Genomic DNA, 70729 nt, shown 5'->3' with positions numbered 1-70729 from the left:
CACTTGCAAATTCACCAGAGGAAAAAAAGAAACGTGAGAATCGCTCTAAGCGTTTTGAAAAGGGGCAAGGGCATCGATCAGAAATTAATTACTTTAAACCGAAAAATGCTGGAGCTGGAAATTTGTACAGTAAACGTGCTAGTGCTTTGATGCTTAGCAAGAATTTTGATGACGGTGGAAGCAGAGCAGTTGAAGACATTGACTGGGATGCACTTACTGTTAAAGGGACCAGCCAAGAAATTGAGAAACGTTATTTGCGCCTCACTTCTGCACCTGATCCTTCCACTGTAAATATCCGATGTTTTGCTTTTCTAGTTCTTTTTAATTTTCTTAGATGGCAAAGTCCAAGAGTTCATTTGAAATGGAATTATTTTGATTAAAATATATGGTGTTTACAGGTGAGGCCAGAAGAAGTTCTAGAGAGAGCTCTGCATATGGTTCAAAATTCCCAGAAGAACTACCTTTATAAATGTGACCAATTGAAGTCTATTCGCCAAGATCTAACTGTACAACGAATACGGAATCAGCTAACGGTTAAGGTATATTTGATTCTTTGATATCAAAAGTTTCATGGTTTTTAATTTGGTCAAAGCTTCACTTGAGTTTAGATGAGTGCATATATATCAGAATTGTGGGTCTTTTCATAGTTAATGCTAATCTTTTAATCATTTTCAGGTTTATGAAACTCATGCTCGGTTAGCGGTGGAAGTAGGGGACTTGCCCGAGTATAATCAGGTTGGTCACTTTTTTTAGTTGGCTGAGAAACATTTTTGATTCTTTCTCACAGGACTGCCTTTCTTTCTTCTCTTTTCTTTTCTTTTCTTTTATTTTTTGGCATTAGTTATGCATCAATGATTTCACGGTCTTCTTCTGAAGTCATTTTCCTTCTAAGGGCTAGCCTCCTCATTCTTCTAAGGAAATAGTTCTGCATTTTCAATGTGACATTACCGATGGCAGTTAAGTCTAAAGAGTTATATCTGTGGTACAATCAAAGACCATTGAGATGTTGAAGAATGTTTAAACTGTGTAGAGGAATGGTGTGTGAAAAGTATGAGTTTTTAAGATACCTATTTATTACGTCTTCTGTGTCATACTCAATTTAGCTTAGTGAAGTTTTAGCCTACATTCTCGGCCTTTCTTCTAACAATTATTCAAAAACCAATGCTTATCAGTGTTATCTTTACTGCATATGCATGTTAGTCATTTATAAGCTAGAAGCTTGGGTCATAGAAAGTTTGGAATCTAGTGGCATTTGACAGCCATAACATGCAAATGAAATGCTCAGATAGACATCTGAAACAATCAAGAAGTTGTTTCTTTCAATACCATATTATTTAATGCTTTTAGTATATGATAAATATAATTCACATTGATGCTTATACTTTGATTCAATTCTTTGTGTCAGTGCCAATCACAATTAAAAACCCTCTATGCTGAAGGAATTGAAGGATGCCATATGGAGTTTGCAGCTTACAACCTACTTTGTGTTATCTTGCACTCTAATAATAACAGAGATCTTGTATCATCAATGTCGAGGTTAGTAAAATTAGCATAATTTTGGCTTTGTTAGAATTTTGTTTTAACATATATCTTAGTTGAGGTCCCCCATTACACGGTTACTTGATCATGAACTGCATTCCTGGTTATGTGCATATTGATGTTTCTCTGCCATATATATGCATTTTGTGTTGATAGTTATGATAAATTGATGACATGATATTTTTCCTCTTATGGATAATTCACTAGTGAATTGACTAATTTTTGTTCGGCAATATTAACTGTTTTAATGGATGTTAGCTGTCATAGTAACTATTAGTTTTTAGCTGATAGATAATTTATATAGTGGTTTAAGTTAGAAGTCTTCGGTAAAAATAATTGTTTAACCTAAAATTACATGAACGGACATTAGTTGTTTAATTAGCTGAACTCGGAAAAAAAAACAATGGATATGATTGTCAAAAAAATTTAATTAATTTATGTGAAACGCTAAACGTTAAAATGTTGAACGTTGATGAAAAACTCCCTCAACTTCTAGAAGTTATTATAAATACTATGTTGCCGACGATACAATTAATAGAGATAGAGTTTTGACTTAGTCAAAGACGCTAAAAGCTAGCTCAAAACTGTTGTAGGAAAGCATTAGTTCAAAACTGTCTTGTTTTTTGATGTTCCATTTTCAGCTTTCAGAAAGCATTCCACTCATTCATCTTGATGTTTTCAAATACATCTGTTTGTGCACTTGCTAAATTACAGTTGTAGAACATTCCCCATTGTGAAAAAATTTTTAGCAGTTTTGCATGTGGTTTTAGTACTATAATGTTTGCTTTCGGTAATGGTTGGTTGATTATATTTACTTTACAAATATTGCTTAATTTCTGAAACAACAGCAGCATTAATGCTTTACCCATGGTTGTAAAATCTTTTTTTTTTTGTGGTCACTATTCCTGATACAAGGAACTATTCTTTGAGAAACTCTATTCTATGTTGACTGTTTTCTTTGGCTTTGACTAATTTATGTGGAGTTTTAAAGTATTTTGGAAGGCTCATTTACCTTCTTTGATTGTTCTTTCTCTTTCTCCTTTCTTTCATAGCACATACTGCACCAAAGATTTGGAAAGATGGTTAAAATTTTATCCAGACTGCATATTCTCTATCATTCTTTTAATGCACATGTGCTTCTCTTCTTCTCTTTTTTTATTTATTTTTTATTTTATGGGTAATGTATATGGTGTACATGGAGTGTGCTTATCATGTGCTGATTCTACATTCATAGAAGCAGATTGTTCCCCCTCCATTAAATACTTCTTACAATAACCTTGAATAATAAATACAATTTTGTTGTTGGAGTGACCAGATTAACAAAGGAAGCTAAGAAGGATAAAGCTGTTAAACATGCTCTTGCAGTTCGTGCAGCTGTCACCTCGGGAAACTATGTTATGTTCTTCAGACTTTATAAAACAGCTCCTAACTTGAACACGTGCCTTATGGGTGGGTATATATTTTGAAATTCCCCCTTTTTTCATTTCTAGTGATTAATTCAATGTGTGATAAGTCATGATAATTTTTGTATTTTTGCAGATCTTTATGTTGAAAAGATGCGGTATAAGGCTGTGAGTTGCATATCACGTTCATATCGCCCTACAGTACCTGTTTCATATATTGCACAGGTTTTGGGCTTCCCCAGTGCAGCTGAAGGACATGACCAGGACTCAGCTGGATTAGATGAATGTATTGAGTGGTTAAAAGCACATGGGGCATGCCTCACGGCAGATGGTAGTGGAGAGTTGTTGCTTGATACGAAGGTATTTCCAATTTTGAATTTTTCTTTTGGTGTAATTTTCACAGGAATGTTTATTTCATTCCTGTATAAGAACCAAGCTTTGGAAGTCCAGTCCTGTCAAGATTTAGTTATGTTTGCTTTCAACAATTTAAGGTCTAGTGAGGTATCAGTAGCATTTGCTTTCAACAATTTAAAGTGTAGGGGGCCAAATGAAGTTATTCTTTCCTTGCTTAACTCACCTAAATAGTTTGGTTTTTTCAGTTTTGTAAATTCAGCACAACTTGTTTTTACTCAAACTGAACAAAAAAACTGACCTGAATGAAAAACTGTAGACTAGCAAAACATTTCAGTTTCAGTTTCGTTTGGTCTGGCCCTTTCGATTTTTTTAATACAAAAAATCAAATAGAACCAAAAATAACTGAAAATTCAGGATTTAAAATGAACTGAACCAAATTTCAGAATTAAGGCCGTTCGGTTTGGTTTTTCAGTCAAAACTGAATGGTGATCACCCCTTTCTTTCATAGTTTTATTGGATCACATGGATATATGCTCTCTGGTTTTCTAAAGGCCAGATATGGCTACCATATGAAAGACCATTAGTGATGGAACCAGAATTGGCAGTTGGTATAAGATGATTAAAGCTTTCCAGGATCTATGCAGATTTTCACAACATTTGTCATGGAGACACCAAGTTTCCAGTTTCTTTTCCCTGGCTTTGCAACCCCATCAGCAGAGCATTTTGGTCTCTTTTAGTTCTCTATTTTTTGTTTAGCATACTGTTAATGACCTAATTAGACTTAGGAACCGGGTCCAGTGGGTTATGGTTAAAGCATGTTTCAGTTTTTTGTGGATGAAATTTGTGTTGAATGACCACATGGTATAAGCTTTTGGATGTTCGGTTAATATGTATGCTAGTTCATTGGTTAATGTTTGTTTTGAATTAATGTTGAATGTTTAATGTGCAGGCTTCTTCTTCTAGTCTATACATACCAGAACCTGAGGGTTCTGTGTCACACGGAGATGCTACTCTGGCTGTTAATGATTTTCTGACACGGACAACCTTGTAGCGAATGCGGTTGTATCTAGTTGTATTTTGATTGCTTCAGTAAAAGAAAAATCATGGAAATTGTGCATCCCTCAACAATATGATGTACAAATTGAAGATTTGGGTTAATTTTCTGACTTGGAACTGAGAGGTCAAGCTGGCAGAGGGATTGCCTGTAACTTTAGCAAGAGTAGTTGATAGATGTACAAAACGAAACACACGCACGAGGAATAGAGCACAGATTCCCCTTTAGAATCGCATTGCAGAGGGACAGAGAGAGCTAGAAAGAAGCACCTTAACATAACGCTTTAGATTCTTCCTTTTTGTCTTATAAAACAATGATTCATTTTTTAATTGGGGAGGATTGGAAAATGTTAAATATTTTACTCAGAGATGAGAAATGAAATAAGCACAAATAGCTCTGTTGTATGTTTTATTAATTACAATTTAATGATTTTTTGGGCATGCATCTGTTTTTCTTTAGCCTTTTTTGAAAAAGAGAATTTAAGGAAACATTTAATGCATATGAAACAGAAAGATGATTTTCTTTTATCAATTCAAAATTATGTATAGATAGAAAAATTATCTTTTTGTGTCATTCTAACCTATTAGCAGGTAAACATGACTAGTTACATATATATGTCATTTATTCTTTGTAAATTTCTACTTTTTTTCAGCAGAAAGAAAATTGGTAGAAAATCTTTTATTTCTCTGTTATAAATTATTTTTTATATATTTTAATAAATTTAACCATATCCTTATTCTAAAAAAAAATCTAGGCAAAATCTAACTGCATCTAATACTTCTTGAATATATATTATAATATTATAAATCAAGTAAAGGAGAATTTAAAAAAAAAATAACAATAATATATTCTTTTAGAGAAACAAACAAAAATGTTTAAACATTTAAAACATGTTTTAGTAATTAAGTAATCATTTTTGTTTTTAGCTTAAGTAATATTTATTTATTCATTAGTAGGTATGAAATTATTAACATTCTACACTCTAGTTTTATCAAAACTGAGCATTTTGATAAAATAGGTTAATTTATATATTTTACAATTAATAGTTCATTATTATAATTCTCTACTAACTTGGCAACTAATAGTTCATTATGGGAGAATTGGCAAAATTACCAGAATTTTTCCTTTTTCTTCCAATTAAAAAAATATTAAAATAATAAGTAAACAAGTTTAAAATCCACAAAACAAAAATTATTAGATTAACCAAACCCAACATAATTATTAATTAACACAAAATTTTCCAATAAAAATTTAAAAACAAAAGGAATATTAGAAATTCTTAAAAATTTCATTCTTTGGCCGGAGAAGGAGAAGATTGAGGCCAAACGCTAACTTTCTCCTTCTCATACTTAATATACAAACCAGCAACCGCCGCTACGAAATACACCTGAATTAAAACTATTGCCGGCGTGTGGTAATTAATTACACCTTTACCAGTCGCCAACTCCACCAAAATTAACGCTGTTAACCCCAAAATCGCAATCCGTCCATTTAACCGCTCGCTATACGGGCTAAACCCAAACTCCACTTTCAAACCATCTGACACCGGCTGCTTTAATGCCACCGGCGGTAGGTACATTCCAGATCCTGATCCAGATTTCGATACTCCTTTCTTGGACTTCCTGACCTCAGCTTTCTTTCCGGTTCCGCTTCGGTAGCGGAGGCGGACGTTGGATAGACGAGACTCGAAAGGGTCGCCATCGGATTCAGATGCGGATACGGGTTGGGAAGGTGAATCATCATCGGTAGTGGCGCGAACGGTGAAGGAGAAGCAGTGGGGCTTGAGTGTAGAGGGGAATGAAGCGCGTGGAGAAGCAAACGGTGTCGTTGGGAGTTGGAGAGTGGGTAATGTTGCCATTGACGTTGGTTTGTTTGTCCGTCTGTTTGGATAGAAGAATAAAGTATTGTGTTTTCGATTTGGATATATTTTAGTGGTTGGAATTGCTTACAAGTGAATGGGAGTAGTTAGGGCCACGTGTATATGTATGCATATATTTTATGCCAAAATGTGTTTTTTTTTTTTTTTTTTTTTTCTTTTTAGATTTTTTATATGTTAAAATTAAAATATATTATATCACATTATAAGAAAAAAATTTTTTTTTCCTTCTTTAGTAAATTTTCCTTATTTTTTTCAGCCAAAACCCACAAAGCATTTCTCATTCTATTTCTCGATTCATTTTCTTTCATAGATAGCATGAGATAGTCATTCAAATTTCCAAACACACACGGTTACACAAATATTACCATATCTAGCAAATAAAATCAAACAAACAAATACACCCATTTTACTCAGACAGGTAAACATTGAAATGCATAACAGTATCTACACCGTCTGTTACGTGTTGATTCTCCTGAGGAAGAGTTTCAACAGTCGCATACCCTTTTCCATTCTCATACTTTCCGGTTCCTCCGATCACCGCAATCTGTGATGTGTGCGACGCAGTCCTATGTACTCCAAAGAAACTAATAGTATCTTCAACGTGGCCATTACCTTCCCCATGCAACATAATAGTTAATGCCATGGTATGGCTTGTTCCGTCCAGTGAGCTTGCCAAATAGAAGCCCTGAGCCTTGCCCATTACGGCGGAACCCAGCTCATGCCCTTCTGTTAATTCGTCGTCAATCACTGTTATTGACCCAAACATGATCCTTTGTAATGTGGACGATGCCGGAATCTGGCCGGCGCTGACAAACGGTTGGTTGTTGCTGTTGACAACGTTGTTGTTGTTACCACTGTTTTGTAGTACAGTACTAGTACCGGTTTGGCCTGGGTTTAGGCCTGTGATTAATGGGGCTGTGTTAGGGTTTATGAGGTTGTTAATATTGTCAATGTTGGTTAGTGGGATCCCACCTTGGACTGGGAAGAAGTTGTTGTTCGGTTCTGAGAATGGAATTCCATTGATGTCGGTCCGGGCAATGATTCCGGTGACCACCCGCACTGACGGGGTGGATCCACCTAAGATATCGTGCATAAAGAAAGATAATTGGGGAGCTGAGGTAGCAGGATTTGCCACCGTGGCACTTGTAGGCACAGCGGTGGCCGGTCCACTAGGTGATGTGGATGTGGTGGTAGTGGGAAGAGGAATTGGTGCTGCAACAGTAATGGGAGGAGTTATAGGTGCCACATCAGCATCCGGTGCTTCCACATCAGCATCCGGTGCTTCAACAGTTGTAGGGACTTGTGGTACAGGGAGTGGTGAGTCAGCCTCATCAGGAGCAATGGCAGGAACTTGGCCACTTGGCAATGTAGTAGAGGGAGGGATAGTTAATGTGGCAGGCGGGTCCACAAAAACCGGATTTTGTGGATCCACGTCATCAAGGACTCTGGCTGAGTTGGCAGCAGAGAAAGTGATGGCTAACAAGAATATGTGGATAGTGGCTTTGAGTAATGCTTTAGCCATTTTGGTGTATGAGTTAGTAATAGATGCAAGTGATGAAGAAAGTAATAATGTGTTTGATGGAGAAATGAGGAGTCCATTTGGGTATATATAGAGAAAGAGGAGAATGATTAATTTAGAAGTGGATTTGATTAAATGGAGTTGGTTTGTACATTCTCTTAGTTGTAATACCAAATACCCTTAAATGGTTTGAGCATGATTTGGTGAAATTGACCATAATTATTGAATTTTGTGTAATCTGAATTGGACATTAGTGTTTGTGCATGCCTATAGGTTTTGATTGATTAATGATGTTTGAGCAGTTAAGGTGGCAAAATTAATTTTTTGATTAGTTAATTAATATTCTTTGAGGATCTGTCTACTCTTAATTTGGCTCACCAAAGAGTATTAAGTTATATGTATTTTCTACAGCAAAAACAAATTTTCATTCGCATATAATTAGTTTGTAAAAAGGAAAAAAAATATGAAGTCTTTCTTTGTTGATAGTTTTACAATAAACTGCATATCAAATAGTTAATTACTAAATATATTACAATAAGCTGATTGTGAATAGCTTGCTTGCTAGTAATCTACAACCAGCTCAAAACTTGTATCTCATCAACCATTAAAACAAAGGGACTATTATGATTTTTGTAGAGGGTGTATTTTAGTTAGAGATGTTCATTTTCATATGATCCGATCCAAATTTATTAGATAAAACCCGATTCGTTTATAAATGGGATTGTTACGGATATATACGAATATCCAATTTGAGACAATCCGATCGTGATATATCCAACAAACAAAAATTTAGACGTCTAATATTGGCAACTATATTATCTGTTTTTCATAATGATGTAGATACTAAAACCCTAAAGGGTGGCAAAAAGAAAAAAAAAAAGAAAAAGAAAAAGAACCCTTGTCTACCAAATATAGGAATAGTCTTTGTTAAAAATATATTCAATCTCTTTATCCTGTATCACCTGTATAACCACTTTAACCTCAGTACCAGATATCTCTAAAACGTAATATATCGTAATTAAAGACTTTTACTTATACAATATCCTAAAATTGACCAGTGATGATAATGAGCATCCACTGCTCAAGAACATGAGCATAGTTTTTCTTCTTCTTTAATTTCTTCTTTAGAAAAACTTATTTCCACGACAAAATGTTAATTATCTCTGCAATTAGGATTACACTGTTAATATATAATTCATGAGAGCAAAATAACAGGAACAATATAGTTATATTTATATTTCAAGTTACAACAACAGAGAAAAGATTGACAAATCAATCCTTAAAACAGTATTATTAAAAGTAATTACATAAGTGATTAGTAAAACTTTTGACTAACTAAGGTAAACATTGAAAGAAAGGAGTTTCTTAATTCCATTTTCTTCCTCTACTTCATTAACAGAACTTCCATTAACAGCCTTAATCACTGCATAGCCATTAGCACTCTGAAATTTCCCTGTTCCACCAATTACTGCAATATGAGACTCAGGCACATCCCTCTTATAAACCCCAAAAAATTTCAGTTCATCTTTCGACTCACTTGCGCCAAAATTTGCTGTTATTGCCACCATATGGCTATTTCCATCTTCTGAACTAGCAACAAATATCCCTTCTGCTTTTCCAACTACTAAAGACCCATACATTGCACCTTCAAACAATTGCTCATCAATTTTTGTCACAGTCCCAAGTTCCAACTCTTGTAGAGTAGCCTTAGCCGGAAACGATAGCCCAATTTTCGAAAACTTGAGGGTCTCCGATGAAAATCCGGCCACAGCGGATTGTGGTAAAGGGATTCCTTTATTAGGAGGAAAATAGCCTAGAGGTTTAGAGAATGGGATTTGGCTAGTGAATTTAGTGGTTGTAGGTTCTTGTGATGGGTGTGTCACATTGAGTATATTTTGCATTAGGAAAGCGATTTTGGGATTGTGCTTATTGTTGTGGGAATGTTGATGAGTTGGGGTTGGATTGCCAAAAGTCCTAGCTGAGGAGGATTGATTGATGATTGTCATTAAGAAGACTAGAAAAATTATGGCTAAAATAGAAGAGAGATTTGCCATTTTGGTGTGCATGTTATGATGGGTTTGGACCATGCTTTTTTAGTACCAATAGTTACCAACTATGGTCCCTTATAAACTAAAAAGAGAATGGGAGATTGGGTATTAGGTTTGTTTTTGTTGAGGTTGTTAAAATGGTGCAGTTGAGTTTATGGCTTTTAGGCTTCTCTATTTTTAATGACTTAAAGAAATTAACAGGAGAAGAAAAATTGAAAAGGAACAAGGATGAAACAATGGCACACTAGAATCTAGAAGAAAAGGGCAATTGAATACTGAGGGTTCCTGAATTTTGTACATTTCAAGGTCATGCATGTTTGGTTTTGTTATATAAATTTGCCCTGAATTTTATTATTTTAAAATATTCTCAATTTTCACTTTTGATTTATCAAATATTTTAATTTATAGAATTAAATTTATCGAACATTTCTAACTTACACTTTCAAAAAAGCTAAATACCATAGAAAATATATTTTAAATAACTCATTTTCTACACTTTCAAAAAAAAAAAAAAAAAAAAAAAGCTCATCTTCTATTGTTTGTTGTTATATTGCTTAGTTAAAAAAAATAATTTACAACATAATAAAATTATTAAAAATTATTAGCAGATTTTGAAAATTCTCTTATTAAATATAAAAGCACACATAAAAATTATAAACTATGATAATTGCTAGTGAATGCTATTAATAATATGTATTTATCCTTAAGGATTCCAAGAATTCTTGTCATACACTCCTTCAACTTTTTTTAATAATAAATTTGCAAAATATTTTCATATTTGGAAAAATAAAAGGGCCTAAATTTTTATTTATTTATTGTCACGACCCATTTCCATGGATCGGACCGGCACTAGGACCTGGGTGGGCTTAAGGCCCCCGAACCCGTAGTAAGTCTATATTATGCAAATCTCATTTACTATTCATAATTGTGGATACAGGCTCAATAATTTATTTCAATTATATATCACTAGTACAGTTCATCTACAACCCACTAGAATATAATTGCGGAACTCTACCTGTACATTTACATCATCATTTATTTATCGTTTACAATCTTCTATACTTATGTCTCAACTCCATAACATTTTTCTTTCTTCTATTACCTGAAAAAAAAAAAGGTAGGCAGGGGTGAGCGCCAAACTCAATGAGTAGGGTTCGATAACCCTCTCACCCCACACAATCATACAGATGCTAAAATATTTTTATTTGTTTATCGATTAAATTTATGATCATGCAGTGTCACACAAATGACAATACAACAGCAACCATAATTAGTATCACATTCATATAATCACATCACGTGGAAATTAGTCAATGGCACCACCTAAAACCCCAACGAGCCGTCCTCACACATGGCTCGCCCTCTCATACATGTGCACCAGGGAGCCGACCCCCATACGGCCAACTGGTCTAATCCTCACTGACCAGTCCTCTCATTGTTTTTCCATTCTCTCTCTTTTTTTTTTTTTTTTTTTTAAAAAAAAAAATGCCAACAGGAGGCAACCCTGTGGTTTCCATCCAATCTAGATCATCAAGGGCTCACAACAGGAGACCACCCTGCGAGCTACAATCAAATCTAGATCATCAGGTGCGCAACAACAAGAAGCCATCCTGTGGTTTTCCGTATAATCCATATCATCAGGTGCACACGGGGGCGCCGATCTCCCATTTACCCGGCTGACGGTCAAACTTCATATCATATCATATTCAGGATCCATATCACATATACCGTCCTCACAAACCCATAGTGGTCCACTTCATCCCAATTCCACACAAACAAGGCACAGCAATATCACATCACAGGTAATCAAGCATTATTTAATATCAACAAATAGTGCATCACAATATAGCAGTAATGCATGATAACATTTAGTCGTGAATGCATGAATGCAGGCGGATGAGGCGAATTATCTAACACTACTCACAGTTTTTTTGTTGTCCTTAAAAGGACTGCCTTTCTTATTGTGCGCTCCCAGCCTTTGTCTTCACAGTCCGAAACTTTATAAGTATCTATATAATAAGAAAATTCTACATAAATAAGAAAATTCTACATAAGAATTCTAATTTGGAAAATGCAGTTTACATTCATTTATTTGTTTTCATTTATTTGTTTTCGTTACTCGTCGGTTCACTAACTTATCAAACTAAACTGTATATCTATAGTGCATCTTTATTTTATTTATTTCTTCTAATTTATTCGTTAAGTAAAACGTCTAATTATTTGGTAATTAATATTTTATGATACTACTAATCAAAATATTTAATATGATTAATAATAATAATATTAATAATGATAATACGATTGATCATATAATATTCATAACGTTAATAACTTTAGTTGGTATTTAATTCACTGAACTATATATAAATTCGTTCCTCTTGTTTATTTATTTATTTGTTTATTTATCCCTCTCATAATCTTATTCTATATTTTTAATTTCTATGAATAATTTAATCGCTATAAGTAATTTAGTTTCTAAAATACAATTTATTTTCTACCGACTTTTCGGCAGCATCTCCCCTAAAATTTGGATTATCCACCTGTTAAAATATCAACAGCTTATCTAATAATTTCAAACCACACAGCCCATCCATCGGGCAATTAATCAAATAACATTTTCCCATCCTCCTTCAATCTCAACATCACCACACAATCCAATTTATACATTACAATAACATTATTTTTAAACTACCTTAATTATATCAACACTAATATTATAAAGCTATTAACTACTCACAATTACCAAATTAAATTAACCAAATTAATTTACTACAAATAAAATTAATTTAATTAACTAACATTACTAACATTAACTTAACTAAACTAATTGACTACAAATAATAAAATTAATTTCATTAACTAATACTACTAAATTAATTAACTGCAAATAATAAACTTAATTTAATTAACTAATATTATTAACATTAACTAAATCAACTAAAATTATTAAAATTAAACTAACTAAATTTAATTAACTATCATTAATAAAATTAAATTAATTAACTAAAATGCATTTAAATTAATTTATACCCCGATATAATTTTTTTTGTTGAATTTCTGCTAGCTTGGTGATCGGAGGCGTGCTGGAGCGGCGGCTAGGCGGTGGCGATGGCGTGACGAGCTGGGTGAGGCGCGGCGCTTGCTCGATCGAAGGCAGAAGGGGCTGTGGTGGCGCGATGAGCTAGAGGAGGAGCTGGCAGTGACGCAGACCCAGTTGCAGGGAAGAAGAAAGGGAAAGAAAGAAAGAAAAAGGAAAGAAAGAAAGAAGAAGAAGAAGAAGAAGAAAGAGGAAGAGAAGAAGAGGAGAAGAGGAGGAGGAGATGAGGTCGACGCAGGAGAGGAAAGGAAGAAGAAGAAGAAAAGAAAAGAAATAAAGTATGTCCAATTTCTAGATGATTCCGGTTCGATCCGAACCGGATTGGTCTGATTCAACGACTCAGCTAGATTTTTACTCGATTTGCAGGTTTTTCACATGATTCTCAGGTTATTCATTTGGTTTTCGAAAAATCAATTTGATTTTCGGGTCCGGTTTGACTTATTTTGTTTATTTAGTTCGGTTTCGCAATATTTTCTCTATTTACTCAATTATAATACAATATTAATAGTAATGATATTTGATTTTAAGACAATTAATTTATATTGCAGTTACATACATATACATACATTTGTAATCAATTAGTAACTAGAGTACCATTTTATTTCATCGAAACTTTTTAAGTGTTCTCTAATCGAAATTCCCGAATAATCTGTTTTTGGGCTTGGGCCCAACTCAAAAAATTTGGGCTCGATTTGAGACTGTGTTACATTTACAGCCCACACGGTCAAAATTTCTTATTTTTGATTTAAATTAAATTTAAAAATTTCAAAAATAAAAATTTGGGGTATTACATTTATCAACTAGTGTTGATTTTTTTCATATTTAATTATGTAAAAAAGAAAATTAGCTGAATAGATAATTTTACTCTTAAACTTTGAACTTTAACCATGTGACACTTTTAATTTTGTAGATAATTTATTGTGCACTTGAATTATAAATGTCTATAATATTTCATACTTTTCTGTATTAACAACTTAAATTTTAGAGATTAACTTCTAAATACAAAACATAAATTTATTATATAGTTAATATAATTTTAAAATAATAATTTTTACATATTTCAAATAATTGTTTAATAAATATAATTTTAATAATTAAAATATTATAAAAATAATTTATGAATTAAAGTGTTTAATAAATATAATTTTATAAGTTGAAATTTTGGGTCCCATAAATTTAAAATAATAAAAGTTTAGGGTGAGATTATGTATTCCACCACCATAACCGACCTTTGGAGGTAAGGCTCTTGCATTTTGTATGTAATGTAAGAAAGAAGCAGCTGCAGGCTGCAGCCCAAGAAAGCATTTACTGGACATTGATTGGTCCAATTTGCAATAAGGACCTCAAAGAAATTGTTTTTTCAGCAGAAAAGGAAAGAGGGTACCCAAATCAATACTCTTTCTTTCACATAAAACCCTAATCCTTTCAAATCATTTCATTTCCCTCTCAAAAACCCTAATTCTCCACCCCCCTCTCTCCCTCCATTCCTCTCGGAAACCCTTCCTACTCCAACCATGTACCTTTACAGCCTCACGCTTCAACGAGCTACCGGCATCGTCTCCGCTATCAATGGCAGTTTCTCCGGTGGCAAGTCTCAAGAAATCGTTGTAGCTCGCGGCAAAGTTCTCGATCTTCTCCGCCCTGACGAGAACGGTAAGCTTCAAACCATTCTGTCTGTTGAAATCTTCGGTGCTATTCGCTCTCTAGCTCAGTTTAGACTAACTGGATCTCAGAAGGACTATATTGTTGTTGGGTCAGATTCGGGAAGAATTGTAATTCTTGAATATAACAAGGAAAGGAATGTTTTCGATAAAATACACCAGGAAACTTTTGGGAAATCTGGGTGTCGCCGGATTGTTCCTGGTCAATACTTGGCCATTGACCCGAAAGGAAGAGCTGTAATGATAGGTGCCTGTGAGAAACAGAAGTTAGTTTATGTTTTGAATAGGGATACTGCTGCTAGGTTGACGATTTCCTCGCCTTTAGAAGCACACAAGTCTCACACAATAGCGTATTCAATTTGTGGTGTGGATTGTGGATTTGACAACCCAATATTTGCCGCTATTGAGTTGGATTATTCAGAGGCGGACCTGGATTCTACTGGGCAGGCTGCCAGTGAGGCGCAGAAGCATTTGACATTTTATGAGCTTGATTTAGGTCTTAATCACGTGTCTAGGAAGTGGTCTGAACAGGTTGATAATGGGGCTAATATGCTTGTTACGGTGCCTGGAGGCGGGGATGGACCTAGTGGAGTTTTAGTTTGTGCTGAGAATTTTGTGATTTATAAGAATGAGGGGCATCCAGATGTGAGGGCAGTGATTCCAAGGCGTGCTGATTTGCCTGCTGAGCGAGGAGTTCTGATAGTTTCTGCAGCTACTCATAGGCAGAAGTCTATGTTTTTCTTTCTGTTGCAGACTGAATATGGTGATATTTTTAAGGTTACATTGGATCATGATAATGACAAAGTCAAGGAGTTGAAGATCAAGTATTTTGATACAATTCCCGTTACTGCTTCAATGTGCGTTTTGAAATCAGGGTTTTTGTTTGCTGCGTCGGAGTTTGGGAATCATGGTTTGTATCAGTTTAAGGCAATTGGGGAGGAAGCTGATGTGGAGGCCTCATCAGCTACTTTAATGGAGACTGAGGAGGGTTTCCAGCCTGTTTTTTTCCAACCAAGGGGGTTGAAGAATCTTGTTAGGATTGATCAGGCTGAGAGCTTGATGCCAATTATGGATATGAAGGTTGCTAATCTTTTTGATGAAGAAACACCTCAGATATTTTCTCTTTGCGGGCGTGGTCCTCGGTCATCGTTGAGGATACTGAGGCCAGGTTTGGCCATTAGCGAGATGGCTGTTTCACAGCTTCCTGGTGTACCGAGTGCAGTGTGGACTGTGAAAAAGAATTTTAATGATGAATTTGATGCATATATCGTTGTGTCTTTCAACAATGCAACTCTCGTGCTTTCAATTGGAGAGACAGTTGAGGAAGTGAGTGACAGTGGGTTTCTTGATACTACGCCTTCACTTGCTGTTTCTTTGATTGGTGATGATTCTTTGATGCAAGTTCACCCAAATGGTATTAGGCATATAAGGGAAGATGGGCGTATAAATGAATGGAGAACTCCAGGAAAGAGAACGATTGTGAAGGTTGGCTCCAATAGACTTCAAGTGGTTATTGCTTTAAGTGGAGGGGAGCTTATATATTTTGAGGTTGATATTACTGGTCAGCTAATGGAGGTGGAGAAGCATGAGATGTCAGGAGATGTTGCCTGTTTGGATATAGCCCCGGTTCCAGAAGGAAGACAGAGGTCCCGATTTCTTGCTGTTGGTTCATATGACAACACTATCCGTATCCTATCTTTGGATCCCGATGACTGTATGCAGATTCTGAGTGTTCAAAGTGTTTCATCACCTCCAGAATCCCTCCTCTTTCTTGAGGTTCAGGCATCAATAGGTGGGGAGGATGGTGCTGATCACCCTGCTAGTCTTTTCCTTAATGCCGGTTTGCAGTCTGGAGTTCTATTCAGGACAGTTGTGGACATGGTTACAGGCCAGCTTTCTGACTCTCGTTCTCGATTCTTGGGACTGAGGGCACCAAAACTCTTCTCCATTATTGTGAGAGGCCGGCGTGCGATGTTGTGCTTATCAAGTCGTCCCTGGCTTGGTTATATTCACCAAGGGCATTTCCTTTTGACACCCCTCTCCTATGAGACCCTTGAATTTTCTGCTTCATTCTCATCTGATCAGTGTGCAGAAGGTGTGGTCGCTGTAGCTGGAGATGCATTGAGGATTTTTACCATTGAAAGGTTGGGAGAAACATTCAATGAAACTGCAATACCTCTAAGGTACACTCCAAGAAAGTTTGTGCTTCAACCTAAGAAGAAACTTTTGGTTATTATTGAGAGTGATCAAGGAGCATATACAGCAGAGGAGCGTGAAGCAGCCAAAAAGGAGTGTTTTGAGGCTGCTGGGATGGGGGAAAATGGAAGTGCCAGTGCTGATCAGATGGAAAATGGTGGTGATGATGAGGATAAAGATGATCCTCTCACTGATGAGCAGTACGGTTATCCAAAGGCAGAATCAGAGAAGTGGGTTTCTTGCATCAGAATTCTTGACCCAAGAACAGCAGCCACAACTTGTCTGCTGGAGCTTCAGGACAACGAAGCTGCATTTAGTGTTTGCACTGTAAATTTCCATGACAAGGAGCATGGAACTCTCTTAGCTGTTGGTACTGCCAAGGGACTCCAGTTTTGGCCAAGAAGAAGTTTAGTTGCTGGATTTATTCATATTTATAAGTTTGTGGACGATGGGAGAACGCTGGAACTTTTGCACAAGACACAAGTGGAGGGTGTACCGCTTGCTTTATGCCAGTTTCAGGGAAGACTACTTGCTGGAATAGGATCTGTTCTCAGACTGTATGACTTGGGGAAGAAGAGGTTGCTTAGAAAATGTGAGAATAAGCTTTTCCCCAACACCATCGTCTCTCTTCACACCTATCGTGATAGGATCTATGTCGGTGATATTCAAGAGGTATGCTTTCTAAATAATCAGATCTGGACATTTCAAATTTTCTTTTAGATATTTATTCATTCATTCATTTTTAATATGTTTGCATGTTTTTATACCCTCTCTTTCCCTATAGTTTTGCTGACCGCATTTCTTCTGATGTATGCTTTCCAGTCATTCCATTTCTGCAAATACAGGAGGGATGAGAATCAGCTCTATATATTTGCTGATGATAGTGTTCCAAGATGGCTTACTGCATCATACCACATAGATTTTGATACTATGGCAGGTGCAGACAAGTTTGGGAATGTCTATTTCGTGCGGTTGCCACAAGATGTTTCTGATGAGATAGAGGAAGATCCAACTGGTGGAAAGATAAAGTGGGAACAGGGCAAACTTAATGGTGCTCCAAACAAGGTAGAGGAGATAGTACAGTTTCATGTTGGTGATGTGGTTACTAGCCTGCAGAAGGCATCACTAATTCCAGGCGGTGGAGAATGCATCATTTATGGAACAGTAATGGGGAGCTTGGGGGCACTGCTTCCGTTCACTTCTAGAGATGATGTTGACTTCTTTTCACACTTGGAGATGCATTTGAGACAGGATCACCCACCTCTATGTGGAAGAGACCATATGGCATATAGATCTGCTTATTTTCCGGTTAAGGTAAGGAATAGTATCTTCAAAACCATAAATACTTGGTATAGCTATTAACTGTTTTATATGATTATTTCAAAGAAAATTCTCTTATGATGCACTGTATTCATATTTTTCTCTGGATTCATTGTGCTAATCCATATTTTCTGTAATTTTGTAGGATGTGATCGATGGAGATCTATGCGAACAGTTCCCAACTCTACCCCTTGATGCACAGAGAAAAATTGCTGATGAATTAGATAGAACTCCTGGGGAGATACTGAAGAAACTTGAAGAAGTTAGGAATAAGATCATTTAAGGAAGGATGCATGCTTGAAGGTGGTTTTTTTTTTTTTTTTTTTTTTCTTGTCAACTTTATGTTATTTTTGGTTCTGCATAGCAATTTCTTGAAGTAGAGAACCAGAACATAAACTTCTTTTAATGAACGTATAATGTTTCATTGTGTGCATGCATGTGTCCTAAGAGCATTAATATGCTATTACATTTTATGAATTTGGATTTCACCAATGATGTTCATGGAGAATTTTGTCTTGCATGTGCAGGCGTTTTCTTACTGGAGTTTATTTGAGGAAAAGATCAGGTTTGGCCATCGGATTGTCTAAGAAATTCAAACCTGATAATTAGACAGCTGCATACCTTAATGGCAGGACCAGCCACTTGTACTTTATCAGTGAAACAGAAAGTAATGGAGAAGAAATTAGAAAAAAAGGCTTGCTGGAAGCTTTTTTTAGTTGAAAGAAGCATGAGGAAGTATCAGAACCTCCACTGTGACCCATTCTGTAGATGTAATTTGTGAATGCAAAGTGTTAGCTTTGTTGTTTTACAGGTAAAAATATTCTCCATTTACGAGCGTAGAGTAGAGCTCTGTGTTTTGTTCCTTGTAGTTTTATTTCTACTGATTCGCTGAATTATATGATATGTTTTAAATAGGTTACCTTGATTGGCTCAAAGCAACTCAGTTTTCGTATGATCTCAACAAAGATTCCTCAAAGTTTTATCTGTCTTAGAGGCAGAAAATAAATTTAGATGGTTACTGATTACAAATGTGCTGGCTTGAATGCAACAACCAGACTGCAAATGACAGTAATAATGACCAAAAATTTATAAACCTTTCCTAAGAGAAATATCAATACTAATGGACTATTAATTTTCCTTGGCCAAAACAAAAAAAGGTAGCAATAATTTAATTGAAGAAATTATTAAATCAAACAGAACAGCTCACATCAACGTTAGCTTTACACATGAAATCCACTCATTATAAAATTTGGCCATATATATATAAAGAATAAGGTACTGCTAGCCTACTTCAAACTAGAATTGGAAGCATCCTACCACCACATAATTTATTGAAGTTTTCCTTTCTGTCATCAAGTAGTGGAACATCCAATCAAATCTTTTTTTTCCCTTCTCCTTTCCCTTGCTTAGCACAAAAAGGATACAAAAACTATTGATGGTTCCCAAACTTGTTATTTGGATTTTATTCACTTAGGCAAACCATCATTTGCTTGTTTTAACTCTCTCTCCAATCTTGTATTTCCAAGGTTAGTTCTGTCCACTAACCACCCAATAATGTCTTTGAAAACAATTTCAATGTTTTCTAATGGCTCACCATAAAGCAAGCCATGCCACATATCTGGGTATAGCTTTATTGTTTTGTCTTTGCTTGAAGCCACACTGTGGAGTTGCTTACTGCATGAGCAATCAGTCACTTTGTCTGCTTCTCCATGTAGAACTAGAAATGGCAGTGATACCTATTGAATAGTAAAAATCAAACATAAATTTCATTATTAGCTTTCTAGTTATTTCGGTCCGGTCTAAATCTCGCTAACTTACGAAAAGAAAAGAAAAGAAAAAGGAAGGAGATGAACAAACCTCCTGAAGGCTTTGCTCAATTTCCTTGGTAGTTCTGAAAAGTTCATATCCAGTTTTCAAGCGAGGCTTCCCTTTGTAGCAATATGGGTTTGATCTAACCTGCAATTTCATTTTGCATTAATATTACATTATGGTACTCATAAACTGCATAATTTTGCATATTAAGTAAAATTGATACCTGTTCTCTAACTTGAGGTACTTTAAACGCAACATCAATTATGTCCTTTGAAGGAATTATTTTCCATGTTGGTATATAACTGGTAAGCTTTTCAAGAACACTAATTACCATTGGATGTGGCTTCATGTCTTCAGCAAGCTGTACATCAATTCAATAATTAAGTCACTCTCTCCTCAATATCAATTGGACCTTAATTAGCCATCTAGGTTTATAATTTTTGTCCTTCATCGATATATATAGCAAGCATGTTTTTTTTTTCTAGAGAATGAGGTGAAAGATTGCTAAAATTTGGTAGTGCCATGTAACATTAGAATAGTTATATCACAGAAAATTTCAGGATTTCAAAATGCTTTAAAAATTTGTAATATGGTATATAAATTGTTTTATTTTAATTTTTTTATTAATTAAAAATTAATTTTCAAATAGATGGAAAAAAAATATAAACATCAAGACATAATAATAATAATTAATGATATAAAAAATAATAATCATTTGATGAAATAAATAATTAGCATAATAACTTTTTTTTTCCACTAAATGAAATGCCCATTTCAAAATCATAAATTTTTATAATTACATAAATAAATAGAATTAACCATAATATCTTATTTTGTAATAATTTTATCATATACTTTTAAAATGATTTAATATTATAATTACAATTTGCAAAATATTTAATTATATTTTTTCAATTAAATTTGAAGGGTGTAAATTTTAAAATTATTTATCTACAAATCAATTATATAAAGATTAAAATATTTTAATAAAAAAAGAGATATAAAAATTAAAATTAAATATTAAAAATTAATATTTATTAAAATTATTTATACATAACGCAAGCATGTAGTTAGTTATATATAAAAATTAGGCATTTACTAATAGTTAAATTTTTAATTTTGTTTTTAGATATATAATTCTTTTCACAAATCTAACCACTCTCTCATTCTCTCAAACCTAACCCTCTAAATATATTATAGTGCTAATGTTTAGGAATTTGAGTGGACAACAAAAAAAAGGCTGTGACCCAACAAAAAAAAAAGAAGATGAGAGAGAGAGAGAGAGAGAGAGAGAGAGAGGAAACAAAGGAAAGGTCAAAAAAAGAAAGGACAAACACAAACAATTACCTTACACATGGGAGCCACCAAAACTGCACCATCCCAAAACTCAGGCTTCTTTTTATGCAAGAGAAGAGTCACTGCTCCTCCCATCGACTCTCCTAACAAATATCTCATCTTCCCTTTATTCCCTGCCTTCTCTTTAATCATACAATCAATTCAAAATTACCATATTCATTAATCTACACATATATTCAAAAACAAATTACAAATGATCAATATCAGCAGGAACGGACGCAAGCTTTAGGAGGGAAGGACCCTGAGAATAGATGAGTCCTTGAAGTTCACATTTTATATTCCCTCCCCTCAGTTTTGAATCCTGCGTCCTTCCCTGCTTATCAGCCACATGCTCTGTATAAAAAACTTACCACACATGGCTGTATAATGTTTAGAGACATCATCAATAATAAGATCCATATTATCGACAAAACCAGATAATCCATCTGATTTTCCATGTCCTTCGTAATCTATACCGTATACTGCAAAACCTTCCTTTGCCAGCCTCATCGCAGTACCTGATCATATCATAATTAGTATATATGCAATTATATAAACGAAGAAGAAATCAAAGCTTTTGGTTCTTGAATTGATATAAATATTAACTGTCCATTGTAATACTGCATTCCATGGCATAGCCATGGCAGATAAAGACCAAAGCTTTTGGTTCTTGATTTGTAGGAATCCATTGACATGTAAATAGCTTTAATCCTCTGGAATTCAAGATAAATTCCTGTAAAATTCAAGAAATATGTAAATATAAAAATATTTATTAATCAATAATTTCGTACATAAAAACAGTTCATCAGGCTAATTTACCTCATCGTATTTGACATTTTCAGTCTCTCTTGCCTGGAAAATTTCAAGAAAAAGAAACACGTAAACCACCAAAATATATAATATTAATGAAAAGAAACAGAGAGGATGTCTCTGAAACAAAGAAAGAGAGGAATACCATGAAATATGGATCCAGAAAGTTTTGGGTTTGAGAAGATTTATGTGTATAAGAGAAGAGGGAATTATCTATATAAATGAATTTAAGACGGAAGAAAGATTGAGAGAAAGAGATGAAATAAAGAGATATGAAGAAGAAATCATATGAAAGAGAGAGAGAGATATATAGATGTGCATGGGATGGGATCAGACTGATTCTCACCCCCGGAATTAAGGAGTTTCAGATAGAGTTAGACTTTTTTTTTTTTACGGATATAAATAACAACTGTAAGAAAAAAAAAAAAACAGCTAAGCCTTAATTCCAAATTAATCGGTTCAATTATATGAATTTTTACTATTATTATACATATTAAAAAAAAGGGAGATTTATTTTTTTTTCTGTTTTTAGATTTTCTCTAGATTTTGTTGAAACTTAATTAAGACATCTTAATCCTGAAAACAATTCTAATCTTACTAGGTTAATGATTATTTGAAAAAAAAAAGAAAAATAATACATTATGGCAAGTATATATCCATTTTAGGTACAATCTCAAATTGAAATTGAAGTCTCCCTTCCTCAATGTTCAAAATAAAGATTTCACCTTTATAATTTATCTTTTGATTATAGATAGATTGAAAACTAGGTATACTGTAAAGTATTTAATGTATCTATATATTCCGTGTTCATATTGAATAGTGATACTTCTCGGACACATATATTATACTGCAAATCGTGTTTAGATGTAATTAGAAATTTTTTTAAAAAAAATTATATTTTGAGAGAGGGAGCAGTGTTTTGCAATTTTTACTCACGATGTGAATCTTTCGACTAAATTAAAAGACAAATTAAATAGAATTCCTAAAATTAAATTACAATAGATGCAGTGTGTACGTAAAATCAACCTAACCCTACGTTTGATTTAACTAATACAAAAACAATTACTATAACTATGTAGAAAGAGACGAATTAATAGTTAATTAAGGTTGCCAAACATTAATTAATTATATGTTTTTAATTAATTAATTAATTAATTAATATATTTGCTGAGTTCATGCTTCGCAACTTGCCACAGTAGTGGACTTTCTATGGGGTATTTATTGATTTTTGAATCGCTAATTGCTTTCTAATGGTCAATGGATTTATGTCTAAGCAAATTGTCCATTTTGGTGTACTCTAAACGCTATCATACTGAATTGGCTATCCCACATAATTAAGTATAATTAATTAAGATGTGGATTGATATTTTTTTTTTTATTTTTTATTTTGTTTTTATATGAGATATTTTCCTATTTTATTTATTATTATTATTATTATTATTATTCTCAACTATGTAATGTAAGGATTACTAAATTGATCACTCAAATCAATCCTTCCACCAAGTTTTCTTAAATTATTAATTACATAATCGTGAAATAAATTGTTTTTTCTTTGTTATTGTTAAATTAACTTATAACATATTGTTTTTATTTTTTGAGTGAAAAAATGAAAAAGCAATTTACTATCTTTGTTCCATAATACTTGCCACAATTGAGAAAATTGTTTGTTTCAAAATATTTGTCACATTTGTGGTTTCAATGTGTAATAAATATTTTTTTCGTGTTTACCCTTTGTGTATGACTAATAATTATTACTTCAATTCAATGGTTTTCTTAAAGAATTATTATTAAATTAAGGGTAATATAGTCAATTTATTCAATAATTTATTATAATTTAGATAAATTTAATGGTTTTTTAAGGAATACAAAATTCCAAATATGACAAGTATTATGGAATAAATGTAGTAATTTTGAAATATAGTAAATATCTAACAATTTTTTAATTAGCTGCACAAACTGAAAAATCAGTAGAAAACATTAGTTATTGATTTATAGTTATACAATACTAGTTAGCTAATTAATTCTTTATGGACATCCTTGACAAATAACTTTTTTCCTTTTACATATATATGAAAATTATGATTCATTTAAAAGTAACTTACATACATATTACCACCATACATACATTAAGGGTAATTCCAAATATATATTAAAACTTCTTGGATAATCAATATTCAACTCAATTAATTGGGATTCGCGTCGGACATCCCTATAAAAAGCGCTCTCTCCCGAGCACCGAGAGCTCGAACTCAATATCTCTAATTAAAAGTTCATGTTATTATAAACTTCATAAAATATCCAAAATTTTATATAATTTAAAAAAAAAGTGACATAATTTAAGATAAGAATGGGTAATATTTTCTAGTGTAGGAATGGAAATAGATGTTTCAAAAGTTTTCATTTTTCATGTGACATTTTTAAGATAAGAAGAAGAAAATACTTGGCCACGGAGAAACGCGTACAAATACTAGACGGCAGCTTTGACTGTAGAATGTTTTTTCATTGGATTGGTATTTCCTTTGTATTAATAATTATTATCCTTCATATTCTCAAAAAAAAAAAAAAAAAATCCTTTTATAATTACTATAATGTCCTAGAATTATTATCAACGTTAACTAAAATTAATTTTATTTTCAAGTTAAGTTACTTCCAAATTTCGTTTATGCATTCAAAATTTACTTTCTAAATATTGACATAAAAAATTAAATTTAACCATCAAAATGAGAAATAAAATTAATTTTGCCAACTCATCAACCCATGAATTGAGTGAGTTTCTAGAATTTGGAACACTAACAGACAGCAAATGAAAATATTTAATTTTTAAAACTATTTTACAAAGTCAAAATATTTAACATAAAATTTCTAATTTTTTTTGCTAAGAGTGTAAATTAATGTGATAATTCTAATTAATATCTAAGTTAGTGACAAAGAATTCGGATTTGTATATCAAGATTAAGATTAATGGATAAGCTCTCATAATGAGAATTTTTTAGAAAAACAACTTTTTTTTAAAAAGTATTACTTTATTAATATATTGGTATAATAAAAAATATATATTATATATTTTTAAAGGAGAATATATCAATATTAATAATTTTTTTGATAAAAATGAATATCAATATTAATAATTAAATTCTTACTTTCAAAAGAGCATATACGTTTGAGGTATCTCTTATTATATAATTCATTTAAATCCTGACATATAAAAATGTAAAATTGAATCCTAAGTTTTTATATTATGACATAAATAATTGTTTTTAATATATAATCTAAGGTAGGGAAATTTTGATTTTTAGCAAGTGTGATTGACTTCAATCTTTTACACCCGATAATAATTATGTTTAGTTTTAATTTGTTACTTTTTCTATCTTAAAATATAAGTCGTTTAAGGTTTTTCACAAGGATTACGAAAACAATTAACTTTCATAGATTATAACAAAGTCAAGGGTAATTTGACCAAATTATTATTTATCTCAAAATTAATAGTTATTTGTAAAATTATTTATTGTATCTAATGTAAATAAGGGTAACATTGAAAAAATATTATTTATTACTTTTTTAAAATATTCAAAACGACTTATATTTTGAAACAGAGAGAGTTTATATAACAGGCACGTAGTTTATAGTATATTGGTTTAAATTGAAATAAGGACAACAAATCTTCCAAGTCTATAAACTCAAAATAATCCAAGAACAAGTAGTAAGCTTAGAAAGGTCAACCAATCTTCCCAAAATTTCAAACTCCACTAGAAAAATGGGCCCTATCACATGTCCATATAGAAGAAATTTAATTAGTACAAGTTAAAAATATCAAATTGAAGTGTCATTTTTGTCTCTTTTGTGCTCATTTTCTTAACACAAACTTCTCCATCAATACTAGATAATTTTTCAGTACTTGCACTCCATCTAACCTAGAATGTCAAAATTTGGGAACGAAATGACTTATCCAAGTTTTTTTTTTTTTTTTTTGGAAATAATTAATTTTATGTGTCTAAAACAATGTATGAGTTTGGTTGAAATGCTAATCGATCGGATAATTCATTAAGTCATGGACAAAAAAAATAAAACGTCCAAAAGTTAATAATCATTAATCTGCACTAGAAAAAAATATTCATAAAGTAGAGAAAGAAAGAAACTAATAGATTTAGAGTTTATTCGGCAAAATTAGCTGTTTCGGTAACTGTTACTTAGTTTAGCTGTCAGCTGGTTTAATAGTTTTTCATAAAACTCTAAAAGTTAAACGCTGTATGTGTTACTTTTTATAAACATTACTTTAATTTCCAAAAACTAATTCAAACGCTATGATACCAAATACTATATAAAATAGCGTAAGTTATTATCGAATGCAGTCTTAATACTAAAAAAGCAAGCAATAACTGGTTTTCAAATCCATCATCTTTTTCTAGCTGTTTCATTTTTTATCTAGATTTATCAAACGAATCCTGCTTCTTAGTAGAAATACTTAGTTTATTTGTGTTGCAAAGAAGAAGATCTAGTAATAAAACATCATAATATTCATTGTCCATTTATTAGTGGGGTTATAAGTAAAAATAAATTTTAAATACTAAAAAAATAATGATAATATATATTTTATTATATTGACCAATTATCTATTTACTTATATTGAATAAAAAATTTATTTTTCTAACCAATTATCTATCAATAGAAACTTCAAAAATTTGTAACAAAAGAGAAATACAAATACTGAATGGAGTGAGGCCAAATCAGCTTTTTCAATATATATGTTTTGATTGAGGATTCTAAATATATAGAATATAGATATTGAACACCGCATGCATGTTGATTGGTTGCAGCATGTATCATGCATGGTATAAACATCTATGCAATCACTAGAGATATAAATTGGATGAATACATAAATTCACCCATGTACCTTTCATAAAAAATCTTGTGGCATGCTCAACTTTTGTTTTGACCAGATGAACAATTTAACTTATAAAATTATACTTATTAAATAATTTATTTGACCTATTGAACACCTCAATTTATAACATTAGATCGATTAAACACTTATTAAAAATAAAAAAATGTAAAATTATTATTTTAAAAGTTGTATCAACTACGTATCAAATTGATATTTTGCATAAGAAAGCCGAAAAAACCTTAAAATTTACTGATTTTAGTGTAAAAAAGTGTGAAATTATTAAAAAAATAAAATTTAAGATGTCACAAAGTCAATTTTGTAATTCAGAGTGCCACAAGATTTTTTCTATGAAAATTCAGGGTTAAATGATGTATTCAATGGATATAAATTCCTATATTTCGGTTCAGATTTTTTTTTTCCCCTCCGTAATGCATGGTTGTTGCTATACAATTTCAAGGGTCAAAGAGAACCTTCCTTAGACTGTAGATTATCACAAGGACAAATATAAAGGGAGAATTTATATTTCTTTTCGAATTGATATTTAGTTCCTAAGCCTTGACTGGAATTGTTAAACTTTGACTGGAATTATTAATTTGATCTTATTAATATTTGATAAATCTTTGATTCATTTTTAAGATTTAGTTTTATTAAATTATTCTATCAAAAATATATATTTTTTAATCATTATATGTTAATAAAAATATTTAATATGAGTAACTAAATAGTAACAATATTAGATGTAAATGAAAAAAATTGTCAAAATATTAGAGACACTTAATGGAAAAAATTATACTTTTCGTATTAAATATTAAATAGTTTAATACAATTAAACTTTAAGGATAAATCAAGATTTTTATTGAACAAAAAAAAAGATGAGTTAATAATTTTGATCAAATTTTAGGAACTAAATAGTAATTTTCTTTAACATAAATAAATTATATTCTTTTAATTGATTAACTAATTAGCAAGTTTCTACAAATCAGAAGAAAAAAAAAAAGTAAAAACCTGTTTGTGTATATGACGAATGATGAGACATGAATGACAATATGCTCTTACAAATAAATCTCATTTTTTTATTAAAAATTTAAAATAGCAATGTCTTTAGTTATATTATGTTATTTTTTGTTATGATTTATTAATATATCATAATTTTTGGATTATTTTCGAATTGATTTGGTTTAATTTGACCAAATAGATTTCATGATAGCCGAATCCGGATGAAGAGTATGAAAATCAAATCATCTATTTTGAACATAAAAGTCAATTCAATTAGTAATGCAAGCGACTGAATCGAAAATAAAAAATCTTTAGGTTATCACTATTCAAACCGCTGAACTCTTAAAATGTTGCGTATAAAACTGAAATGAGCCAATTTGATCCGGTTTGATTATTTGGTCGAACCAATACTGCTTACCCTAGTCTCACCCTTTGTTTAATGGTTGAATGTCTCATTTGGGTTGAAGATTGATTACGTTGAATTCCTCCCTAAAATGTAGCTTTTACGATTCAATCTTATGATCAACAAGTGGATTCAAGTACATTTCAATCAGTGAACCAAGCTATTATTACATTTGAAGACCCAAGTTGTACTTTTATTCCTTTCCAAAAGAAAGAAAAAAAAAGTTGTATTTTGATATTTTATGTTGTGGCCTGAATATTAAATTATCATATCCTAAATATTATTATTATTATTTGATAATTAATACAACCTCCTTTTAATTAATCAGAAGAATTTTGAAGATAGAATTCTAGAAAAATAAACTAAAGCTTGTACCAATAATTTGTTTTGTAGATTTTGAAATAATAATAATATAGCCTGCATTAAAGTTATAAATAAATCAAAACACTTATAAGTTGTTTGATACACGGTAGGTGTATTTTTTTTTTTTTTTTTTTATAATCAGGAGGTTTAATCTCCTCGAACCGTAAATCATAAAGGTTTTTAACTCTAGCTCTTCTATCAAAGTACGTTCTCTTACGGAGATTAAGGTTGCTAACCACCTCAATCAACAGTTTGTTAGTGGACTCGCGTTTTTAATAATTTTGTTATATACTTTTATAATTCTTATCACAATTCAAGTTAGCCCCTAATTAATCTTATAACATGTATAAAAAAATTATATATCAAAATTGTATAATTACAGAAAAGTGTGAGATAGAGCTTTCTTCATTGTTTATTTCTTGATAATGGATGCTCGGTCAAACCTAAGGATAAGACAGTGAGTAATGAATTGATTGTATTAGCAGAAATATAATATATTAATTAGTCTTAATTATTTTTTTATTGAACATCTTTTTCATGTGTGACTTTGATCATAATTTAATATCTCCCCTATTAAAAAAAAAAAAAAAGGTTAGTTATAGAATTAGAAGGAAGGGTGTTTTTCATCTACAGTACATACATTGATTAATTAACTTCAGCAGTTATATGGAAAATGACCTGCCTTCTTTTCACTCCAAGGTCAAAAATCTTATCTAACCTTTTTATTTATTATACATTTTCACCGCTTGCAATTGTTTTTGGCATAAAATATTTTAAAATATATATGAGACTAATAAAGTTTGAATAAATAATAAAATATTACATCTACCTATTTCAATTTTAATTTGAAGCTTCTGAAAATTCTGATTTGAATGTATTATTTACTTTCAATTCAATGATTTTTTTTTTAAAATAATGAATAATTGATTTTTCTCTTTTTAGTCTAGTTGGACTAATTGGAAACTTCAAAGATAAATTTGAGATTTTAACCATAAATACTTTCTAATATTTTAATTAATTTCTAAACATTTATTTTCCTATATCTAATCCAATATACCTTCATATTAATTATTTTCAATTATTTTTTCACAGTGATTTTTTTCTTATTTTTTGTTGTTTTTCAAATCTCTGAGTTTTGATTGCATTATGCAAATTTTTTTATTTTCTTTATTTATTTCTTTATTTGTATGTATGTGTGTGTTATTATATATATTACAATCTCAACTTTAATTCAGATATATCATTGCCTCTTCTTCGACCGAGCTAATATTTATTCTTTGAAATCTTTTTTCCTTTCTTCCTTTTATTTTTTTTTATTTTTGCAATTTTTATGCTCTTCTTTTTTTTTTTTTTTTTTTTCTATGCACTGTGGCTTCTCTTCTCTTTAATCTTTATTTTTTTTTGTTATCTGTTATCAATCGTATGTGTCGTATGTAAGTGCAGGTACGAGAAATATCATATTGATGGAGATGAAGAGAAAACAAATACTAACTATAAATCCATTTACGTATTTTTTTAACTGTATTATATTTTTAGCAAATAGTATTTGAGTATGATATGATTTAAGTATTTGAGTTTTGACAGAGTTTCATTAAAATTGGAGAGAAAAATATAAGTATAACCTATACTTATTTATTTATTTATTTATTTATTATTATTATTATTATGTCATTTACATTAGTTATATATATAACAAGTGAATATTTACATTATTGATTTAAGAGGGAAAAATACCTCATAGTTAAAATAAAATTCTTATCATTTAAATCTTATTATCATTTATAACTAATAATTATGTTTTTAAAATTAATATTTATCTACAATAATTATCTATCTCTATATTTCGGTTTTGTATTTCCATTTTTTCTTTTTTATTAAATCATTTAAGATAGTTTTTTAAGTTTAAAAATTATTTTTTTAAAATTGATTATATTTATATTTGAATATTTAATTTTTTTAAGTTTTAGATTGGATTGTTTAATTTTTGTGTCCATTTATTGATAGTTGTTATCTATTTTTACATTTATATATCTCTATTTATAGATGACATTTTTCTATGTTTCAAATTTAGTTAATAGTGGTAGCCCTTACTTTTCATTTTCTTCTAACAGATCTGCCTTTTTTTTTTTTTTTTTTTTTTTTTTTTTATTAATAGAGCCTGGTAATGCAATATGTTCCTCCATTGGTGCTATTAATAGTGGCATGAACTGATCCATTTACATCATATATAACAAATTTTTGGAAAAGCAAATCAAACATAGAAGATTTGATGAAGTTATTTATCGTCCAAATCAATTAAAGGACCAGTTACTACTATGAAGATTTATATTGGTTAAAGTTATCTTCAAGCGGATAAATGCAATATTCTTTGTTTTAATCTTAGTTTTATTATTATAGACAATTCTTTTGATCTGTTAAACGATTAGTAAACTCTCTATTAATTATGATAGTAAGTTCTATATCTGATCTAATTGAGTATTTGTAATACTTAATTTTATTATTAATTAATTATATTTCTCAAAAAAAAAAATCTAGGGCTTTTATATTGTATGCATTTACCTTATTTTTATATATATCTTATAATTTTTTATTTGCTTCTTTTATTTCTTTTAAATTGGAGAATTTTTTTTATAAATATTTATTTTTATATATACAATAAAAAGGTAACATCTAATATAATGTATAATAGCTAAGTAATAAAGCAACCGCGCAATGCGCGAGCGTCTACTTAGTTCCAAAGAAAATGTTTTCTTGAAAATTATTTTTTCAAATGACTTATTTTCTGTTGTTTGGTTATAATATTGAAAATTAGTTAAAAATATTAAAATTTTTAACTCATAAGACCATAAAATATTAGTAATAATAGAAATTTCTTATTTTAAAATTTTATTATTAAACATGATAAGAATGCAAAAAAAAAAAAAAAAAAAGAAAAGTAAATTATGAAAATCGTTGGTAACAGGTGGTGGTGGTTGGTGGTAGTCGCTACCAATTAATAAATTTAAAAATTTGAATATATAAGATTATAATAAGTTTCTCAATGTCCGGAAATGTTTTATTCTCTTGAAAATGAGAACTTAATTTCATTTGACTAAAAAAATATTTCCATTGACTTATTTCCCTTAATACCCTAAATAACGGAAAAATTGTAGAAAATATTTTCTTGAAAGTTATTTTACGAATACAAATGAAGCCCAAATTAGAGAAATTGTCTTTCGATAGAATACAAGAAATTTAAATTGTCATATTATTAATAAAAGGAAGATTACTGTTTTGTTCTTATATTTTGTCAAAATACATCACTTTGCTCCTGTATTTTGTGTTAAAAAATTGACAGTAAGAACCAAATAAAAGAAACAAACTGCAATTCAATGAAATATGACGAGCAACTCAACAACAAAGAAAATTGCAATTCAATGAAATATGAGAAGCAACTCAACAACAAAGAAAATTACAAAACTAGAAAAGAGAATTTAAAGTAGCCAGTAGGCAGGGATGACGCCAGGATTTTAATATAAGGGGGAAAATTTTTGGCTCATAAGTCAAATGGGGCAAAGTGATTTGTGAATGTTGGAAGGAGTTGAGTTTATGGATTGAAGGATGCTGAATTTTTGGGTTGTTCTTTGAGAGGAAACAACACGTATGCATCGAGTAATCAATCATCCATGTTTCTTTTGCAATATACTCCAACTCATTGAAGCTCTTGTGGAGCAGCTAAGAGTTTCCTGAACCAATATTTGCAATTCTCAATAAATATATTAGCATAAATAGGAATGAAGAATTTAAGCAAAACCAGAAGAATTTTTTTTTAAAGAAAAAATCAAAGTAGAAATTTCATTAAGAAAAAATATTTATTTCATTGAGATATAAATAAATATGTTTCTATATTTTTTATAAGAAGTCTAATAATAAACCACTTATATGAATACAAAAATAAAATCTTAATTTGAAGTATTTCATCGAGTTAACAGAGCATAATATTTGTGTCATAAGCGATCGTTTGCTCCACTTGGTAGCTATTCATGTCCACTGTTCGACTTCATGGTCTTTCTATAAGTCTGATCTGATTACCTTTAAATTTATTCTTTCTATTAGAGAAAAGATTCGCACTTCTTTCTGTATAACTATCTAAATAACAAAAGATACTAGACAAAATCACCACAATGGCAATAATAATAACTCAGGACTAAATCTGAGAACAAAATTTGAAGATATGAGCAACAATAAATCATAATATTAATGCGACAATAACTCAGAATTGTATAAAAATTTAAGGATTATTTAAAAACAAAAAAAGAAACGGCGGGTGAGAGTTCACCGATGGTCGCACGTGGAAGAAGAAAAATAAACTTTTAGGATTTTAGGTTAGGGGAGAAAGAGTATTTGATCAAAGTTAACATCTCATGACTAATTAATTCAGAAAGCAGAATTTGTTTTGGCTTTTATCGTGTTTTCAATCTGTTTAACAAGTTCGTATTTATAATGAACTAAATAGCTACAAATAAGGAAGAAATCAGTGAAAAATAAGCCATTAAATAAAACATTACGGTTATCATTTCCCCACATGATTAAAAAATAACCAAAAAAAAAAAAAAAGATCATGTTCTACTATGTAATTGTTGTTAGGTCTGAACCAACACTTAGTGCTAGCAGGTTTCAATATGAAAGAATATAGTAACATAAACTTTGGTTCTTAAGGTTGACCCTCGAAATGCCAGTGCAGATTGGGTTGGGCCTCCCACATAATTCACAGGCCTAGATGTTTAAACCATTTCAAAATTAAGCCCAGCCCAACTAGTCAAAGCTGGAAACCTAATCCATTAACCCAGTCTATATAAATGCCAATAAACCCTAACCATTTTAGGGTTTCATATCCAGTAGAGGAAGAGAGAGCAGCCGCCGTTGCTGAAGCTCAGAGGAAGAAAGCGAAATGGGTAACGAACGAAACTGAACTATTGGAAATGAGTCCTTTTGATTCTCTTTGCTTCTGATTTTTTAAACTTTGATTGATCGATTGATTGCAGCGAGAATCAAGGTCCACGAGCTTAGACAGAAATCCAAGACGGAGCTTTTGAATCAATTGAAGGATCTCAAAGCTGAGCTCGCTCTCCTACGCGTCGCTAAGGTCACCGGCGGTGCTCCTAACAAGCTTTCCAAGATGTACTCTCTCTCTCCCTCTCTCTAAATATTTGCATTATATTCAAATGATTCATGATCTGGTGATGTGTATATTAATTTCTTTTTTATGATTTAGTTCCAAAATTCTTGTTAAGGTTTTTTGAAGAGGGATTGTGTATTTGATGTTTTGATTTAGTGGATACAATGGAGTTTTTTACGCTTACATAATAATTTTGTTTTGGGTATTGGGTTGGATGCAGCAAGGTGGTGAGGTTGTCAATTGCACAGGTCTTGACTGTGATTTCACAGAAGCAGAAGGCTGCATTGAGGGACGCATACAAGAACAAGAAGTTCTTGCCACTTGATCTGCGTCCGAAGAAGACAAGAGCCATCCGCAGGAGGCTTACCAAACACCAGGTATTGCTTTGCTTCTATTATGTTGCACTTCATTTAAAAGGAGTATTGAAGTATTGTTAGTTTTGCTATTGTTATATTGCTGAGATAAAGGACTATTGAAATCTTCAGCTGTATATTATGGTTCATTTGTTTCATTAGTCTTTGAATTTGGTGTATGCTTACTTGTTAGGTGATTTGCTAATAGGCACTGAACTATTGCTTTCTTTTTAGCAAGTAAAGATTATATTGTTTCGGTGATGGAGCATTTATACTATGCTAATTCCACTTATTTGGTACTTCCAAAATCATTTTACAAAGTTAAAGAAATGTAAAAGAAATACAATTTTGGGTACAGTAGTCAATATTGTATTTTTCTTTTGTTTATTTTTGGTATACTGTTGTGCGTTCTATTTATCTTTAGTTTGTAAATTGATTCTGAAGTTTGATCTTTATTTGATGTTGTAGCATTATGTTTTATGAACTTTTGCAATGTCTACAGAGCTGTTAATATACTGCTTTTTAGTTTTTAAAGTTTTCTATTTAAAATATTTTCCGAATGGGTCCCTAGTCCATGACATTGTGTGAATTTAATTTTTTTTTCCCTCTATTTGCTGCCCTTGGCCTAAATTTTTTTTATTTTTTATTTTTTGCAGCAATCGTTGAAGACAGAACGTGAGAAGAAGAGAGAAATGTACTTCCCCATGAGAAAGTATGCTATCAAGGTGTAGGGCAATTTTTGCTAAATAGATTGGTTTTGGTATCTTGCAATTATAAACCCATTTGGTTGTCAAGTTTTGTCTTGGATTATCTTTTTGATGTGCTTGTGAACTAGAGTTGGCTTTGTTGAATCTTATGTCTGTAATCTTGGAAGGGTGTATCTCACTCTAACCGGGTGCTAGATTTACTTGGAATTATAGCTGCAGAAACTTCTTTTCATTTTTCTTCAAGCTTAGCATTATCTTTCGTTTTCCTTTTAACAAGAGCTTTTATGTTTCCTTCGAGTCTGAGCATTAGTATCTTCGTAGTATGATTTTCTTTTCTGCCTGATGAATTAAGTTTTGTTCATTGACTAGCATGCTATGATCCTCCGGTGTCCTTGTATAATAATATTATACTGATTCTTGATAAAGTTATGATGATGTCTAAACTATGAATGAGTATGCTATTAATGAGTGAGAATTTTTTTATTTGTTTATAAAGTGTGCTTTTGGATGATAACAAATATTAGTACCGAACATTCGAAGGTTGTGATTATCTCGGCTAACGGAATGGATTATCATCCTTAACGTAGGGTTTGTTTGTTCTGATGGATTTATCTGAGCTTTGGGCCTATAGAAGGAAAACTATGATTACGTCTATCCCATGTGTGTTGAAATGCTACTGCTCTGTCCCATTTGTGTGTTGAAATACAACTATTCTCCCATATTTTCATTTCGTCCTAGCTCTTAGTCCTTTGGTCTAATTTTATTTTAAAATTTCGTTCTTTAAAAATGAAAAGAGGGTCAAAAGGGAATGAAATAATCCAAAAAGTACTCTCTTATCTTTTTCTATTAAACAAATAAGAACAAAAACTAAACATAATTTCATAAGTTTTTACATTAAAGAATTTATTAGCATAAATCACGTAAAAAACTTTATAACCCTTAATTTTTATGTTAGTCTATTAAGCACTTGAACGAAAAAAACCTTGTATAACCTTCATTTTTCGCATTTTCTTTTGGAGGGAAACATCAAGAAGCAAATTAGAAAGAAGATAGAAGTCTTAATTTGGGAGGAGAGAGAATTGCATTTGGATATTGAGAAAAAATTGCGTCTTTCAAGACACGTGGAATTAAAAAATAAGTTAATTTATTTTTGTCACATTAACTTTTTCGGTGTTTTTTATCACGAGTAAGCATGGAGCGGTGTGTGTATTTTAGGATACCTATCCTGCTCTTATCCGTTTTAAAAGGACCGCTCCAATTCATTTAAAAAGGACGTAAGTAGTTATAAATGAATTTAAGACATATATGAATAAAAGAAATTACTATGTTACACCTAATATGTGGAAGTATAGACGTAATTTCATAGTCATTCGGTAGGCTACAGTTATAGGCCTTCGGGTATCCGCTACTCGTTATCCACTATGTTAAATGGATTTGAAAATAGGTACTCGCAGGTATTATATTCACTAATAATAAAAATTGTATTTTAAATAAGTGTGGATTTGAATAGTTTTAGATTCGCGGGTACTTTATCCATATAAGGATACTTTAAATGGGTTTTGGATGATTATGGTATTAAAAATTTTAACGGTTTTAAATATGAGTATTTAAATAGATATTTAAATTGGTTTGGAATGGGTACGGATAGTAAAATTTTAAATGTATATGAGTTTGAATAGTTTAAAATTCACGGGTACTTGTCCTGCTTCCATCCCTAATCATAGGATTATGGTTAAAGGGAGTTTAAAATTATGAAATTGAAGTTAGGGAGTTTTAAGTGACAAACTAAAGTTTTGGGACAATAAAGTAATTATCCTTAAGATGAGGAATAACCAGTGAAAATAAGCCTTTCCAACTTCATGTGTGGATTTTGATATTTTTGCGAAGTGTAGTCTCTTCTCTTTAATAACCAAAACAAAGAATCTCATAGGTTAATTCCTTTAAATAGAATTGCTTACGGTTATTTAACAATTGTAGATAATTACTTGGTAATTTTTTTGAGCATTTCCATCGTGATGTTTCATATGCCTATTGATTTTAGTCCAACTGATTTTCAGGTAGATAAAAAAAAAAAAAAAAAAAAAAGGTCCCTTAGTAAATGTATTAAAAGGAAAATTGTTGCTTCATCCCTGACATTTCTATAAGTCAACTTTTTAGTCCTTGTATTTTGAAGAATGGACTAAAACATCTTTGATCTATGCATTAGTTGCCAAATAGTCTTTGAGCATTTTTTTGCTGTGAGGTTTTAATTAAACCATTTAAAATTAAATTAAACCACCTTAATAACAAATCCTAAATCAATAGTTTATTTTAGCAAGACAAGTTGCACCAACCTAACAAAATAAATTACTGCTACATAATAATTATAATGGTGTTTAATTATAATTAGCGCTTAAATTATTTTCATAATATAAATCACAAATGAAACCGCATCAAATCACTTTATTGCAATTTAATTTGATTTGGTTTCATTGGTTAAATGATTGGATCTATATAAACTGAAATTTGTGGTTTGGTTTGTAAGCGCTCTCTTCAAAAACGATATCTTCTCTTTAAAATACTCATGTTCAGTGCTGAAATTATTCATAGATTCAACAGTCTCATTCTTCATGATCTTCAATTCAACTCCCGCTGAGAGGCCAAGAAGCCGGTATTTATTGCATTTTATTCTCAAACCGATTCTTGTAAATAGGTTTGAGAAAGCTGGTATTCTCTCCGTTGTATTTTTAGTAGCAACAAATGAGCATTTTATTTTATTTCATTTTCAATGCTCATTTAATATTTTAAATATATATATATATATTTTTTCAATTTTACTCATATTTATTAAGTGTTTTATAATAAAATTAAATAAAAAACTTCTAATTTTAAGAACCACAATTTAAATATTTTATCATATATTTTTTTAAAATAAACGTGTTTTAATAATTTTCTTAGTCACGCGAAACTTCTCACCAAAAAGGGGGCAATAGAAAGGAGGCGAACCGCTTCTAGAGTGCAAGCTTGTCCTTTACCACTTGTCAGTAAATGGTCAAGTCAAAGTCCTTTGATAAATGAAAGGCGGGGATTGTTTGTTAAAATTCAGACATTTCTCCCCTCGATGGTGTGATAAGTGAGCCTCTTTTCAATAATTCCATTCCCACGCAACTGGCTTTGGTTTCCGGCTGTCTGCCTTTACAAAATCTAATTATGCTAAAAATTTCCTTTATTTATCGACTGAGTTTTGGAAACGAGTGATTATTTAATTAATATAAATATCATTTAATTATAAAAAAAGAAGAGAAATTATCAAATTCTGTGTTTAATTATTTACGTTACTTCAAGATTCTCCGTTTGGGAAAAAATAAAAAGAGAAAAAATATAGTACAATTTTAGTAGAAGAAAGAACGATTACTTTAAGATATGAAGTCTTATATTAGATATGAAACTATTGTTTGATGAAGTTATTTATAACACGTAGCGGAAATACATAAATTGATCTTTGAATTTTATTACTTTAATTTTGTGGCATTCTCAATTTTTACTTTGATCTATCAAACACTTCAATTTATAAAACTATATCTATTAAACATTTTAATTTTCAAAATTATTTTATTGAACATTTCCACTTGTAAAATTAGATCAATTAAACACTCATTAAAAAGTTAAAATTTATGAAAATTACCGTTTTAAAAGTCATGCTAACTACGTATCAGGTCGATATTTTATAATGTAAAGAGCATGAATAACATAATTTTGACCTGTTTAGTCTCTTCGTTTTACAGTCAAATGAATTGTAAAAAAAAAAAAAAAAAAAGGAAAATACTTCAAGACATTTTTCTTCAACATTTAAAACTTATTCGAACAATAATCTATATATTTATATGAAAACTGAAACAAAGAGAATATTTAATACGTTCTTCCCTTTCAAACTTTTAATTTTCTTTTTTTAAATATTTTATTTTATTTTTCTAATATTTTGAATGGACCATTTAAAATCTAAAACTTGATATCTATGATAATATATAAACACACGCGCAAAGCGCGAGGCTACGACTATTTTCAACATTAATACGTACCAAGCACATAACATCAACAAGCCTTTAAGGCTCTAGATATCAACATTTGTCTGTATATATATATATATAAACTTAACTCTTTAAATTTTATAGTAGTATATATGCTCTTAAATTTACAAGTTTTGGTAATATTATACACATCTCTACATTAGTAACAATAATTTTTAAGATTTCTATTTTATGCACCTAAAATATTAATGTAATATGTGGTTAGTTAGTATAATTCTCGGAACAATAATTAACTTCTTTTAACTGTTTATTAAATAATTAATCAATCTAATTTTACCAGTTCCGGGGATAAGCTAGGCTTTATTTCAATGCAATTGCCATGTCAATATCAAAATGCAAGTGATGAAGAATAAAAAAAAAAAAAAAGAAAAAAAATGAATTTTGGCCTATCCTCCTAAGCGTTATTAACTTCTTTGTAATCAAATTAGAAAATGCAAATATACCTTTAAAACTAGACCATTATACAGATGAATCAAAGCCTTCTAGAGTTGAGACCGGAGACCATGGAGGATACAATTTTCCTCGAAAATCACAAGCGATAGATTTATATATTAAATAGAAAATAAATATATGTGTTCAAGAAACATGTCAGAAATTTCATAGTTGAAATGGGGTAGGTAAGCATATCAAGTAAATTTCCCTCTCTGCAGTCTGCACTAATCCTTTGAATATCATCTTCATCATAATATAATAAAATTGACAAAAATAAATAGAAAAACAAAGTCTACGTACCATGTAAACAATCCCTTTCTTCTAGACAGATATGCACCAACTGAGCAAGTCAATGAATCTTGGTCTAGTAGTGCTTAAAGCAAATCCACCTTCCCCAAATCGACACTCAGTAATGTCCCTTCTCTATATAATATAATCACTCCCTGTCTTCCTCTCTTCAGAATGAACACTCCAAAATAAAAGCAAATGCGTCTAACAGAGACTCCCAGGAGTAATATCAACACATTTATGGCGAAAAAACGGATGTCAACTCTCTTCTTCTCATCCTCCAAAATTCTTTCATCTTCTAATTCGTTTCCAAGCTCTTCTATTCCTTCACCTACTGTATACAAATTCACTAAGTCCATGATGGAAGAGAACATTGAAAATGCAGAGTTAATCATCAGAAAATGGGATCCAAACTCCTCATCAACCTCCCTCTTCCAACACAGAGACGAAGCAAGAGAATTCTTAAAAAGTGTCAAACGTCTTCGCCAAGCAATGCACTTTTTAGTATCAGAACATTCAGCCTCTAATAAGCTTGTACTTGCTCAAAACCTTATGATAATTGCCATGAAAAGACTTGAAAAAGAATTGTATCTGATACTCTCATTGCAGCGTGATCAACTTGACCCTGAGTCTGTTTCAGGTCTATCCTCAGATGGCTGGAGCAATCTTGAAAGCAAAGAAGAGAAAGGTTCTGAAGAAGAGATCACTACGATGTCTGATCTGAAGTCAGTAGTCGATTGTATGATAAGTTCTGGGTACAGTAAAGAGTGCGTCAAAGTGTACAAATTAATCAGAAAATCGATAGTAGATGAAGGACTATACCTGCTTGGAGTTGAAAGGTTCAGGATTTCTCAAATTCGAAAAATGAATTGGGAAGCTCTTGAATATCTGATAAAGAACTGGCTCAATGCAGTAAAAATTGCAGTGAAAACATTATTTACTGCAGAAAAATCTCTCTGCTATTACGTTTTTTCTGCATCTCAGACGATTAGAGAATCATGCTTCACTGAGATTACTGAAGAAAGTGCAACAAATTTATTCAGATTTCCTGAACTCATTTCCATGTGCAAGAAATCACCAGAAAGAATTTTCCCATTAATGGAACTCCATGAAGGACTCTCTAGTCTTTGGGCAGAAATTGAATCAACATTCGACTCTGAATCAACTTCAGCAATTAGATTACAAGCCATTTCATCACTGCTCAGGCTCCGCGACTCAGTCTGTGCTATTCTATCTGATTTTGAATCAACGATTCAAAAGGACTCATCAAAAACTCTAGCTGTTGGTGGTGGGATTCACACGTTGACTCGAACTGCAATGAACTACATTTCTTCACTTACAGATCATAGAACGACTCTATCTGATATTTTTGCAGATTCTTTCCCAACAGGGAATCATGCATCATTGCCTGAATCTTATTTTGAGAGTCCTCCAATGTCTGATGATGGTTCTACACCAGCTGTCTCAGTTTGCCTGGCTCGGCTCATACTAGTTCTTCTATGCAAGCTTGATCGCAAAGCAGAAGCATATAAAGATGTGTCTTTATCATATCTGTTCATGGCAAACAATCTTCAATTCATTATCCAAATGGTGACCACAACTCGCCTTAGAAACCTTCTAGGTGAGGATTGGGTTTTGAAACATGCCAAGAAAGTTAGAAAATATGCGTCCAACTATGAAACAATGGCTTGGACTAAAGTCTTCTTATCTCTACCAGACAAAAATTTCCCAGATTTACAACCTGCAGCAGCGAAGGAATGTTTTCGAAGGTTCAATGCAGCTTTTGAAGAAGAATATAAAAAACAAACGTCATGGATTGTATCAGATGGGAAGTTAAGAGATGAATTGAAGGTATCAATAGCAAAGAAACTTGTACCAGCTTATAGAGAATTTTATGACAATTATTTGGTGTTACTGGATGGACAAAAGAATTTGGAAATGTTGATAAGGTTTTGTCCAGATGATTTGGACAACTACCTATCTGATCTATTTCATGGTGTTGCAATTTCAGATAGTTCATCATCACCATCATCATCATCACCACGAGGATGTATGCCAAGGTGAAATGATAGAGAAACATTATTGTAAATGCAAGGTATATATGTAATTAATATATATCACATATCAATATAAGTTCACTTATAGCAGTATTAAAACAAGAGAAAATTATTATTTAGTCCCTCAGTTTTTACATAATTATCCAATTAATCCCAAGTTTTGCACAAATATCTAACTAATCCCTCAGGTTTAACTCCGTCTAATTAAAAGGTCCTTCGGTCTGAAAAGTTGATTTTTTTCCTTTAATTATAGACTAAAAGACTAAAACGCCCATCAGATGACGACGTGGACCAGATTTTTTCTTCGACTCAGTTGGGTTTCCGTATCTGCGAGGCAAGAAAACACCAGTCCCTGCACATTCTTTTTTAACACCAGATCCACCAAGAAAAACTGCTCTCATGCCGGAATTAGTACCGGATTGTTGCTGTTGTTGTTGATGGTGGTTCTGCTTTTGAAGAGAAGGCCAAGCAGACTGAGGTAGAGCTAGTGGATGCGCGCATCTTCCATGCTCGCAGCAAACTCCTCTGTTTCTGTTCTGCATCTGCTGTTGCTGGTGGTGGTGCTGAGGTTGAAGGAGTTGGTGCTGCTGCAGAGAGTGGTGGTGCTGGGGTTGTCTCTGGGCTAGTGGATGCGCGCATCTTCCATGTTCGCAGCAAACTCCTCTGTTTCTGTTCTGCATCTGCTGTTGCTGGTGGTGGTGCTGAGGTTGAAGGAGTTGGTGCTGCTGCAGAGAGTGGTGGTGCTGGGGTTGTCTCTGGGCTTGCCAGCCTACTTTCACTTGCTGTTTGCCCCAAATAGAAGGACTCGTATGGTTTATTATTTTACCTTTGCAGTCTTTTTTATTATTGGAGTATCAATTTGTATCCATTCAGTTGTAAATTGTGATGATAAGGTGAATTTCTTTTCTTTGGATTTTTGTTTCGTACGTGAAGCAAATGCCATTGGCAGCTTCCATTATAAGTTGTGGTTAGGTGAATATCTTCGGTTGTCACTTAAGAAATGACAATTCTTTACCAAGAATAGGAAATATTAATTTTAATTTTTTTTAAGTTTTAAATCCGTAATTATTATGATATAAAATTTATATTTTATAAATTTATAAATTTACCAAGAATAGGAAATATTAATTTTAATTTTTTTTAAGTTTTAAATCCGTAATTATTATGATATAAAATTTATATTTTATAAATTTATAAGTCAACTGGTGGGAATTTTCTTAATGAGATATTGGACAATGAATCAATGAATAAGTATGGTCCACGTCAGCTAGGGAGGGGTGTTTTAGTCTTTTAGTCTATAATTAACGGAAAAAAATCAATTTTTCAGACGAAAGGATCTTTTAATTAGATGAAGTTAAACCTGAAGGACTAATTAGATATTTGTGTAAAACTTGAGATTAATTGGATAATTATGTAAAAACTGAGGGACTAAATAATAATTTTCCCTTAAAACAATTGTAGTTCTTTATGGTACTTCAGTTAGTCTTGTATGGCAAGAGTCCAAGGTAGTGCAGCTCAACAAATGCTGCAGAAAAGAGAGAGAGAGAGGGAAAAAAAAAAAAAAATCAGGGGTGTAATTCGGATGATATGGAATGGTCTGACCCTCCATTCCCAAATATTTTGGAATTAAATTTTTTTTTTTTTTTGCAAAATTTTTTTACACTAAAATTGATTTTTTTTGGCACCCTCCCGTAAAATGGCCTGTATTATTTTATTTCTAGTGTAATTGAAATTTAACAACATTAATAAAAATAAAATAAAAGAAAACAATGTTTTGCTCTTATTACAAGTGACAAATCTCAAATAAGCCATGGATCAAGCATTAATTTCTTTCTTTGCAACTTCCGAATTCCACTTCCCAATTTGATAATATTGAAAACCCAAATCAATAGCACTCAGTTACTATCACTAATCAACAATCTAAATCCATAAATTGAAGTTAGCTAACACTTTTTATGGCTTAATTTCACACGAGGCCCCTTAACTGTAGGCACTATTACAGCGCCATCCATCAAATTCAATTTGTAACAGTAAACTCCTTTAATTCCAATTTGTGTAACGAATAAATCATTTTTACTTGATTTAGGGTGAGAACACACCGGAAAACTAATGTGGCATGCCAACTTAGCTATTAATTTCATTTTTAATGCCACATAAGCCTTCAAAACTGTGAATCAAAGTTTTTCTCTTTCTTGCCCACATTGTTTTACTAAAAAACTACCTTATTCCCAAGGGACTCTCTTCTCTCCTATTCGACCTCTCACGCTTAGCAAGAGTCCACTTTGAAACTCTTTGCTTCTTCATCTCCATAGTTCACTCACCAAAACTCGTTTCCTATAAATATGGTAACCGGACATTAACAAAAGTAGTCACTGAACTTCTACTTATACTGCCGATAAAATGGAAAACAATCCATTGAAGGTGAAAGAATACTCCCAAAATTTCTGTTTAAGCGTATGTTTCAGATTCAGCCTCTTCGGATGCGTCTTCTTATGCTCACCAAATCGAAACTTATTCTATACTCGGATCAAGGATCAACATCGTTACTTAGGGCAAGATCAGATCCAGACGGGCGCCACCTCGCCTTCTCGCGACAGGAGAAGCGAAGCCAATTCTACTTATGAAATTATATTATATTATTTTGTTTTGTTTGCCAGTGTACTCTTGATTGAAGATTTCAAAATGAAAAGTAGTTATTGTGTTTTGATAAATTCAATCACGCAGAGGAACAAGAACATTTGGCTGTTTTGATTTTGAGTTTGAAAGAAAACAAAGAAAAAGTTGAATAGAGGAACCGAGGAAGCATCAGTATCTTAAGAGGGAAACCGAGTGCCCTCTTCCATTAGACCACTAGCCCATAAACAAATTCCATAAACTCTCCACCTTTTTCCCCCTTTCTTGAGCTTACTAGCTATGACATTATTCAGTACTGTTTTAGTTTTTTGGTGAAACAATTGGGGTAGAAAAGAGAAAAATTTAGCTTTGATGGTTTACAGTTTTCAAGGTTTATGTGGCATTAACAATCAAATTAATAGCTAAGCTAGCGCGTCATTCAGCTTTTCGGTGTGTTTTCACCGGAAATCAAGTAAAAGGGATTTTCTTGTTACACAAATCAAAATTGGTGGATTTTATTGTTATAAATTGAATTCAAGGGATCGTACTGTAATAGTACCTACAGTTGAGGGACCTCGGATGAAATTAAACCCACTTTTTATACATCAATATCTCCCCAAGGAAAAAAATAAATTGATACATTAAGTATTGAATTGCTGTAATGAAGAGATAAAACAAAAAGCATGCTGGAAAAGAAAAAAAAAGGAATAATTATCCAAATAACTAATTATCATTTAATTAATACTTAACTATTTAATTTAATTAAACTTATATAAATTCCTTGATAAACCTCATTCAAGAATTTTGTTAATAATATTTAATTTTAACAATTTACATAATCATACTCCTAATTGCATGCCAAAACTATACTAAGAGGGTGTTTGGTTTGACTTTTAAATAAGTGAAACCTAATTTTAAATAGAAAGTTACGAGTAGAATTGTGTTTGATTTAGATTGTAAGTTAAAAAAAAATCTACTTAAAATAAGGCTAACGACAAAAAAAAAAAAAAAAAGCCTGAACTTTAACCTTTTTATCAATTCTAGCTAGTTCTTTTAATTTTATCAATCAATACCGCGTACTTAGTTTTCTATATCAATTTTAACCTCCGTTTGTCTTCTGTTAATTTCATGCTAATGTGGCAGTTATCTCTCAAAAGTAGGCCCTACAATATTCAATGTCAGCGCCAAATCATATATCCACATATTTTAAAGAAAAGCTTGAACTTTAACGTTTTTATTAAATATGATCAGTTTTTTTAATTTTATCAATCAATACCGTCCACTAATTAATCTCTATCAAATGATTTTGTTATATTGATATTTATTTAATTAAATAGTTTATTAATAAATAAATATCTTAAAATCCAATATTAACAATTGATATTTTTTTATAAAAAAATCTACTATATTGATGGTAAAATAATAGTACTACCGTTCCTAATTAAATTTTCTAGTTAGTTTTGAATATTATTATAAGGACGGATTCGGTGTAATCGGTAAAACCACTTCTGATCTAAAGGTTTTGTATTTAAGTAATTAAAATTGTGAAAGTGAGAAAAAAAAAATATATACATCAATTCTCTTATATACCACTAATGTGAGATAATTCGTGTACGGCTCCTTTTGAAGTGCTATTAGATTTATAAATTCAATTATTTTAATTTTATTAATATCTATAGAAAAATATATTATCTTTGTTCCATAATACTTGTCATATTTCGAATTTCACGTTTCTTAATAAAAATTATTATATTTGTCTAAGTTACAATAAATTATTGAGTAAATTGACAATATTACCCTTAATTTAATATTAATTCTCTAAGAAAATCATTAAATTAAAGTAATAATTATTAGTTATATAGAAAGGGTAAACATGGAAAAAAATATTTATTACTCCTTGAAACCACAAATGTGATAAGTATTTTAAAACAAACTATTTTCTCAAATATAATAAGTATCATGGAATAGAAATAGTACTATGCAATTCGCATATAATTATGTTACATTGTAAAATTCAAATGTTACTTTTTTTCATTAAACGACTATAAAATATCAAAAATAGTATTAAAAATAATTGTTATAGAGTTGAATGGTTCAAATACATAATTATTATCACAAAATCATTTGATAGTGATTAATTAATACGCGGTATTAATTGATAAAATTAAAAGAACTGGCCAAATTTGATCAAAACGTTAAAGTTCAGACTTTTTTTTATTATACATGGATATATGACTTGGCGCTAACATTGGATGTTGTAGGGCCCACTTTTAAGAGAACTGCCACATTAGCATGAAATTGATGAAAAAAAAAACGGAAGCTAGAATTAATACAAAAAAACTAAGTATGCGGTATTGATTGATAAAATTAAAAGAATTGACTAGGATCGATAAAAAAGGTCAAAATTTAGGGTTTTTTTTTTTTTTTTTTTTTTTTTTTTTTTTTTTGTCATTAGAACTTAAAATAAGTCAAAAGTCGTGAGTATTGAGTAATGTCTCCTTTACTTATGATTATTTATTTAATTTAAATCTACTTTTTAACCAAATAAAAGATTATACTCCCTCCGTCCCAACAAGATGGTCCACTTTATATTTTCACACAAATTAATAAATATGATTAAAGGACAAATTTAATCATATAACTTTCCTATGATAACACATGAGTAATTGTTATATTTGAATAATGAATAAGAATTAATAAGAGTATTGAAAATAAGATAAAATTTAATAAGGGTATAGTAGATAATTTAAGGTTAATTATAATGCAAAAAAGAAAGCGGACTATGTTTTGGGACAAACAAAAAAAGAAAGATGGACTATCTTTTTGGGATGGAGGGAGTATTATCTTAACATGTTTTAAAAAATCAAAGTTACCCTCATTTTTAATGAACTTTTATACTCTCCCTGTTCCATTTTGTTTGCTTGTTATTCCTTTTTTTTATGTCCCAAAATGTTTGCAAATTCTAAATATATATATGTAAATAATTATTTTTCTCATGATAACTTTTATGATTATTTATTAAATGAAAGATTTTTATTAATATTTTAACGAGTTAAGGGTAAAAAAAAAGGGCAAAATAACTTTTTTCAAATAAATTCTTAATAAAGGACTGAATAATATTTCTATTTCATTAATGTATACCTTCTCATTCCAATTAAATGAAAAGGAAAAATAATTTTCGTCAAATAAATTCTTAATAAAGGATCGAGGAATATTTCTATTTCATAAATGTATACCTTCTCATTCCAATTAGGCATGACCGGTTCATTGAACTGCTATTTCTGATTCCAATTCAAAATTTTTAAAATATTGAACTTGAACCGGCCGTTGAACTGTCAGTTTCGTCCGATTTCAGTTCTGATCGATTCCAATGCGGTTTTAATGAATCGACGGTTCCAATCATGGTTTTCGGTGATATATGTTTTCTTTTTCAAAAAAATATTGACTTTTATATTGCATTTTTTTTTCAAAAATATTAATATGAGTTTAAAAAATATTGGCAATTTTATTTTAAATAAATTTTAGAATGCTCATACTCATATAAGAATAAAATTAATTAATTTTACAAAATAATCAAATAAATTGTTACATTATTTTATCTAAATGTTATTAATTATTAGAAAATTTTGAAAAATGCTTCAAAGAATGTAATTTTGAACTTAATAAACAATTTAAAAGGAAAAAAAATAAAAACAATATAAGTTTAGACTAAATATTTTTCTTTTTTTTTACCATTTTACTTTTTAGATTTTAACTTTTAAAGTAAATGGTATTTTAAAAAAAAAATCTTAAGTAAGGTGTAACATGTAGTAAAATATTATTGAAACTTTTAAAGTTGTATAGAATAGACGAAGTGATTATCATTTTTAAAATAAAAATAGAAAATTTTTAGTTCAAACCGGATCGAAACTGCCGGTTTCAGACCGATTTAATTTCAGATTTTAATATTCACATAAACCTTAACCGACTCTTAAATCACCGGTTCTGATTCAAAATTTTAAAACCGACGGTTCTGATCTAATTTCGATTCATTTACAATACGATTCGATTCTGATTTAATTCTGGTTCAAAATGAACCTGTTTCCATGCCTAATTCCAATATCGCCTTCCTCCCTATTCCCAGGGGCTCTTTTAAGTTTAGTCTTTCTCTTTACTTACGGAGTCAAGTCAACCTTCTTTGCTCTCTCACCTTTGTCTTTATGGGTTTGTGCTTCAGTTCAGCCAATACATTCAAGACTCTACCTCACAATGGTATGCCTAGATTGGAACATATTTCAGCTTATACAGTTTTGCAAGAGAAAGATTTTCTTCTCTTTTTTTTAGCCTTTCCTTTCCTTTTCTTGAAGTAGTTTTAATGAAATTATTAGATTTTGATTATGAAAAATAAATATTACCTTTTTTTGTCTTGCCTATGTTGTTGGTAGTGTTGTTTTTTCTTTTCCTTCTTTTTTTTTTTGAGTCTTTTTGTTTGGTTTCTGGGGCTGTTTGGCAGCTGCTGGGAAAATGCTTTGGGGTAAGAAAAGAAGCAAGAATTTTAAATTCTTTGACTCTGGATATTTGTATCCGGCTATTTTATGATCCAATTGCTTTTGTAGAATAATGGAGTAACATTTATTGCAGAATTTCACAGCATGATTGCTCTTTTTTCATTAGACATTTGGTCATCACAAAGAATTAGGTAGTAAGATTGTTACACAAATAATCCATTCTAATAATGAAAATTTGGTATTGTTAAGAGGGTTCATTATAAAAATAATTATGACAATAATGTAGATTTCTTGATGAACTTTTACTAGCTTTTTGATAGTGGTGTATGCAGGGGCACACCCAAAAAATCCTGAAAAATCATACACCACAGTGCTTTCAAATCATAATATAAAGGGGAAGATCCTAGATTCACCTGATTTGAAGAGCTTTTGCTTTAATGAACTGGAAGAAGCTACAAATAATTTCGATCCAGCTAATTTATTGGGTGATGGAAATTTTGGTTATGTCTTCAAAGGCTGGATTGATAAGCACTCACTGAAGGCGGCCTTGCTGGAGACTGGCATGGCTATTGCTGTTAAGGCGCTTAACCAAAAGGGTGGCCAAGGTCAACAAGAATGGTTGGTAAGCATTCTTTTGCAATTGTTTAGTTCATGTGCCTGTTTTTAATGCTTAAGCTTCTCCTCTGACATGGGAGTTAATATTTCAAATATCATTAACAAAAATAATGTGCATTGACATTTACTTCTGCAAAATGTCTCACATGGACCTGGTTATAATTGCGAAAGATTTATTTGATATTTTCTTTTGGGCACATATTCATAAGAGAATATTTTTTTTAGATATTGCCGTTGGTAATGTTAGTATATCGGTGACAGTTTCAAATTTTTGTATTTTTGCTAAGTCTTGTAATGTTTCTTGGAAAATAGGCTGAAATAAAGTTTTTGGGGCAGCTATATCATCCAAATCTTGTGAAATTGATTGGGTACTGCTTAGAGGATGAACAACGAGTTTTGGTATATGAGTTTATGCCTAATGGAAGTTTGGATATACATCTTTTTGGATGTGAGTGAATGATATTTTACTTTGTTTTGACAATTCGACCTTGAACCTTCTGTAAACATCTATTTGTTGGAACAGGGGATTTTGCTCGAACTATGGATTTTGATTACACTCGATCACTCTCTTGGAATCTTCGTATCAAGATTCCTCTTGATGCTGCCAAGGGCCTAGCCTTTCTTCATGATGAGCCACAAGTGATATATCGAGACTTTTAGACATCCAATATCTTGCTTGATTCAGTATGTGAAATGTCAAAGTCTAACTTTTAGCTTCTCAAAATTTTACAATATTTTGGTGCTTATTTAACACTTTCTTTACAAAATTGTTAAATGACAGAACTATAATGCTAAACTCTGTGATTTTGGGTTGGCGAAGGATGGACCAATGGGTGGCGAAAATCATATCGTTGCAAGTATTAAGGGTACCCATGGTTATTTAGCTCCTGAATATGCAGATACAGGTATCTTTCAACTCATTCAATTGTCTTGAAAGAAACTTAATCTTGCATTTCTTTGATTAACCTAGAGGTATAAAAGAGTCAAGTTACTTATGAACTCTTTGGACTTGGCTTGCAAAACACTTAAAACTAATTCATTCCAATTGAGTCGAGCTTGAAATTGCCAAATAGCAAGTTAAGCTGAGTTCGAGCATAACAGTATCTGATTTGTGGGGTTTGCAAGAATCGAATATTTAATTTGTAGACAATCGTACTTATATTTTACATTATAGGTAAATATTTAATAATAGTGTATAAATTTCAGTCCTCTTAAGTTTATTTGACCTTTATTTTAACATTAACAAATAAGTTAATTTAATAACTATTTGTTGTGCATCCATTGAAATGGCCTTGTGTTTCTATATGAATATTATTTTTATCCTCACCTCACTTTATTTCTTTCTTTTTGAAGGTTATCTCAGCACAAAAAGTGATGTATATACTTTTGGAGTTGTTCTGCTCGAACTAATATCTGGCAGGCCAGCTATTAGACCATCTACAGAACAAAATTTGGTTCAATGGGCAATGCCATATCTTAGTAACAAACGCAAAATCTTTCAAATTTTTGATGGTTATTTTGTTAAGCGTCCTTATTACCTTGTTTTTTTGCACGCTGCATTCTTTATGAATGGTCAGTAAATAAACTTTGAAAGGTCTCATTTACCATTTTTATAGTATCTTTTTTTGTTTTCTTTTTCATTTTCTAGTATTTTGCTTCCAGTATATTTGTGGTGCCAAGAACTATGCTTGAAAGTGCAGCGAAATTCTGGAGGAAGATTCTAAAGGATCTAAAATGTGCTGTCAGAATAAATTTCTATGAGGTATTTGAAAATTGAAAATTTCATCTTGGATGAGATTAAAGGGATAATGACTTCATAAGTGATTTATGATTATTTTAAGAATGACCAGTGCCTCTATGTATACATGTTTGGTTTTTACATGAGAATTGTTGTCTTTGTTTATGGCGTCATTCTTTGCTTGTCTTTATCAAGTTGTCTTTGAATATATAATTCTTTTTTAATCTTGAAATGTTGGGCCTCATGGGAAGAGGGAGCAGCTAAATTGTGCTTTGTGTTAATGGGATTGTGCTATAGCTCAGGAAACGAGGCTAAGGGTCCTCTTCTCCAAGGTATGTTCTGAACTCAGCAGCGGCTGTTGAGGAAATTTTTTTCTTTTCTTTTATTTTTTTTTAAATTTCCATCCACTTTTCCATTAATGTTCGGTTCTGTTTAATCAGCTGTTCAGTTTATTACTTTTTTCTTTTTTTGATGGATTGAGTAAATATCAATTTTTCATGACACAAATATTAGATTTTCAATAAATCTATAGTGCTCTCTCAAAATAATAGAAAAATTAGTATATTCATAATGTTATCCGTACCCAGATAAACTGCTGTAATATATGTAAATTAAGTGACAATAAGGCTTGGTTAAGTATTCATGTAAATTAAGTGACAATAAGGCTTGGTTAAGTATTCGGTTTACAAATGTGTTCATTTCATGCTTTGGTATTTATAAATATCTGGATAAGTTTACAAGATACAAGCTATTCTACTTAGCTTTGTAGAGGTTAACCATGCAAATGTTGGCCAAGATACAAGATAAGCAGAAGAATCTCATCTGCTGCAGTGCCTTCAACTCCTCCAACATGATAAACACATATCTTGAATAAGTCCAAGTCTTCTGCCAATGGCTTCTTCATCTGCTTTTCCATCTTCAATTCCTTCTATTCAGAATCACGTCACTATAAAATTAACCTCTATCAATTATTTGTTATGGAAAACTCAAATCATTCCTCTTCTCAATGGCCAACAGCTTATTCATCATGTGGATGGTTCTGTCTCTCCTCCACCAAAGCAAATCAACAATGCTCCTAATCCCGCATATTCTGAATGGGTTCTCAAGGATCAAACTGTTCTTGGCTGGATCCTGAGTTCTTTATCCGAATCTGTTCTCTCTCAGGTCGTTGGTGTTGCCACGGCTAATGAAGCCTGGACTTGATTGAAAGCACAATATGCCTCTAGTTCAAAAGCTCAAATTCGAACTCTTAAAACTTCTCTTCATGCTCTATCGAAAGGAACTGATTCTATTCCTGTTTACATGAGTCGTGCTAAACAGATTTTTGATCAGTTGTTGGCTCTAGACGCTGCGATTTCTAAAGATGATCTTATTGATCATATTCTTCGAGGACTTGGTCAGGACTATCGTCCTTTTACTCGTAACATTGAAGCACGTCTCTCTTCGGTTTCTTATGATGATTTGTTGGGTCTGTTGCTTTCTGAAGAGTTACAGCTTCAGAGTGCTGAAACTGTCACTTCTGCCATTACTTACTATACTAATGGTCCTGTGAATCGTAGTGGTTCCTCACAAGGTCGTGGTCGTGGTGGACGCCGAGGAGGTTATTCAAATAATTCTGGTCGAGGAACAAGCTCTTTGAATAATAATTTTACGCCTGTATGTTACAACTGTGGTGGCCAAGGTCATACGGCCAATGTTTGTCCAAGTCCAAGGTATAACTGCCAAAATCCCAAACCTGCAAGCAATTTCTCGTCCTCACCAAATTCAGCTCCTCAATCATGGATTGTGGATAGTGGAGCGACCCATCACTTAACATCTGAACTGGATAATCTTGCTCTTCATTCTGAATACTATGGCACAGACGAAGTTGCTCTCACAAAAGGTAAAACCTTGCCTATTTCTCATACTGGGTCTGCTTCTTTATCTCTAAATTCTCATACTTTTTCTTTACATAATGTCTTACGTGTTCCTACTTCAAACACTAATCTGATTTCTGTTCGTCAGTTTACTATCTCTAATGATGTCTCATTTGAACTTTTCCCCAATTGTTTTGTGATTAAGGACCTTCGGTCGAAGCACATTCTTCACAGGGGACGTGTTAAGGATGGGCTCTATGTGTTGGCTTCTGCTGGTGTTTCTCCCTCTAGCAATTCAGTTTCGTTATCTATATGGCATGCTAGGCTCGGCCATGCTTATTCTAGGACTGTTTCAAAGATTTTGTCTTCCAATAATTTGTCTTCAACGAATAAATTGAATAATTCTTTATGTGAAACCTGCTGTGTTAGTAAAACACATAAATTGCCATTCTTTGATTCCACTTTTGTTGCTAAGGAACCTTTAGAATTAGTCTGTTTAGATTTATGGGGTCCTGCACCCATTGCCTCTACTGATGGATGCCTTTACTATGTTTTCTTTTTTGACCATTTCACAAAATACTCATGGATTTATTTTATTCGCAAAAAATCTGATGTCTATTCTTGCTTCACTGAATTTCGCCTAATTGTTGAAAAATTCTTTGGGAAATCTAGTAAATATTTTCAATCAGATTGGGGAGGGGAGTTCCAAGCTCTTAAAAATTATTTGGCCCAAAATGGTATTGTACAAAGAAGTTCTTGTCCGCACACACCTGAACAAAATGGTTGTGCGGAAAGAAAACACAGACACATTACTGAAATTGGTAGAGCTTATTTGTTTCATGCCTCTTTACCACCAAAATACTGGGATCATGCTTTTGCCACTGCTGTTTACACAATTAATCGCTTCCCCACTCCAAATCTTAATCATATGTCTCCTTATCATAAAGTGTTTGGTCGTATGCCTGATTATAATTTTCTTAGAGTTTTTGGGTGTTCTTGTTATCCTTGGCTTAAACCGTACACTAAAAATAAACTTGAACCTCGCTCTACAAAATGCGTATTTCTTGGTTATAGTCTGCTCCACAAAGGTTACAAATGTCTTTAATTAGCCACTAATAAAATTTTCTATTCACGTCACGTTTTATTTGATGAGCATGATTTTCTGTTCAAGCAAAGTGATGGTAGCTCCTCAATCCTTGGTTCACCACCTGCTTTTCCACTAATATCTCCACTGCACAAATTGACCATAGCTTCAACTTCAGAAATATTACCTACTACTGCTTCTACTCCAGTTGTTACTAATGTTACTACAGGTCTACTGCCCAATATTGCTACATCAACTGAACACCGTGCTCCTTCCCCACTTCAAAATATTGACCATGTTCCATCTGCACCTCAACCAGTCGAGTGCACCAGTCGGCATCCTATGGTCACGAGGTCAAAAACCGGCAGCTTAAAACCCAAATTATACCAGGCCGTTGTTCCTTCTGTTGCACCATCTTCTTATACAGAAGCTGCGAAATATTCAGTTTGGAGAGAGGCTATGTCAGCTGAAGTAGATGCCTTAATGTCTAATGGCACGTGGGACTTGGTTCCAAGATCACAAGCACCTAATATTATCGGTTGTAAATGGATATTTCGCATCAAAACTAAGTCAGATGGTTCTATTGACCGTTACAAAGCACGGTTGGTTGCGAAGGGGTTTCATCAACGCCCCGGTCTTGATTACATTGAAACTTTCAATCCTGTTATTAAACCAGCCACTGTTCGATTGGTTTTATCAATTGCAATTAATCATCGTTGGGACATTCGTCAACTTGATGTCTCCAACGCTTTTCTCCATGGTACAATCGACGAACCGGTTTTTATGGAACAACCACAGGGATTTGTTGATCCAACAAAATCAGACTATATTTGTGCTTTGAAAAAATCCTTATACGGTCTCAAACAAGCACCTCATGCTTGGTATTTTTGTCTCTCAAAAGCATTACAAGAAATTGGTTTCTGTGGTTCAAAGGCAAACAGTTCGTTATTTGTTTATTCCACTAACTTTGCTCTTGCCTGTTGTTTAGTGTATGTTGACGACTTAATAATCACAGGATCAAGTGCCACTCTTCTTCGTCGATTAATTACTTAGCTCGATTCAAAAATTGCACTCAAAGACCTTGGTGCTCTTCATTATTTTTTAGGGGTTGAGGCAACATTCACAAATGCTGGTCTACATTTATCTCAATCAAAGTATATACAAGATCTTTTACGTAAGGCCAACATGCATGAAGCAGCAGCTGTGTCTACTCCTGCTACACCGCAGCTTGCTCTATATCAGGATTATGGCAATTCCTTTGAGAATCCAACTTTATATCGGCAAATAGTGGGCATGCTGCAGTATCTAGCTTTGACTAGACCTGACATCACTATGGCAGTTAACAAAATGTCGCAGTTTATGCATTCTCCGTCGGTATCCCAATAGCAGGCAGTTAAACGCATTCTACGTTATTTATGTGGAACAATTTCTCATGGTTTATTGATTCGTCCATCGTCTAATGGTAATTTAGTGGCGTATAGCGATGCGGACTGGGGTGGCGATCAAATTGATCGTAAAAGTACTACTGCTTATGCAGTATTTCATGGTGGTAATCTGGTCTCCTGGTGCTCCAAAAAGCAGAACACTGTTGCGTGTTCAAGTACAGATTCTGAGTACCGCGCTCTTGCAACTACAGCGTCTGAGTTGTATTGGCTACATGGTCTTCTGAAAGAGCTCAAACAGACGCACTCAGCCACTCCTCGAATTTGGTGTGACAATGCTTCCGCTACATACTTGGCTGCCAACCCAGTATTCCATTCTCAGTCTAAACATCTTGAACTTGATTTCCACTTTGTTCGGGATCAAGTTAGGAAGAAGCATCTTCACGTCTCTTATATTTCTACGGCAGATCAAATCGCAGACTTGCTTACTAAACCTCTGTCTAAGACCAGGTTCCTTGATCTCAGATTCAAACTAAAGGTGGTTCCCTCCTTCAGTTTGCGGGGAGGTGATAAACACATATCTTGAATAAGTCCAAGTCTTCTGCAATCCGTTATAGGATTTGATTTTGTATTTTATAATCTGTTGTATATCCTCTTTTATAGGTATTTCACTCTTGTACTTGTATATATATTTTACACATGACATTAATGAAGATTATCAAAAATTTCCCTTGGATACCTTGGCTCTTTTACAATAGAGGGCATAATCCTGAAGTCAACCACTTTGAAGATATTTTGCTTTAGTGAATTAAAAGCAGCAGCTAGGAATTTGATCGATGTATTGAAGGTAAATATGCATTGATTGGAGCACTTCAAGATATAGATATTGCAGTTCAACGCCTGTCGATTGAAGCAAGACTTAGGCCAAGCATGAAACAAGTGGTAGAAGCTTTACAACAACTTCATTATGATTTATGACTTCAATTTGTGATCTTCCGGAATTAAGTTTGATAAGAAAAGTATGTTTAACAAATTTTAGAAATAAATGAATGTTTAATGCCCTAATCTATACCTCCATTTTGATTTCCTTTGAATCCTTTCATTTCCTCTCACTATTCATCAGAAGTCAGATTGGTTCCTCTTCCTCACTCAGATTAGTTTGCCTTCATCCATTCCAAGCTTTGGCCTTATGAATGATTATGTCTGTAACTAATCTTTAATGGCACGCTCAGTGGGACCACTTTTGTACATTTTATGTTTCACCTGATTTTCGAGAGAACATCATGACTCGAAAAACTCGTTTTGTTGTTGAAAAAGAAACTATTACTGGCTCTCTGGATTCGGATGGAGGACCTATGAGAGTGGCCCTTAGAAGCCCTGAAAAAGGAGCATCTCCTCATAAGGAAGGAGAAATCAACTTTTCTACTCAAAATCCCCCAGAAGCTGCACTTACCTCTGACAATCTTAATAAACGCTCAGGTAAAACACATTCTGCTTCTGATGATGTTGTCATTAATTTTAGTTCTTCTAATGTGAAGGCAATGCTGGAAGCACAGAGGAATAATAGTGAGATGATAGCTAAATTGTTGCAAACCATGAAAATCTTCATGGAGAAGGTCACCGGAAGGAAGATTGATGTTGTGGACTCACCTGTCAATCGATCTCCTACTAGCAAGTCTTTTGTTAAGGAGGAGAATGAATCTTCATCCAAGTGTGCCAAAGAACTCGGGGGGGCAACCACCTCGAAATCCCTCAGTGGGCACTGACAGTGGTCGTGCTCTTACTGAAGAGAGGTTATGAACCACCATATCAGAGAGAGGAGCTAGTGCACCACCCATCAAAGGTCACCCCACTGGTAGGCCTACAATGAATCCTGTCATTGTTTTTGGGATCACTAGTACTATGACTAACCCAAATGTCTATGAGGCTGAGGCTTCTCATGCTCCTTAGTCGTTGACAAACACAGGAGGAAGCCAAGGAACTAGAGGGGTTGCCTTGAATGTAGCTCCCCAGAATTCATACACTGGTATCACTATGGTTTCTCAAGCGATAACTAATCATGTTCCTCAGATTCCTCAAATCACCATGGATGTTTTATGGGATGCTATGCAGGAGTTGTATGGGCTTGGCCTTAGGTAGGTTGGCCACCGAGAGTTTGTGAAGCCTTATTCAGAAACAATTGACAAAGAAAACCCTTACACTAGGGAGTACAGAATTCCAGACTTCACATTATTCTTTGGAAAAAGATGGATAATCGACCATGGAGCATATAGCTAGATTCAGCATCCATGGCAAACTCACCAATTTGGAGAATTTGATAATTATAAGTTGTGATATTTCCTAACTCCTTGATAGGTACAACTTTCACCTGTATCCGACACTTCCGAGGAACTCTAACAATTAATGGTATGAGATGGAGCGTCTCTTCCATACCCAGTTCTTTAGGGCTGAGCCAAAGGTTTGTATGGCCTGGATAAGTGTGGCCGAGTTATCCAGGCTGACACAAAGAAGTGGAGATACAATTGACTCATTTATTGTAAGGTTTAAGAAGCTGAGGAACAGGTGTAAGGCATTCTTACCTGAAGACGAGTTTATCGAGATAGCTCAAAGAGGCTTGGATTTCAAGCTGAGGAAGAAATTCCAAGGGATGGAGTTAGAGATTTCTATAAGCTGGCAGCTAAGGTAGCATAATATGAAGAGCTGCTGAAAGAAGAATCACAAATGAAATGAACTCACCAGAAACTCACTATCATGAGCTTCATCAGGAAATAATTGTGGCTGACTTGGTGAATTCAGGTTCCTTTGTGTGTCCAAACATTGGAGCTCCAATAAAGACAGCTCCTCAGAAGAAGAAATTCAGTTCGAAGACTCAATTCACATTTGATGTTTCTAAGACAGAGGAGATATTTGATTTCTTGATGAAGGAAAAGTTTACATCTCTTCCATCTAGTCACAAGCTACCGACAAAAGAAGAGATGAAGGGTAAGCAATACTGTAAGTACCATGATTTCTGGAACCATAATACTAATATTTATTGGAGTTTCAAGAATGCTATACAAGATTGCATTAACAGAGAAGTGTTAAGGTTCCCTGACAAAGAGTAGATGTTGATTGATGAGAATCCTTTCCTAGCATCTATCAACGCTGTTAAAGTAGATCTGAGGAGTATCATTGATCAATTGAAGAAGCTGCAGGTTCATTCGAAGTCCTTGAAGACACCTAAAGAGTCGCAACAATATTGGCAGCAGAAATTTTCAGAGGGAGCTAGGCCCATAAAACAACTAAAGTGTGTAATTAGTGAAGATTCAGAGGATCCTAGCACATCTTCTGATAACTCATCAACTGTAATGACCTCTAGAGTTGGTTCAACGCCATCATTAGCCATCGTGCCTTATAAAAAGCCGAAGTGGGAGACTAATATCTCAGAGCTCCATGACTATTGAGTCATATACTAATAAGGAGATGGCAGCAGTTGCAACTACTTAATTTATTTACAGCAACTTTTTGACAAGTTAGCTGCAGATGAGTACCTGAAGGTTGATGGTGCTGAAGTGATCTTCGAGGAAGAATTAACATTTCTTAAGCTAGATGATGCTTTTATGGAAGTCCAAGATCTTTTAGAGGAAGTAAACCACAGTACCCCTGGGAATTCAAGAATATCATATATTAGCAGCATGTTGAAACCTGAGATGAAACAAAAGATCATACATTTTTATGGCCATAAGGGTTTAGAGGAAATGCTTATTGGCTATCAAGCAATATAGGAGAGCCGCACAAGAGAAATGCCAGTAGCCGTTACCTGAAGGAGTACTATCCCACCAAGTGGAAAATGAAGGATCATCAGCGATGACAGTGGGGATGATACCACAACCCCATTAAGAAACGTCAACTATAGCAAGCAATGCAACAATTATAGGCAGGTGACATAGCTGATTCGACAGCAATCATGAATAAAGTAAACAGACCTATTGGCCGTTTCTTTCATAAACGTGTAAAGGGGTCAATTGAGGTTCATATCTTGAAACAAGTGCTACATCTACTGGTGCTATGAAGTAGCAGAGGAGATGTCTCATGGCTTTCATCCAAGCCTGCATTTGAGAAGAAGAAGGTAGATCACTCAAAAAAAGGGGGGGGGGGGACGTAAATCTTAGGTAATGGATCCTCAATTGCAGTAATAACGAACAAATAAAATTAGAAGAGGAGTCATCTGCAGGTGCAACACGGGACAGGTTCGATAGAGAGCATACCTGTGGAGAAGAGATAATTGGAACATCTAAATCTTAAATAATGAGAAGAGGAGACTGTCGAGCAGAAGACATATGAGCCAGGGGAGTCATAATTAATAAAAATGAATTAAATAATACAGTTACATTAACAAGTAGAATTAAAATTTTAATTTCAATTCACTAAAATTTTATTTCATTAAAATTAAATATTCTTATATCTCATCTAATTTGAATATATGAGAATTTTAAAGTGAAAAATAATTAATTAACTATATCACTTGAATTACAATAATTTACTTACAATAATTAATTATGCTAATTAATGTTTCAGTCTATTACTTGAGAATTTCATATAAAAACTTATAAGTTTACTTTTTATTTTTTAATTAAAAATAAATAAGTAAATTATTTAAATTAAAGTAAAATAATTATAAATCACAATAATTTTCTTGAAAATTAGATTCAATTCAATTTTAAAAAATATAAATTATATAGTCCGCACATCGCTCACATACATGACTAGTTATATACCAGTCTTCAAGGGAGACAATTCAGTATTATTCAATTTGAAGTCATGGTTAATACAAAAGATAAGTACTAGAAAATACTTAAGATTTGACCGCAATTATTATTGCATTGCTACTTTTTAATCTACAATTAAATTATTAAATTATTTTGTTTTTTAATCTACAGTTAAATTATTTAATTATTTTGTTTAAAATGTGTCATTTTAGGGGGTGTTTCATAATATTTAATTATTTTTTGCAGATGACTCACTTTTCTTCTTCAAAGCATCCAATGCTGAAGCCACTATTGTTAAAGGGATCTTAGCTACATATGAGAGTGCTTCTGGTCAATCGATTAATTTTCAGAAGTCTGGCATTACGTTCAGTCCGAAAACTAGCATGACTGTGAAAGCTGATATCAGCCATATTCTAGGTGTTTTTAACCCCTTTGAGGGTGGGTCTTACCTGGGTTTACCTTCTCTGATTGGTAGGAATAAAAGACAAGTTCTTGGTTTCCTAAAAGAAAGAATGTGGAAGCATATAAATAGCTGGTCTAACAGATTTCTTTCCAAAGCAGGGAGAGAGATACTTATTAAGTCGGTGATTCAAGCATTGCCGGCTTATTGCATGAGTATCTTTGAATTACCTCTGAGTCTATGTGCTGAGTTGGAAAAAATGATGAATAGTTTTTGGTGGGGTTCGAAGGTAGTGAGAAGAAGCTCCATTGGTTAGCTTGGAATCGAATGTGTAGGAGTAAAAAAGATGGGGGAATGGGTTTTAGGGATTGTTTTAATATGGCTATGTTAGCGAAACAGGGGTGGCGTCTTTTGACTTCACCTAATACTCTCCTTTATAGAGTTTTCAAATCTAAATATTTTTGTGACGGGAGGTTGCTTGATGCACAAACAGGTCATAACCCTACTTTTCTCTAGAGGGGTATAATGTCTTCTAACATGGTCTTGAAATATGGAGTTAAGTGGAGGGTTAGCAATGGTAGGCGTATTTCTGTTGTGAAGGACCCTTGGTTACCCATTGATGGAGTCTTTTATGTGGAGGATGATAGTCTCTTTATTGATAATAATCTCCTGGTGAAAGATCTTTTGGTGGAGGGGAGAGAAAATGAGATGTGGCAAAGATTATTAATCTTTTTTCTTTGAGGGATATCCATACTATTCTTGATATTCCCTTAATGTAAGAGATTTGGGGGATGAGCTGATTTGGCATTATGATAAGAAGGGTAATTTTAGCGTTAAATCTTCTTACTATCTTGCCTTGAGGGTGTTGGAAGGGGTGATGAGAGCATAGAAGGTGAGGGGTGGGGGAGTATCTGGAAGTTGAATGTCGCACCAAAAGTCAGAGATTTCATTTGGAGAGCTTCGCGTAACTTATTGCCTACTCGACGGAGATTGAGCAGGCGGGGTGTGAATGTGGACACTATATGCCCTTATTGTGATTTGGAGGAGGATGTTAATCATGCATTATTATTGTGCACAAAGGTGTTGGAGGTTTGGAAGGTGTGTAGGGTGGAGGAAGCTTTTACTAACTTTTCTTTTAAAACTCTTTATTTGCAGGTCTTGAAGCAAAACAATAACGAAAAGTTAGCTTTTGTAACGCCCCAAAATTTTTGAATCTTAAAATGATATTATTTTATCGAGTCATGAATAGTGCTACAGAGAGGGGGATAATATTTTATTTAGATCCGAGGAAGATATTGAGTATAATTAACTATGAATGGATAGTGATTTACCAGTCTATGAATAGTACCACCGGTCTGTGAATAGTACTACCAGTCCGGGAGTCGGTATTATTTTAGTCCGGAAAAATTCCTATATATGTTTTATATTTTCTTTAATATTTTTGGAGTATGTATGCATGATTTTTATGGGTAGAAAGTAAGTAATAAATATTTTTGGAGAATTTAGATAATTAGTGAATAGTGAAGTATGATGCTTTATTAATTAAGGAAATTTGAGGAATTATTTTTATGGAGTAATTTGAGAAATTTGTGGAGATAAATAATATTTTGAAGGAATTGAATTGGAGAATATTTTAGCCATTAGATGAGATTACGTTTGACTTAATCTTAGCCATCCAATTGTGGGAAAAGACCAAAACACCCTTAGTTGCTTTATAAAGATCAACTCCAATAATTGAGCAACCACTTTTTCTCTTCTTCTTCTTCTCTTCAACGCCAACTTCCTCTCCTTCTTCTCTTTGTTTTTCTTCAACTTCTACTTGCTAAATCCACCAAATTCACCTCATCCAACCTGATTTAAGTAATTAATCCTAGAGAATTAAGGTTGAGAAGTGGTTTTTGGTGACTAATTTCAAGAAATTCGGAGATTCTCTACTTGAGCCAAAGGTTGGGGAAACCTTCTACCAAGGTGTAAGGCAAAGCTAAGGCTTGAGAGACTTTAATCCAAGCTTATTTTTAAGGTTAGTGTTCATAAACACAATTCCTTTGTTAAAATTTTTGATTTTGTGAAGTTTATACAATTTTGTGAAAATTTGGAATTATATATGAAATGATTTGATTATTTAACTTTGGTGGTATAAATGTGTTCTTGGGAGATTTCTAAGCATGCCTATATGTTGAATTGATGAGGAAAACATTTCTTCTTCATCTTCCAAGAGTGGCAGAATCTATTGATGAATAAGGCCTTAAGTTTTCTTATTATTCTTTGTTGGTTTATGCTCTTAGGATGATGTTTGATGAGTATTTAGTATGTGGTAGAAATCTCTACCTTGTATCTATGTCTTTCATGTTCTTTTCATGGTTAAAGTAAGCTGAATTTGGGAAAATGTGTTATTGGGTGAGATTCAGGACAATTTTTTTATCCTTTCTATTCTCTATTTGTGTCTAAGTCCATCATGAAAGTTGTAGGTCTACTTCTTAGCTTTCCAACCCATCCTCTTATGTCCAATTTGGATATATATAGCACAACTTATGGCTGAAAAACCCAAACTGACTCTGTTATGCCGGGCCACATGCATCTTTGAATTGAGTGCCCATTTTGACCACTATAATGGAAAGATTATGTTTTGAGTTCTTCATGAGAGTTGTTGCCCTGTGTCTTGAGACTTCCCTGGTTTTGGATTGGTTTAATTTGAGTGTTTGGTGAAGTAGGAATTCAATAAATATTGGACTTTGTTCTGCTGAATCAGGTCTGATCTGTTGGTCTGTGTTCCTAGCTTTTGTTTGCTATCTTACCGATTGATCTGGGCTGTGGTCCCTTCATAATATTTGTAGCATTTTGCCTTAGCTTTCTAATGAATCTGATTTCATTCAATTTGGAGACCCATAACTCAAGTTATGTCTTAAAAACCCAGCAAAGGTCAAGGTTATTTTAATGCTGGAAATTTCCTATGCCTTGAATCATAGGTTTATTTGGATAAATGTATGTATGAATCATGTGTGATGAGGTTATTTGTATGTTTGAGGATTGATTTGACAAAAAAAAAAAGATGAAAACGAAATGAAATTATTATCTAATAAAAAAAAAAACATATTACTCGCTAAACTTGTGAATACTCAATTACTTCTGATTCATAATCTAATTTTATGATTTGTATGTTAAATTAAGACGATGTCTCCGGCACTGAATGTGGCATCCGTCATCGGGTCTCATGGGACTGGGCGAAGGGTGTTACAGCTTTTATCTCTTATGTCGCATGGAGTGTGTGGGATGCTAGGAACAAATTTCTTTGGTAACAAATAGATTGGACTCCTTTGAATGTTAGTGCTACAGCTTCTATTCTTTTTCAAGACTTCAAGAATGCCTTGGTGATAGCATACTCATTCTTGATAAGTTATGATGATGTCTAAACTATGAATGAGTATGCTATCAATGAGTGAGAATTTTTTATTTGTTTATGGAGTGTGCTTGTAATCTGGAATTTCAAAATGTGTGCTTTTGGATGATAACAAATATTAGTACCGAACATTCAAAGGTTGTGATTATCTCGGCTAACGGAATGGATTATCATCCTTAACGAAGGGCTTGTTTGTTCTGATGGATTTATCTGAGCTTTGGGCCCATAGAAGGAAAATTATGATTACGTCTCTTTTATGTATACCATTTATGTGTTGAAATGCTACTGCTCTATCCCATTTATGTGTTGAAATACAACTATTCTCCCATATTTTCATTTCGTCCTAGCTCTTAGTCCTTTGGTCTAATTTTATTTTAAAATTTCATTTGTTAAATAAAAAAAAGAGGGTAAAAAAGGAATGAAATAATCCAAAAGGTACTCTTTTATCTTTTTCTATTAAACAAATAAGAACAAGAACTAAACATATTTTCCTAAGTTTTTACATTAAAGAATTTATTAGCATAAATTACGTAAAAAACTTTGTAACCCTTAATTTTTTTGTTAGTATATTAAGCACTTGAACCAAAAAAAACCTTGTATCACCTTCATTTTTCATATTTTCTTTTGGAGGGAAACATCAAGAAGCAAATTAGAAAGAAGATAAAAAGTCTAATTTGGAGGGGAGAGAATTGCATTTGGGTATTGAGATAAAATTGCATCTAATTAAAAAATTATAAATTAATTTATTTTTGTCACGTTAACTTTTCGGTTTTTTTGTCACAGGTAGCGATGGAGCGGTGTGTGTATTTTAAAATATCTATTCCGCTTAAAAAAGATATAAGTAGTTATAAATGAGTTTAAGACATACGAATAATGAAATTACTACGTTATCCCTAATATGTGAAAGTATAAACGTAATTTCATAGTCATTCGGTAGGCTATGGTTATAGGTCTTCCGCTACTCGTTATCCGCTATATTATACGGATTTAACAATAGATACTTGCAGGTATCCTATGCACTAATAGTGAAAATTGTATTTTAAATAAGTGTGGATTTGAATAGTTTTAGATTCGCGGGTACCCTATCCATATAAGGGTACTTTAAACAGGTTTTGAACGATTATGGGTATTAAAAATTTAAACGGTTTTAAATATTGGTAGTTAAATAGATATTTAAACGGGTTTGGATAATAAAATTTTAAATGGACATAGATTCGGATATTTTAAAATTCATGGATACTTGCCTTACTTCCATCCCTAATCATAGGATTATGGTTAAAGAGAGTTTAGTATTATTCGAAGTTTAGAGCGTTTTAAGTGACAAACTAAAGTTTTGGGACAATAAAGTAATTATACCTAAGATGAGGAATATCAGAGTGAAAATAAGCCTTTCCAACTTCTTGTGTGGATTTTGACATCTTTACGAAGAGTAGTCTCTTATCTTTAATAACCAAAACAAAGAAACTCATAGGGTATCAACCCCTCTCTTTAAAAACCACAAAGAGAAAAGGATTTTGTTGTTGAGCTTGAGAAAAGGTTGAGCGATAGGTTTGGGTTTACACAAAGAAAGAATCTTAGAGAGAGAGAGACAGAATTAAGGTTATTAAATGAAGAAAAAAAATTTGAGATGAAAATGTTGAGGCTATTTAAATTATTTTGTAATCACTCAACAGGAAAATATATTATATTGGATGAAATGAGTGAAAATTAGATGGAATGAAAATATATAGACTTCGAAAAATATTTCTAAAAAATTAGAATAAAATAATTTAGTTCAATATATATAAAGACGTAATCATAAGTTTTCCATTAAAAGATGATATTGCAAACAGTTGTATTCATTCCTTAGTAAATGTATTAAAGGAAAAATTGTTATTTCCTCCCTGATATTTCTATAATTGTATTTTGAAGAATAGACTAAAACATTATCTTTGATTTATGCATTTGTTGCCAAATAGTCTTTGAGCATTTTTTTTGTTGTGAGGTTTTGAGAAAAAGAAAATATTGTACACGCATAGTCTAGTGGTAAGTGTATATACGACGTGATTATAGATCTAGGTTCGAATTTCCCTTCTCTGATATTAAAAAAAAAAACCCTAATACTAAAAAAAAAAAAAAAAATTAGCTTTGTATAGCTCTGATCATTATATTTTAACGCTAGTTAAATGGTTTGATTTTGTTTACAATTTGATTAACTGCTTCCAAAACAATTTGATTTGATTGTTATTTAATTAAACCATTTAAAATTAAATTAAACCACCTTAATAACAAATCCTAAATCAATAGTTTATTTTAGCAAGACAACTTGCACCAACCCAACAAAATAAATTAATGCTACATAATATTTAACAACCCTAACCGCCTCTAGAAAGAAAAAATAACTCTACAAGATAAAAGTAACTAGAAAAAAATATACACTATAGTCTACAAGTACTTTTAAAAGTTTATGATTTTTTTTTATTTTTAATTTTCTTTATTTGCCTTTAATTTTTCATTTTTTACCAATAGTTATTTAATTAGTTCTAAACCTTTTGCTAGTTGGAAATTTTTTTTATGTTATATATTATATATTATATATAAGTTTACTATGGTGTTTAATTATAATTAGTGCATATCATTAAATTATTTTGATAATATAAATGACAAATCAAACCGCATCAAATCACTTTCTTGCAATTTAATTTGATTTGATTTCATTGGTTAAATGGTTTGATCTATATAAACTGAAATTTGTAGTTTGGTTTGGAAGCGCTCTTTTCAAAAACGATATCTTCTCTTTGAAATACTCATGTTCAGTGCTGAAATTATTCATAATTTTAACAATCTCATTTTTCATGATCTTCAATTCAACTCTCGCTGAGAGGCCAAGAAGCTGGTAGTTATTACATTTTTATTCTCAAACCGATTCTTGTAAATAGGTTTGAGAAAGTTCAAAGTAAAGGAGTGGGGTTTTGATTTTGATTTGATTGAGATTTGCATGCGTTTTATTCTCAAATCATTTCCTGTATTTTCTTGTCACGTTTTTTTGTTAGTATTTTTCTTGTCACGCTTTTTTGTTAGTATTCTGAAATGTCTTTCAATAATTTTCTTAGTCACATAGAACTTCTCACCGAAAAGGGGGCAATAGAAAGGAGGCAATAGAAAGTCCTTGGATGAATGAAAGGCAGGGATCGTTTGGTAAAATTCAAACATTTCTCCCATCATGAGTGGGCCTCTTTTCAATAATTCCATTCCCACGCAACTGGCTTTGGTTTCCGGCTGTCTGTCTTTACAAAATCTAATAATGCTAAAAATTGCTAAAAATTTCCTAAATTTATGGACGAGTGTTGGAATGAATGATTCGATATCGAGAGTTCAATACTCATAGATAGAGTAAATTCGTATTTGGACCACTTTATTCCTTAATAAATCGATCATTTTCTGAACAGAATCTAATCTCTTCGTTGGAGATTAAAAAAAAAAAAAAAATCCTCTCATATATTTGATTCTTATTTATGTTGACATTATGAAATATTTTCAGTAATTTCTGTCTTAACACGGGATTCAATTTTGATTTTGTTATTTAACAATTTAAAAAAGTATTAATTAGTCGATATTCCTGATTTCATTTATTTCGACAACATAAAATTATTTTTTGAATTAGAGTTTAATGTATTAAAAATTATTTAACTCATACAAATTTAATTTAATTATAAAGAAAAAAAAAAAAGAAATCATCATGTGTGGATTTTGATATTTTAGAGAGTTTAGAGAGTTTTAAGTGACAAACTAAAGTTTTGGGACAATAAAATAATTATCCGTAAGATGAGGAATAACGAGTGAAAATAAGCCTTTCCAGCTTCATGTGTGGATTTTGATATTTTTGCGAAAGAGTAGTCTCTTATCTTTAATAACCAAAACAAAGAAACTCATAGGGTATCAACCCCTCTCTTTAAAAAACCACAGAGAGAAAAGGATTTTGTTGTTGAGCTTTGTCAGAAAAGGTTGAGCGATAGGTTTGGGTTTACACAAAGAAAGAATCTTAGAGAGAGAGACAGAATTAACGTTATTAAATGAAGAAAAAATATTTGAGATGAAAATGTTGAGGCTATTTAAATTATTTTGTAATCACTCAATAGGAAAATACATTATATTGGATGAAATGACTAAAAATTAGATGGAATGAAAATATATAGACTTCAAAAAATATTTCTAAAAAATTAGAATAAAATAATTTAGTTCAATATATATAAAGACGTAATCATAAGTTTTCCTTTAAAAGATGATATTGCAAACAGTTGTATTCATTCCTTGGTAAATGTATTAAAGGAAAAATTGTTATTTCCTCCCTGATATTTCTATAATTGTATTTTGAAGAATAGACTAAAACATCTTTGATCTATGCATTTTTTGCCAAATAGTCTTTGAGCATTTTTTTGCTGTGAGGTTTTGAGAAAAAGAAAAAATTGTACACGCTTAGTCTAGTGGTAAGTGTACATACGACATGATTATAGATCTAGGTTCGAATTTCCCTTCCCCGATATTAAAAAAAAAAAAAAAAACCCCAATACTAAAAAAAAAAAAAAAATTACCTTTATATAGCTCTGATCATTATATTTTAACGCTAGTTAAATGATTTGATTTTGTTTACAATTTGATTAACTGTTTCCAAAACAATTTGATTTGATTGTTATTTAATTAAACCATTTAAAATTAAATTAAACCACCTTAATAACAAATCCTAAATCAATAGTTTATTTTAGCAAGACAAGTTGCACCAACCCAACAAAATAAATTAATGCTACATAATATTTAACAACCCTAACCGCCTCTAGAAAGAAAAAATAACTCTACAAGATAAAAGTAACTAGAAAAAAATTTACACTATAGTCTACAAGTACTTTTAAAAGCTTATGATTTTTTTTTTTAATTTTTCATTTTTTACCAATGTTTAGTTAGTTCTAAACCTTTTGCTAGTTGGGAATTTTTTTTTTATGTTATATATAAATTTACTATGGTTTTTAATTATAATTAGCGCATATCATTAAATTATTTTGATTATATAAATCACAAATCAAACCGCATCAAATCACTTTCTTGCAATTTAATTTGATTTGATTTAATTGGTTAAATGGTTTGTGTTGGATTTAATTTTCTATTGTGGGCTTAATATGTAAAATTAAATATGTACAGCAGTCTAATTGTAAAGTCAATTTCAAATGTGGTCTTGATTGTGAATAATTGACTATTGAGGTATCAACTAATTATAGATATTAAGTGTAGAGACCATTATATAATTCCTATTTCGTTAAAGGACCGAAATAGGAATTGTACTAACCCTACAGGTATATAAAGGTCGTGGTCCCAGAGGAGTTGAATACGATTCAGTTTTACGTTCCTTTCGTATTGCTTCCGCTAAATCGATTCTTCAATTCTCTGGAAGGCTGCAAACCTAATTCTACACATCAAGATCGACAAACAACGATGTCAGGTACGCAACCTTTTCTTATTCAATCTATTTTGTTGAATCTAGTGGTTTGCACGATCTAGGTTACTGTGGAATTGTTTGAGATTAATTATTAACAGTTTGATCTATATAAACTGAAATTTGTAGTTTGGTTTGGAAGCGCTCTTTTCAAAAACGATATCTTCTCTTTGAAATACTCATGTTCAGTGCTGAAATTATTCATAATTTTAACAATCTCATTTTTCATGATCTTCAATTCAACTCTCGCTGAGAGGCCAAGAAGCTGGTAGTTATTACATTTTTATTCTCAAACCGATTCTTGTAAATAGGTTTGAGAAAGTTCAAAGTAAAGGAGTGGGGTTTTGATTTTGATTTGATTGAGATTTGCATGCGTTTTATTCTCAAATCATTTCCTGTATTTTCTTGTCACGTTTTTTTGTTAGTATTTTTCTTGTCACGCTTTTTTGTTAGTATTCTGAAATGTCTTTCAATAATTTTCTTAGTCACATAGAACTTCTCACCGAAAAGGGGGCAATAGAAAGGAGGCGAACCCTTCTAGCGTGTAAGCCTGTCCTTTACCTCGTCAGTAAATGGTCAAGCCAAAGAAAAGGAAGGAGTTTAAATTCTAGAAACCGTAGGACACACTGGTCGCCATTTTCTAGTAGAAGCAACAATTTCAGTAGTTCCACTATATTATTTGGTGGTAATAACTAATAATTATAAAGAAATATTTTTCCATGGTTGTGGAGACTAATTAAAAGTAATTATAATTATTTCTGCTCGTGTATTTTCCTTCCCATCCATCAATATTGAAATTTAATTCCAAAGACTACATATCTTTTCTTTTTTTTTTTCTCTCTTCTCCTTTTTAATAATAATAAACTAAGTTTTTTTTTTTCGAAAAAACTTCGCAATTCATTATTAATAAATATAAGTTGACTATATCATAATACTCCTATAGGAATAAGAAATACAAACATAAAAAATTGAAATATTCTATTTCGTGATGATTTTGACAGAAGAAATTAATCTTCCAGTTAAAAAATGGTTTATTTTCAAACAGGATGATAAAAGAAACTTTCCGCAATATTGTCCTGAATATTGTTTTTCCGAAAACTTGTTACACTACAAGGCTCCATTGATAAAAGAAGTTTATCCAAAATTGAAGATCTGAAGTCTCAAACCACAAGCAACCAATAATCTATTTTGTACTTCGAATCTACATAAA

At 32.0% G+C, this 70729-nt stretch overlaps 8 protein-coding genes and 1 pseudogene across 12 annotated transcripts in view; 5 read left to right on the top strand and 4 right to left on the bottom strand.

Moving 5' to 3' along the window:
* SAC3A (SAC3/GANP/Nin1/mts3/eIF-3 p25 family) overlaps window positions 1-4790 on the top strand; it is a 12087-nt gene extending 7297 nt beyond the window's left edge. For both annotated transcript variants that reach the window (XM_012218024.4, XM_012218015.4), the window contains 7 exons: window positions 1-287; window positions 399-539; window positions 676-735; window positions 1406-1536; window positions 2855-2988; window positions 3079-3302; window positions 4246-4790. The exon at window positions 1-287 is cut by the window's left edge and continues 205 nt beyond it. In XM_012218024.4, the coding sequence (XP_012073414.1) occupies window positions 1-287; window positions 399-539; window positions 676-735; window positions 1406-1536; window positions 2855-2988; window positions 3079-3302; window positions 4246-4347 (1079 nt within the window). In that variant the 3' untranslated portion in view covers window positions 4348-4790. The remainder of the gene's footprint in view (window positions 288-398; window positions 540-675; window positions 736-1405; window positions 1537-2854; window positions 2989-3078; window positions 3303-4245) is intronic.
* A 736-nt stretch (window positions 4791-5526) lies between these two features.
* On the bottom strand, window positions 5527-6274 carry LOC105635018 (FKBP-type peptidyl-prolyl cis-trans isomerase). Its single transcript, XM_012218003.4, has one exon. The coding sequence runs from the start codon at window positions 6206-6208 to the stop codon at window positions 5639-5641; it is 570 nt and encodes a 189-aa protein (XP_012073393.1). The 5' UTR covers window positions 6209-6274; the 3' UTR covers window positions 5527-5638.
* Window positions 6275-6502: 228 nt separating this feature from the next.
* Window positions 6503-7956, bottom strand: LOC105635010 (dirigent protein 9). The gene has a single exon (XM_012217990.4). It carries the CDS (start codon window positions 7749-7751, stop codon window positions 6636-6638), a length of 1116 nt encoding a protein of 371 aa, XP_012073380.1. The 5' UTR covers window positions 7752-7956; the 3' UTR covers window positions 6503-6635.
* Window positions 7957-8957: 1001 nt separating this feature from the next.
* On the bottom strand, window positions 8958-13157 carry LOC105635619 (dirigent protein 25). Of its 2 annotated transcripts, none has more exons than XM_089723562.1 (3): window positions 12827-13157; window positions 11721-11823; window positions 8958-10898 (listed from the first exon to the last, which is right to left on the bottom strand). In XM_089723562.1, exon 3 carries the CDS (start codon window positions 9833-9835, stop codon window positions 9080-9082), a length of 756 nt encoding a protein of 251 aa, XP_089579688.1. In that variant the 5' UTR covers window positions 9836-10898; window positions 11721-11823; window positions 12827-13157; the 3' UTR covers window positions 8958-9079. The 2 variants fall into 2 exon arrangements, with proteins under 2 accessions (XP_089579688.1, XP_089579687.1); XM_089723561.1 differs by having other exon boundaries at window positions 11721-11805.
* Window positions 13158-14145: 988 nt separating this feature from the next.
* LOC105634996 (spliceosome-associated protein 130 A) lies at window positions 14146-19054 on the top strand. 2 transcript variants are annotated; one of them, XR_001046902.4, is made up of 5 exons: window positions 14146-17422; window positions 17573-18064; window positions 18216-18373; window positions 18598-18881; window positions 18986-19054. XR_001046902.4 is itself a non-coding variant. In XM_012217976.4 (4 exons), exons 1-3 carry the CDS (start codon window positions 14408-14410, stop codon window positions 18351-18353), a joined length of 3645 nt encoding a protein of 1214 aa, XP_012073366.1. In that variant the 5' UTR covers window positions 14146-14407; the 3' UTR covers window positions 18354-18373; window positions 18598-19009. The 2 variants fall into 2 exon arrangements, 1 of the variants encoding a protein (XP_012073366.1); XM_012217976.4 differs by having other exon boundaries at window positions 18598-19009.
* A 174-nt stretch (window positions 19055-19228) lies between these two features.
* Window positions 19229-22377, bottom strand: LOC105634988 (caffeoylshikimate esterase). The gene is made up of 8 exons (XM_012217965.4): window positions 22173-22377; window positions 22037-22069; window positions 21824-21950; window positions 21589-21735; window positions 21230-21360; window positions 20106-20243; window positions 19928-20026; window positions 19229-19806 (listed from the first exon to the last, which is right to left on the bottom strand). The coding sequence occupies exons 1-8, from the start codon at window positions 22173-22175 to the stop codon at window positions 19537-19539; spliced, it is 948 nt and encodes a 315-aa protein (XP_012073355.1). The 5' UTR covers window positions 22176-22377; the 3' UTR covers window positions 19229-19536.
* An 11096-nt stretch (window positions 22378-33473) lies between these two features.
* LOC105634977 (large ribosomal subunit protein uL29) lies at window positions 33474-35123 on the top strand. The gene is made up of 4 exons (XM_012217953.4): window positions 33474-33607; window positions 33698-33833; window positions 34052-34208; window positions 34841-35123. The coding sequence occupies exons 1-4, from the start codon at window positions 33604-33606 to the stop codon at window positions 34913-34915; spliced, it is 372 nt and encodes a 123-aa protein (XP_012073343.1). The 5' UTR covers window positions 33474-33603; the 3' UTR covers window positions 34916-35123.
* Window positions 35124-39541: 4418 nt separating this feature from the next.
* On the top strand, window positions 39542-41912 carry EXO70H2 (exocyst subunit exo70 family protein H2). Its single transcript, XM_089722424.1, has one exon. It carries the CDS (start codon window positions 39877-39879, stop codon window positions 41740-41742), a length of 1866 nt encoding a protein of 621 aa, XP_089578550.1. The 5' UTR covers window positions 39542-39876; the 3' UTR covers window positions 41743-41912.
* A 6560-nt stretch (window positions 41913-48472) lies between these two features.
* On the top strand, window positions 48473-64239 carry LOC105635608 (putative serine/threonine-protein kinase PBL9; annotated as a pseudogene). The gene is made up of 7 exons (XR_016321393.1): window positions 48473-48599; window positions 49168-49457; window positions 49763-49898; window positions 49974-50134; window positions 50232-50355; window positions 50804-51520; window positions 60505-64239. The product of XR_016321393.1 is annotated as a putative serine/threonine-protein kinase PBL9 (transcript).
* The last annotated feature ends 6490 nt before the right edge of the window (window positions 64240-70729 follow it).

This window comes from Jatropha curcas, chromosome 6 (assembly GCF_041381405.1).
Source record: "Jatropha curcas cultivar XTBG-Jc1 chromosome 6, XTBG_Jcur_1.0, whole genome shotgun sequence".
NCBI classification, from domain to species: Eukaryota; Viridiplantae; Streptophyta; class Magnoliopsida; order Malpighiales; family Euphorbiaceae; genus Jatropha; species Jatropha curcas.
The sequence above is the reverse complement of the archived record's forward strand: the minus strand, read 5'-3'. Positions and strand labels throughout refer to the sequence as shown.

What these genes read in the sequence shown, in the direction of transcription:
- EXO70H2 (XM_089722424.1), top strand. Translation starts at nt 39,877, where the DNA reads ATGCGTCTAACAGAGACTCCCAGGAGTAATATCAACACATTTATGGCG.
- LOC105635619 (XM_089723562.1), bottom strand. Translation starts at nt 9,835, where the DNA reads ATGGTCCAAACCCATCATAACATGCACACCAAAATGGCAAATCTCTCT.
- LOC105635018 (XM_012218003.4), bottom strand. Translation starts at nt 6,208, where the DNA reads ATGGCAACATTACCCACTCTCCAACTCCCAACGACACCGTTTGCTTCT.
- LOC105635010 (XM_012217990.4), bottom strand. Translation starts at nt 7,751, where the DNA reads ATGGCTAAAGCATTACTCAAAGCCACTATCCACATATTCTTGTTAGCC.
- LOC105634977 (XM_012217953.4), top strand. An exon ending in CCTAACAAGCTTTCCAAGAT is followed by an intron (nt 33,834 to 34,051) that starts GTACTCTCTCTC and finishes GGTTGGATGCAG; the next exon opens with CAAGGTGGTGAGGTTGTCAA. An exon ending in GGAGGCTTACCAAACACCAG is followed by an intron (nt 34,209 to 34,840) that starts GTATTGCTTTGC and finishes TATTTTTTGCAG; the next exon opens with CAATCGTTGAAGACAGAACG.
- LOC105634996 (XM_012217976.4), top strand. Translation starts at nt 14,408, where the DNA reads ATGTACCTTTACAGCCTCACGCTTCAACGAGCTACCGGCATCGTCTCC. An exon ending in ATGTCGGTGATATTCAAGAG is followed by an intron (nt 17,423 to 17,572) that starts GTATGCTTTCTA and finishes TATGCTTTCCAG; the next exon opens with TCATTCCATTTCTGCAAATA. An exon ending in CTGCTTATTTTCCGGTTAAG is followed by an intron (nt 18,065 to 18,215) that starts GTAAGGAATAGT and finishes GTAATTTTGTAG; the next exon opens with GATGTGATCGATGGAGATCT.
- LOC105634988 (XM_012217965.4), bottom strand. An exon ending in AAAATGTCAAATACGATGAG is followed by an intron (nt 21,951 to 22,036) that starts GTAAATTAGCCT and finishes TGAATTTTACAG; the next exon opens with GAATTTATCTTGAATTCCAG. An exon ending in TACCTCAAGTTAGAGAACAG is followed by an intron (nt 20,027 to 20,105) that starts GTATCAATTTTA and finishes ATGAAATTGCAG; the next exon opens with GTTAGATCAAACCCATATTG.